Source organism: Castanea sativa, chromosome 5 (genome assembly GCF_040712315.1).
Source record: "Castanea sativa cultivar Marrone di Chiusa Pesio chromosome 5, ASM4071231v1".
NCBI lineage: Eukaryota > Viridiplantae > Streptophyta > Magnoliopsida > Fagales > Fagaceae > Castanea > Castanea sativa.
In genome coordinates, this window is record NC_134017.1 from 70,738,229 (window position 1) to 70,793,115 (window position 54,887).

At 37.4% G+C, this 54,887-nt stretch overlaps 2 protein-coding genes and 2 long non-coding RNA genes across 8 annotated transcripts in view; 3 read left to right on the forward strand and 1 right to left on the reverse strand.

The window, feature by feature from the left end:
* LOC142636052 (cysteine-rich receptor-like protein kinase 25) overlaps window positions 1-3,773 on the forward strand; it is an 11,704-nt gene extending 7,931 nt beyond the window's left edge. For 4 of the 5 annotated variants that reach the window (XM_075810118.1, XM_075810120.1, XM_075810121.1 and 1 more), the window contains 5 exons: window positions 1-647; window positions 780-953; window positions 2,704-2,941; window positions 3,028-3,178; window positions 3,274-3,773. The exon at window positions 1-647 is cut by the window's left edge. In XM_075810118.1, the coding sequence (XP_075666233.1) occupies window positions 1-647; window positions 780-953; window positions 2,704-2,941; window positions 3,028-3,178; window positions 3,274-3,558 (1,495 nt within the window). In that variant the 3' untranslated portion in view covers window positions 3,559-3,773. Of the gene's footprint in view, window positions 648-779; window positions 954-1,962; window positions 2,085-2,375; window positions 2,587-2,703; window positions 2,942-3,027; window positions 3,179-3,273 lie in introns of all 5 variants that reach the window. The other variant, XM_075810122.1, reaches the window with a different exon arrangement.
* Window positions 3,774-25,842: 22,069 nt separating this feature from the next.
* On the forward strand, window positions 25,843-27,873 carry LOC142637036 (uncharacterized). The gene is made up of 3 exons (XR_012844507.1): window positions 25,843-26,191; window positions 26,832-26,953; window positions 27,566-27,873. It is a non-coding gene; the product is annotated as an uncharacterized LOC142637036 (long non-coding RNA).
* A 2,735-nt stretch (window positions 27,874-30,608) lies between these two features.
* On the forward strand, window positions 30,609-38,519 carry LOC142636053 (cysteine-rich receptor-like protein kinase 25). Its single transcript, XM_075810123.1, has 7 exons — window positions 30,609-31,572; window positions 35,939-36,109; window positions 36,415-36,545; window positions 36,817-37,027; window positions 37,145-37,382; window positions 37,498-37,648; window positions 37,743-38,519. Exons 1-6 carry the CDS (start codon window positions 30,747-30,749, stop codon window positions 37,529-37,531), a joined length of 1,611 nt encoding a protein of 536 aa, XP_075666238.1. The 5' UTR covers window positions 30,609-30,746; the 3' UTR covers window positions 37,532-37,648; window positions 37,743-38,519.
* Window positions 38,520-38,948: 429 nt separating this feature from the next.
* On the reverse strand, window positions 38,949-42,828 carry LOC142637389 (uncharacterized). Its single transcript, XR_012844621.1, has 5 exons — window positions 42,689-42,828; window positions 41,778-41,909; window positions 40,391-40,504; window positions 39,717-39,834; window positions 38,949-39,120 (listed from the first exon to the last, which is right to left on the reverse strand). It is a non-coding gene; the product is annotated as an uncharacterized LOC142637389 (long non-coding RNA).
* Between the last annotated feature and the right edge of the window lie 12,059 nt (window positions 42,829-54,887).

Sequence of the window (54,887 nt, forward strand, 5' to 3'; positions counted from 1 at the left end):
CCTGAACAACCTCCTCTCTTCCCTTAACGCAAATTCCACTAGCAAAACCGGTTTCTACAACACCACCGTGGGACAAACTCAAACACCAGAGAACACAGTTTACGGCCTCTTCCTCTGCCGCGGTGACCTAGCCACCAGTGAGTGCCAAGACTGCGTCTCAACATCGACCAAAGAGATTGTTCAGCTGTACTGTCCAGAAGAAAAAGAGGCCGTGATATGGTATGATGAATGCATGTTACGCTACTCAAATCGATCATTCTTCTCCATTATGGAAGACGAGCCGAGTAAGATTCTGTGGAACTTGTTGGACATAACAGAGCCGAATCGATTCATTGAGCTAGCTGTAAAAACATTGAGTGACCTGGTGCCGTTGGCGGCAGCAAATGCTTCGTCCGGTGCTAAAAGATTTGGTACCAAAGAAACCAAATTTACTGACTCGCAAACGCTATACAACCTTGTACAGTGCCTCCCTGACCTATCCAGCTTTGATTGCAATAGGTGTCTTCGGGAAGCCATAGCAAACTTGTCCACAGCTTTTGGTGGAAAGAGAGGGGGTCGAGTACTGAATCCTAGTTGTAACGTTAGGTATGAAGTTTTCGCGTTTTACCATGTACAAGCTGTTCCCGCACCAGGGCCTGGACCAAAAGGTACATATCCAATATCAAGATGATCCATTTTACAATTCAAATTAAATATTATTGATTCAAGTTTCACCCTCGATCTTCTGTATTGATGAAGCTTAATTACTTTACTTCACTAACATGTTATTGTTCTTGCAGGTAAAGCCAAAATCTCAACGGTAATAGCTATCGTTATTGGTGTTACAATTGCTGCCTCTGTGGTGCTAGTCACTCTGCTTTATTGTTTCCGAAGGAGGAAAACAAGAAGAAAGAAATCTGATGCTATAAACGAATTGAATTCTGAGAAATCTGACAGCATCCTAAATTATCATGGTATGCAAGTGGTTTTATGTTCACATCCTATGTCACACACTACTCATTCATTTCATTAAGAATGTGTAAGTGGTATCTTAAAACACATTCATTTCATCAAGAATGCGTTTTAAACCGCACGTAAAAAACAATTTAAATTCCTGGATGATTGGTACACTGGCAGCTCCAAGTAAGAGTCAGGGTGGTCACAGGACCACCCTGGCCTGGAAAAAAAAAATTTATTATATATAAAATTTAATAATTTAATAATTTTTTTACCTTAAAAAAATATGTTATCACCCTAAATTTTTTTTAGGTTCAATATAATTAAACTTTGGATAAAGTTTAGCAATAAACTTGCTTGTAGATTAAGACTACAACTCTACTCAATATTTTTTTAATTAGATATGAATTTTAACAATTCTACAATTAGATTACATTTTTTTTATATACTTCATGCTTGCAAAATTTCAAGAAGATTAAAGATAAATAGCTTATGTCATCAATTAAATGTTTAATTTTCGAGTTTTGTAGCTAGTCTAAAATTATAGGGAAAAAATAAATTTATGGATCAAATAGTAAATAATAACCAATTGACATGAAACTCGACATGTGTTTTAAGAATACAAAAAACATACAATTCAATACAATTAGATTTTCAAAATATATAGTCATGTTAATTTGTTTAGTGAAAGTTGCAATCTTAGGTTATTTTATGTCAAACTTTGGTTATTTTGAGCCTTTACAAACCAAAAGAAAAATCCAAAAAAAAAATTATTAAACTAAAATTTTGAAAGAGATATAGCATGCATTGATAATGAAATATAACTATCTTTTTTATTAAATATTGTATAATTTAAGTTTTTTAATGACCATCTTAGAAAAAATTCCTGTAACCTCCACTGGGTTGGTAATTTGTCAAAAATGATAGAGATTATATTGATTATGTACAAAATCTAACCTCAACATATCTGAAATCGGTGCCCTTTGTAGTGTAATCTCTTACATCTATTTGTTTTTGGATATTTAGCTACAAGTGAAATAACGACTGTAGAATCCTTGCAATTTGATTTTGGGACAATTGAAGCCGCCACAAACAAATTCTCAGATGACAACAAGATTGGCGAAGGTGGATTTGGTAAAGTTTACAAGGTACATAGAATTAATATAATCTTTATCATTTCTGACATAAAGAATAAATATAAGGTGGAAAATTGACCTCTCGAATAGAAATACCACACATAGAGAACCGTTGAAAACACTAAAAAAGAAAGATTACAATAGAGGCTACGGCAAACAAGTTGTACCCAAAGTCACATGAATCTAGTGAGATAATGTAATTTTTGTCATGTACGCAAAAGTCTTCAAATGGTAATCTAATACAATCCACACTAGTTGACAATTTGGTCCTGAATTTGTTTGTTTGGACGTTATTTCATTCAGGGTGTGCTACATGAAGGGAAGGAAGTAGCAGTTAAAAGGTTCTCAATGAAGTCATTACAAGGTTTAGAGGAATTCAAAAATGAGGTCGTACTTATTGCAAAACTTCAGCACAAAAATCTTGTGAGGCTATTGGGATGTGGCATTGAGGGAGAGGAAAAGCTGCTTGTATACGAGTTCATGCCCAACAAAAGCCTTGATAATTTTATTTTTGGTTTGTTTTTTCCCACATTCTGTTTTATAAGTCTAATAGTAATCTGGATTTCTTGTAGACTTCTACAATTCACATTTATTCATGATGTCATAACTTAACATTAATATTGAAATTCAGATTCAAAAAGGCACTCACAACTTGATTGGAAGACTTACTATAACATTATTTGTGGGATTGCTAGAGGACTTCTATATCTACATGAGGACTCCAGGCTTAAAATCATTCACAGGGATTTGAAGCCTAGCAATGTGTTGTTGGACCATGACATGGTTGCAAAAATATCAGATTTTGGAATGGCGAGGATCTTTTCTGAAGACCAAAATATAGTTAACACCAAAAGAGTTGTAGGAACATAGTAAGTCACTCTTCTTTTGTTTCTCTTCTTCTTGATTTTTTTTAATAATAAAATAAATAATAATCATGATGTTGGTATCCGAAAAGTGGATACATGGCTCCAGAATATGCAATGGAAGGAGCATTCTCTGTGAAGTCTGATGTGTTTAGCTTTGGTGTAATCTTGCTTGAGATTATTAGTGGGAAACGGAGTAGTGGCTTCTACCTTACAGAACATTCTCAGACACTCCTTGCATATGTACGTTAACTTTTTTCTTCTTGAATTAGAATTAGAAAAATGGAAATGGGATAGCATATATGAAGTATAACTCCATTTGCAATCTAAATTGATAGGCATGGAGACTGTGGTGTGAAGATAAAGTATTAGAGTTTGTGGACAACTTCATGATGGAATCATGTTCGACATCAGAAATTGTAAAGTGCATACATATTGGACTTTTGTGTGTTGAGGAAAGCCCACAAGATAGACCCACAATGTCAACTGTAGTAGTTATGCTGGGAAGTGAATCAATAGCCCTTCCTGAACCAAAACACCCTGCATTTTCGGTGGCTAAATTCATGTCGATGGATGAAATCTCTGTAAATGATCTCAGTTTTTCTACTATTGTGCCACAATGAACGCGTACAACTGTACAAGATTGCCATTGGGTCCTGCATGATGGAGAAGTTAATATTGTAACCTAAATTTCTATAAAATAAGAATAGGATAAGAACTGGGAAGGCTAGGCCTTACAAAGTTACTAAATAATACTGCATGTTGTATAAAAATGATTTTCAATTTTCATTTAGAAAAAGGAAAATTCGATTGTATTTTAAAAAAATAAATCTTTTTTGGCGTGAATTTTCTTTTGTAGCTAAATGCAACATGACATTTATTATAATAATAATTATTTTCTCAAACCTTGTAATCCTAATCCCACCACCCCGACCATAAGAAACAATCTTCGGTGCCAATTATAGTTGAGAAACTCTATACTTATTACCAATGTGTGGGCTTGGACATTTTGGCCCAGTATATCTTCTTGTCATTACTCATGGAAGGGCCTGCAGGATGACTTGGACAGTCCAGAATTTGGATTCAATCAAAAATACTCAAGTGTAGTTACCCACAAGAAGAAATAGATCTAATAGGAAAAATTTGAAAAACTAAAATAAACAAAAATCATGATTCATGAATGCTATTTTCTTTCAGTTCTATATGGCAATGACATTTTGGATTATTGAATTATTTATGAGAGAGAGGATAATCAAGAAAATAAACCAATCGCTTAAGTGAAATTGACAAATATTTAATTATTTTTACTAATTTAAGCATATTCCAAAATCAATTGTTTCTTATATAAATCAATTAAAAATAAACATAAAAATTCATTTTACATGGCTAATAAGTGCATCACTACAAATATTAGTACAGAAAAACAAATGTATCTACACTATATATAAAAATCAATGCACCTAACTTATTAATTAATACATTAATATATATAATTTTTTATGAGATGGAAGTTTTTTTTCCCTTTTCAAAGAGAGAGAGAAAGTTTCAACTTATGATGTTCACTCCTAATAATAGCATTTTATCATCAGACCAAGACACCAAACAGTTTTTTGTGTAGGCAATGATTAAATCATAAATCTCTTATTTAACCATCAGAGATTTTACAAGTTGAGCTAACTGGAACCCACATTTGAAAGCTTAAATGAAAAAAAAAAATTCTTTACTCCTTAAATAATACCCTACTGGACTGAACCTTAGACTAGCTAAGAGATTCATATGAGCACATAGAATTCTTGGGCTTTGACCTTTGGATTCGCAAATACAAGTTGTTAACCAATACAAAAGCCTCCATATTGGTCTCCTTCCCAACAATTAAGATGGTGTTTGGTTTGTGTTTTCAAACAACAATTTTCAGTTTTTAAATAACATTACATGTATTTTTACACACTTTTTCACTCATACGTATTTCCACAAATGTTTTCAAATAACAATTTTCAATTTTTAAATATATATACCAAACGGGCCCTAAGAGACTCTTTTGGCCCAAAAATGAACTCTATGAATTTTAATATTTATTATGGAAAGGAATTTCAACACTAAAATTGCAACACTAAAATTTGGCTATAAATTTAGTTGTAGCTTTAAGGTTACAACTTTATTTAATATATTTTTATTAGATATAAATTTTGATAAATTTACTATTGAATTACATTTTCTTCATTATATCATTCATTTTTACAAAAAATTTAGAAGATAAAAAATCAATAACTATAGCATCGATCAAATGTTTAAATTTTAAGTTTATGTAGATCAAAATTATGCATATAAAAAATTGTGGTTTGAATAGTAGATAATATTTGATTGGCAAAAAATTTGACATGTGTGTTAAGAACATTGAAAACATACAATCTAACAATTAGATTTTTAAAATATTTAGTCATATTAATTATTGGACAAAGTTTAACTACAAAATTGGTTATAAGCTTAGGCTACAACCTTACTCAATATTTTATTTATTTATTTACTGAAGGTGAATTTTGACAAATTCACTATTAGATTACATCTACTTCTTATATCCTCCATACTTGCAAAATTTCTAGAATTAAAGATCAATAGTTATATCATCAATAAATTGTTTAAATTGCAAATTTTTGTAGTTTAATAATATGCATAAAATATAAGCTTATAAATCATACAGTAAATAATATCCGATTGATACAAAATTTGACATATATATTAAGAGCGTAATGAACATACAATATGTTGTAGATATAAAATTTCTCTTTCGATAAAAAAAATATTATTTTATTTATTGGCAAATATTTGGACTTACTTAATACCATTGTAATGAAAGAAATAACTCTATTGATTAAAATTAGGAGGCTTTTTTCTACTTAGGGGTCTTAAGCGACCACCTCATTTACTTATACTGTAAAGCATACTGTGATCATATATAGTTGACTACTTAAATAAATTGTTGCAATAAAGTTACGTCAACAGAAGAATTTTTTCTTCTTTTTTATCCTTTAATTTTTAGAAAAAAAAAAAGTGTGCAGAACTTTGATTGTCCGTAGGTAAAAAATATGTCATCTAAAAGACTAAAACCCAAATCTCATATGCAAATCAATTTGTTCACCAGGCCTTCACATTGGATTTTTTGGGGGGAGGAATTTTAACACTCGTCACAAGATTCATAGACAAAAAGACTATAAAAGACCGCATTTTCATTGTAGATGAAAGGAAGGGGAAAATGAGAATTTGCCCCTAATTTTAAAACTATGCAGTAAAATGACCCTGTTTTGAAAGTATTTAATAAAATGCCCCTATTTTTTAAATTCAATTTTAACAAAATCGAGTTTTGTGTAAAACTTGATGTTCTCATAATCGAGTTTCATGTTATATTTTTAAGTGTAACTTGAAATTAGCAATGTCGAGTTCCACTTAAATTTTTTTTTAAAATTTTAGTGACAAAATATGCATAGAATTCGGCATTGCTAATATCGAGTTTCAACTGTAACTCGATTTTGTTAAAATCGAATTTAAAAAATAAAAGCATTTTTCCAAATAGTTTCAAAACAAGGATATTTTGTTGCATAATTTGTAAATTAGGGAAAAATGCCCTTTTTCCCAATATAGAAAAAGCAAAATCAATTTGGCCAATCCTTACGTTACAATTCATTACAGTCTCCACCCATTTACCTCTCTTATAGCACAACTCTGACGAAAAATGCTAAATCTCATCTACACCACTGATGTCTCCTTGTATTTTTTTTATTTTTTATACAAGATATAATTTTTACTCAAACCTAATCTAAGTGTATATATTTGTGAAGCTCTCTCCTGGAGATTTGAACCCCAGCTCTCTTACCTCCTACATCCCACAAGTATTTATACTTGTAGAGTGACTACCGCACCAAGAGTGCGCAATGGTTCTCTCATACACTTATTAAAAGCATTACCATCAAGAGTGTTAAATGCCAAACATTTGGCATTTGGCACACCAAACACCAAAAAATTCTTCTCATGAGATGTTCTAAATGGTATAAATTTTGACACACATGAGCAGTACCGTTCCATCTTTAGAACGTATGGATAGATATGCTAAAAAAATATTTTTTTTTTCATTTTCTCTCTCTCCTTTTAAGACTTTTCTTTCTTCTCTCTCTTACTTTTTTATTCTTTCTTTCTCGGCCTATTCCTTATCTTTTGTCACTCCCTTTTCCCTTTTTCTTCTTCTTTCTTCTCCAACATCTTATCCTGTCCATTATCTTTTTCTTTTTTTCTCTTTCACTTTTGTGTGTTCATTTTACTACTATTTTGTTTCACACTTTCTCTTTGAACAAAAACCCATTTGGAGTTTTGTAGTTTCAAACCTCTCCCTTTTTCTTTTTCTTTTTCCTTTTTTTCTTTTTTCCGTCACTTTCTCTACATGGTTATGGTTGACAGTGGTGGTGGATTGTGGTGATTGTAGTCGTCATCGATCTCACTCACCCATGCTTGATCTCACTCACCGTCTCACCCTCTCCAATCATAGCCAATCTCACCCTGAGGCCGTCGTTGATCCCTCTTCCCTCTCCTCTCTGTACACCTTTCACTTTACCTCTCTCTGGTTGTAGATTTTTTTTATAAGGTGGTGTTGGTGGATGTGGGGTTGTACCGGTGGTGGCTGTCAGTGTTGTTGCGGTAGTGGTGGTTGTGCTATTGTTATTGTTGTTGTTGATGATGATTGGGAGAAATTAATATATTATTTTAATGTGTTGTAAATATTATTTTAATGTATAGAATTGAAGAATAAAACATGTGATGAATTAGATATTATAAAATGATATGATAAAATAATAAAGTAGGTTTTTAGTGTGTTAAAATGACATTTTTTATAGAAGAGCTGATGGTAATACTCTAATTGTGTTACATTTCTTAGTAATTTTCTTAAAGTAATTAATGCCCATTTAGTTGTCAGGTCAAAGGTGCGCGTCCCTTCCAGACTGTTTAATATATAGTTCCATTTCAATTTATTTGATTTGACCCTTATCACTTTAATAAGATTTATTTAAATTTTTTTTAAAAATTGTGATATGAACAGCAAGCAATGAGTTTTTTTTTTTTTTTTTTTAAGGGAATGGCGAGAAATGAATTTGCAGCTTGAAACTGCTACTATATTGAAAATTTACCCAAAACTTTTGGTGGGTATATAAAGTAATACAAACACCAATAGTTAAAATAGGCCAATTCCAGAATTATACCCTATAAGTTTGGATTAATTGTCATTTTTGTTTATAAAATTTAATTTTTGTCATTTAGATACTTAACGTGTAACATTTTTATCAAGATCGTTCTTTCATCCATTTTCATCTACATAATTGCAGTTTGGTCCAAGATAATAACGGAATTGAGTACTTTCGGAATATCATAAATACGTACTCCCTCATCTTACTGAAGTGTAGGTCTCACCATGAATTTAATTAGTGAGACCCACAATTATATGAGAGGGAGGAGTATACATTTATGGTACTCCGGGAGTACTCAATAATTTCCTGACAATAACATAGTATCACATATATGAATAGTTAAATCAAAAGATAATTTTGACATAGGTTCCAATTAGCTTAACTGGTGAAATCTCTAAAAGTTAAAATAAGATATCTGGGGTTTAATTTTCGCCTACCCTAAAAATTGATTGATGTCTTGGTCTAATGATAAAGTGCTATCATTAGGAGTGGACGTTATATATTTACACTAAAAACTTATTGATATATTGGTCTGATGATAAAGTGTTATCATTAGGAGTGGACGTTATATGTTAAAGGACAAAACTTTATGTACAAAACCTTAGATACTTTTCCTTAAGTTCCTTTTCTTAAGATTCTGTCATGTGACTACTTAACTTAAAAAATACACTTTCATCCATAAGAAAAAAGTCACATGGTAGAATCTTAAGAGAGGAACTTAAAAAACAACACCTAAGTACTGTATCTAAGTCTTACTCTATGTTAAAACTTTGTTTTATTTAAAGGATAGACTTGACATTAAAAACCAACTGAGATGGGATTTCTTTTAATAACTGGAACTTATTAATGAATTTCCTTAAAACATTTGTTAATACACTATTTTAAGAAAATTTTGAATCCACTTTTATAGAAAATATTATCGGTCAAGCAATAAACAACATTTCTCTCCAAATTAGTTTGGAGATAAACTTTTTTAAATCCTGATATATCTTTATATTGAGTGTGAATTTTAAAGATCTAACCGTTAAATTAAATTGCATATTCTTATTATATCCTTTATATTTGTAAATTTTCAAGAAAATCAAAAAATCAATTGTTATGTCATAAAAAAATTAAAATTTTAAGTTTTTTGTCATATAAAATGTTGTATAAAAAATAAGTTTATTATTTAAATAGTAAATAACATCATATTTAAACGAAATTTAATATGCATGTTAACAATATAAAAAAAATAAAATTTAATGGTTAGATTTTTAAAATTTATCAAAAAAAAAATTATAATTATACAAGAAATTTGCAAAGTCAAGGCATATTACATTGCCATTTAGACTTCTTGTTGTTGACTTGCGTGTCATCCTAAAAGACAGAACTGTACTAAATCCCAAAACATGCAATCAAGGACGGACCCACAGTGGGGCAGAGGGGGCCATGTCCCCCCCCCCCAAAAAAATTAGTATATATATGAAAATGTGTTTGTACTTGAGACCGATGATTGTTTAAGTGCACTAAATTTGGTAACATTATTAATGCTGAATTTTGAGTATGCATCATTTTTTTTGTAGAAGTAGATAAATGAAATATACATGGGAGGCATTATTTGATTGAAATAGATGTTAGGCAGAAAAGTCTTTGGTACTGAGTCATTAAATTTTGTCTCTGTCACTTTGTGTGGTGTGAGCCATGTGGCTAATATATTATATATATGAAATTGTGTTTGTCTCTTTAGATTTAATTTTATTCTTTGTGTAATTGTGATTTAAGTCTTTGATTTTGTACATTAAAAATGAGATTGCTACAAAATTTGGTTCGTCAAAATGACTTCCTTCTTCAATCCCTTCTCTCTTCCCAACGTCTTTCTTTCCATGCTTAGCTTACGTATTGGGAAGGAAGGTCTTACAAAGTTATTAAATTGTATGTTGTATAAAAATGATTTTCAATTTTCAATATAGATAAAGGAAAGTTCAATTGTAATTAAAAAAAAAAAAGATTTTTTGGGGTGAATTTTCTTTTGTAGCTAAGGCTGCGATTGTTTCAACGGTAAATCAGTTTCAAAAATTATTTTTCGCATTTGTGTGTGTTGGTAGCAACTGAAAATTTGGTCAACCGGAAAATCACTTACCTTTGACCGTAAAAAAGCCCTTCCCACCGTAAAATAACTTCCGTTTCTATTTTACCTTCAAATAGAAATTTTCCAGAAAACAGAGAGACAGAGCACGAAGAGAGAGAGAGAGAGAGAGAACACGAAGAGAGAGAGTAGAGAGAGCGAGATCACACCCCAACCCACGCCGGCGAAATCGCGCCCTAACCTGCGCCGGCAAGATCGCGCCTTCGCCATCGCCATCGCCGATCTGATTCGCACCGCTCAATGCTCAAACCCATCTCTGATGAACCCGGTCTGATCGTGCTCACCTTCGCCTCCGCTGCGCAATCTCGCCTCAACATCGAACTCAGTCGCCTCTCTCTCTCTCTCTCTCTCTCTCTCTCTCTCTCTCTCTCTCTGTCTTCGTTCTTCTCTGACTGGATTTGATGAATTTTTTTTTTTGGGTTTTGTTGTTCTGTATTGAGAAAATTTGATGATTTTTTTTTTTTTGGGTTTTGTTGTTCTGTATTGAGAAATGATATTTGTTTGGAAACTGAGAAAATGTGAGCAACAAGTAGAAAATGTATTTTCTATAATATTTTCAAGATCACAACCAAACACCTGAATACATTTTCCAAAGTATTTTTTAAAATGCTACCAAACACCTAAAAATATTTTCTTTTCCCGAAAATATTTTCAGCTGAAATTATTTTACACCCGAAAAATATTTTACATCCAACCAAACGTAACCTAAAAGTAAATTGACATTTATCATTTTTTCTCAAACCTTGTAATCCTAATTCCACCACTCCGACCATAAGAACAATCTTCGGTGCCAAAAATGAGTTAAGACTGTCCATACTTCAATTTTTAATGCCCATGTCCGTCTCTTTGTGGGCTCGGCTTCTCATAGCGCGTTTGATACGGAGGCCCGATGAGCTAAGGGACCTTTGGAAAAAATAACCAAGAGACTTGGACATTTAGGCCTAACAAAATTTTCATTCATATCTCGTGGTCGTGGCCTCGTGGGTGGGCCTGCAGGATGGCTCGGCTTCATGTGATCTTTGTCCGTTCTGGAAAGGAGCAAGGACATGTAATCCTAATCCCACCAGCCCGACCATAAGAAACAATCTTCGGTGCCGAAAACAGTTAAGAAACTCTACACTTATTATTAATGCCCATGTTCGTCTCTTTGTGGGCATGGACATTTTGGCCCAGTATATCTTTTTGTCATTACTAATGGATGGGCCTGCAGGATGACTTGGACAGTCCAGAATTTGGATTCAATCAATAATACTCAAGTGTAGTTAGTAGTTACCCACAAGAAGAAATAGATCTAATATGAACAATTTAAAAAACAAAACAAAACAGAAATCATGATTCATGAATGCTATTTTCTTTCAGTTCTATATGGCAATCACATTTTGGATTATTGAATTATTTATGAGAGAGAGGATAATCAAGAAAATAAACCAATTGCTTAAGTTAAATTGACAAACATTTAATTATTTTCACTAATTTAAGCATATTTCAAAATTAATTGTTTCTTATATAAATCAATTAAAAAAAATCAAAAAAAATTCATTTTACATGACTAATAAGTGCATCACCTACATATTAATACATAAAACAAATGTATTTACACTAATAATATTGAGTCTAATTACATAAGACAAATTTAGACCACTACAATGTTCGTTCCACACACATATATTATGTCAATAAAAAATATTTACTAAATATAAATTGTTCATATTAATATAATAAGAAAATAAACATATCACTCTAGTGAATTCAAAAAAAAAATTAATTATTTCAACTACTTTAAGCTTTCAATTATTTTTAATATTTTTTATGAGATGTTTTACCTTTTTTTTTTATGCCTTTCCGATGATTTTGTTTTAATGAGGAAGAATTTCATATTGTTATTTTTATATGATTTTTATGAAAATAACCATATAAATTCTTTTTTTTTATTATAAAAATAATTTGTGCAAAATCTATCTACAATCAATATGTGGGGACTAAAAGGACCTATGTAAGTATTTGGTCCTTAGGCTTTGTTGATGGGCGCTAGTTTGTTTTAGACTAAAAGTCTCCTAGAACTGTAGCTCGGCCCATGAGTCGAGAGTCCGAGGACGAATATCTCCTCGGACAGACCCACGATAACCCTGGGATTCACCAAAAAGATCAAGGCAGAGTTCTGAAAAAACCGTTGGTTAAGAGGGGGATTTAAGCACCCTCCAGACGCAACGGTGTGAGAGAAATATGTCAGAAAAATGCTGATACCTCCACATTAAAGACCCTGCACCTACCTCCCTGACCGCATTAATGGGGGAATGACCCCTGAATAGTAGAAGTCAACCTTCTTGCTATCATTTAAAGACTTCCAGAGGGTGGTGGATGGGACAAGTGTCTAATAGGGTGATTTGCGTTATACGTGGATAAAGAGGGAAGAAGAAGGAGTATTTAAGGAGGGAAGAGAGTAAAGAAAAAGAGGGAGAAAAATATTAAAGACTGTAACCTTTGAAAGAAGAAAGGGAAATAATATATTAAGAAAGGGAAGTTGTCCTCGGCTTACATCCGAGTAGGTTCATTTTGTCCCGTTTGTCTATTATTTACAAATACTGTAATATTTTAGCCTATTCATCAAGTTTCGAATATCACTAAACTAGATTGCGAGCCCACACTCTACAAATTTCATTGTTTAAGGCTCATTGGGCCTAAGCCCACGTGTGTTTTTGGGTCCAGGCGCAATTGTGCACTTACAATTGGCGCCGTCTGTGGGGAATCTAGTGCTGAAGGAACTGGAACACCATGGCAGGCTTAGGCTCACACCATGCAGAATCTCAAGAATCGCAACCTGAGGATCTTTTCGAGCGTCTTGAGCGCCGGAGGGATCGAGAGGGTAGCGTTCATACCGAGTATCCTAGGGCGAGTCGTATTCACAGTGGAGGAGACAGTACCACCCATGAAGATGGTGCCAAAGCCATGCAGAAGGAGATCAATCATCTTAAGAGGAAGTTACGCTGCGTCAGACGCAGGCATTCGCCATCCTCATCTAGTCTTTCTTCAGGGAGATCCCGAGGAAGTAGTTACAGTTCAAGGTCATGGTCGCCCCCTAGCAAAACATTGTCTTGTGAAGAGAATGGCTCACTAGGTCATAGGCACAGGAAGCTCCCCTCCAGGGGCTTGGGGAACGATGCTATGAACCGGGCGTTGCACCAACTCTCCAAATCACCATTCTCACGTAGGATTGAGAATGGAAGACTCCCTAGAAGGTTCACCCAGCCCACCTTTACCATTTATAACGGCCGGACGAAACCGGTGGAACATATGAGCCACTTTAACCAGAGAATGGCAATGCATTCTCACAATGAGACCCTGATGTGCAAAGTCTTCCCTTCTAGCTTGGGACCTGTTACTATGAGGTGGTTCAACGGTCAAAAATTTGGGTCTGTAGGTTCGTTCGGGGAACTGACTAGAGCATTCGCGTCACGGTTTATTACATGCAGCAAAGTTCCTCGACCATTGGACTGGCTGTTATCTATGGCTATGAAGGAGGGCGAGACATTGAAAGCATACTTCGACAGGTATTGGGAGATGTTAAACGAGATAGACGGTGATTTTGACGAGGTGGCGATCAATACTTTTAAAGTAGGTCTTCCAACCGATCATGACTTGAGGAAGTCCTTGACTAAGAAACCCGTACGGAGTGTACGTTGCCTCATGGACCGTATTGACGAATACAAAAGGGTTGAGGAAGACTAACAGCAGGGGAAGGGTAAGGCGAAGGTTATCCCGCAGGAGAGAAGGGATTTCAGGTCGGACAGATATCACAACAACAAGCCGAGAAGAGATTACTCCGGACAGTCTGGCTCGGCGCACCTCGCATCACCGTTAATACCGTATTCCGAGAACCGGCATGCACCGCCTACTAGAGAAGGTCCGTAAGGAACCCTACTTCGATGGCCTAGTAAGATGGCGGGGGGATCCCGGCCAGAGGAATCGAATCACTTTTGTCGCACCATCAAGACGTGGGTCATACTATCCGTAACCGTTGAACCCTCCGGAATCACTTGGGAACAGCCTTTTGTCGTTGAAGGAAAATTAAAGCGCACTGTACCAACCTAGGGGCGGACGTGCGCCGTCCGGCTCGAATAATCAGAGGAATAATTCATCTCGGCCTCCTTTGGGAACGATCAACGTAATCTTCGCTGCGCTTGGCAAGACTGGCTCATGTCCCACCAGGGTGATGGCAGTTTCACACTCCCAAGCCGAGGAGTGGGGCTCTAAGCCGAAGAGATTGAAGTTGAATGTGCCCATCTTGGGATTTTCTGAGGAGGATAAGGCTGGGACCATCCAACCCCATGACGACGCCCTAGTGGTCACTCTGAGGATAGGGAATTATGATGTAAAAAGGGTGATGATTGATCAAGGCAGCGGCGCGGATATCATTTATCCTGATTTGTTCAAGGGATTGAAGTTGAAATTGGAGGACCTCACCCCTTACGACTCACCGTTAATAAGTTTTGAAGGGAAGGCCATTATACCAAAGGGACAGATTCGGTTGCCCGTGCAATCTGGCTCCGAGATGGTTGAGGTGGATTTTATCGTGGTCGATGCATATTCCCCATACACAACCATCCTTGCCTAGCCCTGGTTGCACGCTCTGGGGGCTGTTTCCTCCACCTTGCATGTTTAGGTTAAGTTCCCTTCAGGAGAGTGTATTGAAGAGATTCTCGACAGCCAATTGATGGCCATGCAATGCATATCAGCCGCAGTGCTGCATCAGACCGAAGCGCAGTCCTCGACCTCGACTGTGAAAGACTTATAGCAATTAACTACTCTGGATGCGCCCAACGTGGTGACAACAGAGGAGGCCATATGCGAAGACCTTGAGAAGTTTTTGATATCGGATGATCCCGAAAGGTTCTTCCAGGTTGGGGTATGTTTACCACACCAGGAGAAGATGAAATTGGTGGAGTTTCTAAAGAACAACATCAATGTTTTTACATGGGACCCCTACAAGGCTCTGGGTGTTGACCCAAGCTTCATTTGTCATCATTTGAACGTCAATCCTGCTATTCCTCCTAAAAGGCAGCCCCCTCGGCGTTCCTCCAAGGAGCATTCTGAAGCCGTTAAAGAAGAGGTGCTCAAGCTCAAAAAGACTGGGGCTATTAAGGAAGTTTTTTATCTGGAGTGGTTGGCACATACGGTTGTGGTAAAAAAGAAGAATGGAAAATGGCGAGTATGTGTAGACTTCACAGATTTAAACAAAGCCTGCCCAAAGGACTCGTTCCCAATGCCACGCATCGACCAGCTAGTGGACGCCACCGTCGAACATCCTCGGATGAGTTTTTTGGATGCCTTCTAGGGTTATCACCAAATTCCACTAGCGGCAGAAGATCAGGAGAAAACTGCCTTTATTACTCCAACAGGGAATTACCACTATAAAGTTATGCCGTTCGGGTTGAAGAATGCTGGGGCTACTTACCAAAGGATGATGACCAGAATGTTTGAATTGCAACTTGGAAAGACCATTGAAATATACGTGGATGACATGGTATTGAAGAGCAAGGCAATATCTGCGCACGTGAAAAATTTGGATGACACTTTTCAAGTACTTAGAAAGTACAGTTGCGTCTTAATGCCTTGAAGTGTTCTTTTGGTGTGAGTTCTGGGAAGTTCTTAGGTTATATGGTTACTCATAGAGGGATAGAGGTGAATCCGGCACAGGTCGGAGCCATTCAAACCTTATAGCCACCTCGGAATCCAAAGGAAGTTCAGAAATTAACCGGAATGATCGCTGCTCTCAGTAGGTTCATCTCACGGTCAGTTGATCGATGCAGGCCTTTCTTCCAACTGTTGAATAAGTGGAGGGGGTTCCAATGGTCCGAGGAGTGCGTTGTGGCATTCCAACAACTTAAGGAAAATCTTTCTCGGCCACCCATTATGTCTCGGCCTGAGGTGGATGAGGTCCTATTTGCGTATTTGGCAGTGGCCGTCCATGCAGTCAGCCTGGTCCTCATAAGGGACAACGGTGGGGTGCAAAAACCGGTCTACTACGTCAGCAAGACGCTGAATGACGCCGAGGTGCGTTACCTACTTTTGGAGAAAGCACTTCTAGCCGTAGTTCATGCCACGCGGAGGCTTCCTCATTATTTTCAGTCCCACACCGTTGTAGTTTTGACCCAACTACCTCTCAAGTCAGTGTTGCGTAGTGCCGACTACTTTGGAAGGGTGGCTAAATGGGGGACTATTTTGGGAGCCTTTGACATCAAATTCATGCCACGTACCTCAGTCAAGGGCCAGGTTCTTGTAGATTTGGTGGCAGAGTTTGCCGAACCATTGTTGGAAGAAACTTTGAAGGAATCACACATGGATGAGAAATCAGTCGGCATGATTACGAACGCAAGACCTTTAACTTGGAATGTATCCGTTGATGGGGCAGCTAACCAGAGAGGGTCTGGCATTGGACTCGTCCTGGTATCCCCCGAGGGAATTGTCTTTGAAAAATCCCTAAGGTTGGCGTTCTCGGCTACTAATAATGAGGCCGAGTACGAAGCAGTCTTGGTCGGCATGAACATGGTACATAAGATGGGCGGAAAGGAAATTCACATGCTCTCGGATTCTCAGTTGGTGGTCGGCCAAGTGACGGGGACCATGGAAGCTAGGGACCCAAGAATGCAAGAATACTTGACCCAGGTCAAACGTTTACAATCTAGCTTCGATTCCTTTATCCTATCTCACGTTTCTAGAAGTGAAAATACGCATGCAGACTCCTTGGCTACCTTAGCGACATCCTCGGCTCAGAGTTTGCCTAGAATTATCCTTGTCGAAGATTTGCTAGAGCCAGCTCTTACCACTGCTCGTACAGCCCGCATCCACTTAATAAGGCCTGGACCTAGTTGGATCGACCCTGTGATATCTTTTTTGAAAAATGACATTCTCCCAGAGGACAAGTCTGAAGCTAACAAGATCCGTCGAAAGGCACCACGTTTCTGGTTGTCCGAGGATCAGAAATTGTACAAACGATCCTTCTCTGGACCATATTTATTATGCGTGCATCCCAAATCAACGGAGGCGCTTTTGGAAGAACTGCATGAGGGAATTTGTGGGAGCCATACTGGGGGAAGGTCCCTAGCTCATAGGGCGCTGACTCAAGGATATTGATGGCCGAATATGCAGAGGGAAGCTCAGGACTATGCAAGAAAGTGTGACCAATGCCAGAGGTTCGCTCCTAACATCCATCAGCCTGGAGGAGTCCTTAACCCTCTCTCCAGTCCTAAGCCTTTCGCTCAATGAGGATTGGACATAGTAGGACCATTCCCGAGAGCTGTAGGAAACAAAAGGTGGCTGCTTGTAGGGATCGACTACTTCACCAAATGGGTAGAGGCTGAGCCCTTGGCAAATATTAGGGATGTCGATTCCAAGAAGTTCATCTGAAAAAACATCATTACTAGATTTGGAGTACCACATACACTCATTTCGGACAATGGCGTTCAATTTGATAGCAGAGCTTTTAGGAAATATTGTGGTGACATGGGCATCATAAATAGATACTCCACTCCAGCTTATCCTTAGGAAAACGAGCAAGCCGAGGCCGTTAACAAGGTTATAGTTAGTGGACTCAAGAAAAGGTTGGACGATGCGAAGGGCAGATGGGTAGAAGAACTACCACACGTTCTATGGACGTATCGAACTACGCCGCGTAGGTCCACAGGAGAAACGCCATTCTCTATGACTTATGGGGCCGAGGCAGTGATACCTTTAGAGTCTGGCTTCCCCACATTGAGGACGAGTACTTTTAGCCCAGAAAATAACAACAGCCTTTTGGAGAAGAGCCTAGATTTAGTTGAGGAACGGCGAGAGACAGTTATGGTCCAAATGACTTATTATTAGCAGAAGCTTAAACAAGGGTATGATGTCCATGTGAAGCTCAGGCCACTCGCGCCTGGGGATCTGGTTCTGAGAAAGGTTGTAGGTACTACTAGAAACCCAGCCTGGGGTAAATTAGGACCAAACTGGGAAGGACCATATCAGATTATTTCTGAAGCAGGCATAGGGTCATATCGACTAGCTGATCTAGATGAAAAAGTTGTACAACGTCCGTGGAATGTAAACAACCTTCGAAGGTATTATTATTAATAAAATGCACTTTTGTCATTTGTGGTTAAAATTATAGATGTATATGGACTTATCAATTACAACTCTCGAAATATCAAATAAAAACTTGGTAATGCATGGTCCACGAACCACATACCTTGTGGAAATTAATATGTTCTAAAATATCAAACAGAAACTTGGTAAAGCATGGTCCTCGGACCACATACCTTGTGAAAATTGATATGTTCTTAAAATATCAAACAGAAACTTGGTAATGCATGGTCCTCGGACCACATACCTTGTGGAAATTGATATGTTCTTAAAATATCAAAATAGAAACTTGGTAATGCATGGTCCTCGGACCACATACCTTGTGGAAATTGATATGTTCTTAAAATATCAAACAAAAACTTGGTAATGCATGGTCCTCGGACCACATACCTTGTGGAAATTGATATGTTTTAAAATATCAAACAGAAACTTGGTAATGCATGGTCCTCAGACCACATACCTTGTGAAAATTGATATGTTCTTAAAATATCGAACAGAAACTTGGTAATATATGTTCCTCGGACCACATACTTTGTAGAAATTAATATGTTTTAAAATATCAAACAGAAATTTGGTTAAGTATGGTCCTCGGACCACATATCATGTTTAAATAGAATTTTAAGTCATACATCTTTAAGTATTAAGCATAAATTTGGTAAGGTAGGATTCTCGGACCCCACACTTTACTATTATTAGCATTTAAGTTACGAATTCTAAGTATCACATGGGTTAGCAAAGTGTGGCACTACTTATCATCTAAACCAAGTTTGTTTTTGGTAGGTTCTTGAACGCTTTACTTTTCAAATGTTTGCAAATAGTTAAGTTAGTCTGTTAGGCGTTCGTTATTACTTCGTGCTTGATATACTCATGAAATATAGTTTGAGAGGAATTCTTATGGCAAACACAAAGATTAAATAAATACAAGTCAAATGAAAATCAAACGAAACTGTCTTTCATTAATTATTCTGACATACATTACATGCCAAATTTTAATTACAAAGAAAGAGAAGTCCTAGGCTCGGCCCTAAACTTTTGGAGGGGGGTCTTGCTGAGAAGTGCTGGTTGCCTCAGTGTTTCTTAGCTTCAACTCAAAGGAAGATAGAACTTGCTTCCCTTTGTCTGTTGTAGTTGTTGGAGGGACAGTGGGCTCCACACTTTGGCGTGGGTCTTTCTCGGCACCTCCGCACCTTTCCTTCTCTTTATTGGAACTTGAAGGTTCTGTAGAATTCGGAATGGGTTCTGGGATCACAGGAGGGAGAGCAGAAGGAGCTGTCTCAGGGGCATGTGGGACACCAGGAGCCTCTTCTATCTCCTGTATGTCAAGAGGAAGCTAAACGTTCTCGGGCTTCCTCAGCTCGGAAGTTGAAGGAACCCCTGCTACGTTTAGGGCTTCGCCCCAGACCTGCTGACAGTATTCTCGGCACAAGGCCACGAATGCCTCTGTCTGCTGGTCTTGTGCCACCGTCACCCCTTCTTGGTAGCTAGCCTTCTTCTCAGTCTCCAGTAAACCTTTGAAGGTGCAAGCTTCCTTCTTCATCTGCACAAGCTCCTTCTCCAAGCCAGAGCGTTCCTTCTGCGCTTTGGAAAGTTCATCGTCCTTTTGATGAAGAAGCTTGCGCTGCCCCTCCACTTGAGTCCTCATCATTCTCAGGCTGGCCTCGGCGCCGTCTCTCTCCCTTTTTAGGTTGGCCAGCTGAGAGGTGAGTTTCTCGTTTTCTGCGAGGGCCTGGCCCAGGGACTTCTCAATCTCCAATCGTATCTCCTGCTCCATTCCGGCCTTCTTCCGAGAATCCTCCACAAATTTCTCGGCAGTAAAGACCTCTTGAATGGCCTGTGGCAAAGTATCAGAGAGTTAGATGCAGGAAAACAGTTAATAATAATCCGATATCATTAAAAATGAAATATTCGTAAGAAGTGAAACTTACCAGGGCTAAGTCCCTTTTCAAAGAAAGAAACAGCTGAGGCTGGCTCATTTTTTCTAAGGCGTCCATATCCTTGGGCAGTAGAAAGGGAAGTTCCAACGCCTCGGCCAGGTGGTGGGTGTGGCCTTGTTAGAATGCCCTGATGTTGGACTAACAAGAGATTGGTGCTCCGTCCAATCTCAAGTCAGGAGTCTAGGTAGCCGATGCTCGGCGCACTTCGGCCATGTCCCTAATTTCCCCACTTTCAACTGAACGAGCACGTCCCTTGCCTTTGTCCAGCTTCTACTACTGAGCTTGCTGAGGCTGCTGTCTTGGCTTCTTCTGCTTTTCACCACCAGCCTCCTCGACCTCCCCCTTTCTTTTCTTCTTGGGCTCCTCAACCGGAGGTTTAGGATCGGCTGGAGGTGGAGGTGGTGGCAAGGACGGAGGAGCTTAGGTCCCTCCTGCTCTTTTTTGGGCGACTTTCTCGCCTCTCTTGGTCAAAAGGCCTTGGAGCACGTCCATATCCTCCTTCTCGGAATTGTCGTTGGGATAGGCAACTATCAAGCCTGCAACTCTGGAGGCCTCGGCGGGCTCTTCTTCTTCGTCAGAGAGCACGACAAACTGATTTCCTCGGGGTCTTTCGACGTCCTCGAGCTGAAATTGGTCTATCTCGTCGTCCAACGTGTGCGAAAAGGATACTTGCTCATCCGGAACAGCAGTTGCTTGAGAGTGCGTTGAGAAAGGGATCGCCACGATGGGTCATGTGTATAGGATAGTGTTGAGGTCGTCGGGGATGTCGTGGTCGACAAGAAAGTGTGGCCTTGCTACGTTTATTCTCTTACGCCTCCTATCCCCCGCGATAATCGCGTTCTCTATCTCCTAGAAATCCGAGAATATTGGGTCGTACCCTAGTATCAGGTGAGCCGCTCTAAGTTGCAGGTCTTCACTCACAAACACTTCTGAGCGCAGTATGCGGTTCAGATCAGCAACATTGCAGTGGCTCAGACGGGGGAGCACGAGTTGTTTATCTGCAAGAAAGAATACCAAAGAAGCCAAGTATGGTCAGATCTGCAATGCATATGAGAAATCGAAATGGACAATGTGTAAAAGGAAATAAATATCAAAAGATTTTTAGATTAAAGGTCAGGGTAGAGAAATTAACTCCTAAAGAGCCATACCTGGGTCTCCCCATACGACTGGGCAGTGAGGGCTGTCGTGCCAGTTGCCTGAGGCGATGAGGTAGTCGTCCTTCATGCCTTTATTAGACTTGGGCAGACAAGAAATTAACCTAACTACACTAGACCGGGATTTAATGTAATAGCCTACGTTCCTAAGTTTGTGGCATTCGTACATGAAGACAACATCATGCCAAGTGAAGTTCAGGCCCATCTGCTCATTTAGAGCGTCGACACTTCCTAAGATCCTAAAAACATTGGGTGCGCATTGGTTTGGGCACAACCTATGGTTGCGAAGGTATTCCCTAGTTATGCTTCTCATAGGGAGGGTCATCCCACCTTCTATGAAGGCAATCATGGTCATAATGACCTCTCCTGTCTTCTTAGAACCACTTACGGCTTCTGCCGGGCAGTATTTCAAACCTACGTCACTGGGAATATGGTATTTGGCCCTAAAGCCTTCCATCCCAGCGGCGGTATCAACTAAACACTTAAATCTACCCATCTAAGAGAAAGGAAAGGGCAAGCTTCAAAAAGGAATGAGGTTAAGAAGGAAGCCGAGAACAGAATCCGAGGAGAAAAAAGTAGAGAAAGTAAGGACTTACGAGTTTGTAGTTATGCAAGTTTCCACGGGTTTCTGGAGAGAAAAGATGATGTTTGACGCTCTGATGTGATTGAATTCTGAAGAAATGAATAAGGGCGCAGATTTCCAAACGTCATGACATGCGGAAGGCGGCCTCGAAATTGGATTCTTCCCGCCCAAATTTTCAGGAGGTGATGAGGACCGTTGGATGTTCATCTCACCGTTGAACATGGGGAACAGGGTATAACTTGCGACCATAAATGCACGCGTTCTGAAAACCGAAGCGCCAAACGGCATTTTCTAGGAATGAAACGATCCCCACACGCATGGTGATGTACGAAACGTGTGAAGGGAGCTCTGGTCGGATCAAAACCCTATTTTTCTCCTCGGATGAGGAAAAATAAAGTTTTGAGGGGCTATTGTGGGGATTAAAAGGACCTAAGTAAGTATTTGGTCATTGGGCTTTGTTGATAGACGCTAGTTTGTTTTAGACTAAAAGTCCCCTAGAACTGTAGGTTGGCCCATGAGTCGAGAGTCTGAGGATTCATCCGAGGACGAATATCTCCTCGGACAGACCCACAATAACCCTGGGATTCGCCAAAAAGATCAAGGCAGAGTTCTGGAAAAATTGTTGGTTAAGAGGTGGATTTAAGCACCCTCTAGACGCAACGGTGTGAGAGAAATATCTTAGAAAAAGGCTGCTACCTCCACATTAAAGACCCTGCACTTACCTCCCTGGCCGCATTAATGGGGGAATGACCCCTGAATAGTAGAAGTCATCCTTCTTGCTATTATTTAAAGACTTCTAGAGGGTGGTGGATGGGACAGGTGTCTAATAGGGTGATTTGCGTTATACGTGGATAAAGAGGGAAGAAGAAGAAGTATTTAAGGAGGGAAGAGAGTAAAGAAAAAGAGGGAGAAAAATATTAAAGACGGTAACCTTTGAAAAAAGAAAGGGAAATAATATATTAAGAAAGGGAAGTTGTCATCGGCTTACGTCCGAGGAGGTTCATTTTACCCCGTTTGTCTATTATTTGCAAATACTGTAATATTTTAGCCTGTTCGTCAAGTTTGGAATATCACTAAACTAGATTGCGAGCCCACACTCTACAAATTTCATTGTTTAAGGCTCATTGGACCTGAGCCCACATGTGTTTTTGGGTCCAGGCGCAATTGTGCACTTACACAATATATAAAAATCAATGCACTTAACTTATTAATTAATACATTAATATAATTTTTTTTTTATGAGATGGAAGGTTTAACAAAAAGAATTCTTTACTCAAATAATACCCTATTGGACTGAACCTTAGGCTCCGTTTGGGAGTACATAAGGAAATGGAATGGAATGGAATGTATTTAACTAAGATAAATGAATAGAAAAGAATGGAATGGAATGCAATTAAATAAACCTTGATTGAATGTTTTAAAATAAAAGAATGGAAATGAATGAAAATGAATAGAATGTAAGTAAACTTGTTTGAGAGTAACATTGAGGGAATGGAATGGAATAATTTTATGACAATATTACTATTAGACCCCTATTTTAAAATAAAGGGTTGAATATATAGGGGTATTTTGGGAGTTTTAGTAAAAAATTTATTAAATCTAATTTCATTCCCTCCCATTCCTACTAATTTCGGGGGAATGAAAATTTGAGATTTTAAATGAATAGAGAGGAATGAGTGTTTCCTCCTATTCATTCTATTCCCTCCCACTTAAACTTCCAAACAAGGGAATGAACTTTTCATTCCTTTCATTAAAACTCCCAAATAAGGGAATGAAAGAATATTCTAAAATTATTCTTTTCATTTCTTTCCCTCCTCCCAAACGATGCCTTAGACTAGCTAAGAGATTGATATGAGCACATAGCATTCTTGGGCTTGGGATTCACTCATGCAAGTTGTTAACCAAGACAAAGGCCTTCATATTGTTCTCCTTCCCAACAATTAAGAGACTCTTCTGGCCCAAAAAATGAATTCTACGAATTTTAATATTTATTATGGAAAGGAGTTTCAATACTAAAATTTTGGCTACAAATTTAGTTGTAGTCTTAAGGCTAAAACTTTATTTGATATATTTTCATTAGAGGTAAATTTTGATAAATTCACTATTGAATTACATTTTTTTCATTATATCCTCCATGTTTGCAAAATTTTAGAATATCAAAAATCAATAGCTATGTCATCAATTAAATGTTTAAATTTAAAGTTTATATAGGTTAAAATTATACATTAAAAAAAATTGTAGATTGAATAATAGATAATATCTGATTGACAAAAAATTTGATTTGTGTGTTAAGAGCATTAAAAACATATTATCTAACAGTTAGATTTTTAAAATATGTAGTCATATTAATTATTGAATAAAATTTAGTTACAGAATTAGTTATAGGCTTAGGCTACAACCTTAATATTTTTTTTATTAGAGTTGAATTTTGACAAATCTACTATTAGATTACATTTACTTCTTATATCCTCCATGTTTGTAAAATTTTTAGAATTAAATATCACTAGCTATGTCATCAATGTATTGTTTAAATTGTAAATGTTTGTAGTTTAATAATATGCATAAAATATAAACTTATAAATTATATAGTAAATAATATCCAATTGACGTAAAATTTGACATGTATATTAAGAGCATAAAAAACATGCAAAATGTTGTGGATGTAAAATTTTTCTTTCGATAAAAAAAATTATTTTATTTATTGGCTAATATTTGAGCTTACTTAATACTATTGCAATGAAAGAAATAACTCTATTGGTTAAAATTAAGGGGCCTTTTTATACTTAGGGGTCTTAGGCAGCAACCCCTTTTACTTTTACTGTAAAGCCTACCTATGAATACATATAGTTGGCTACTTAAATAAATTGTAGCAAAAGTCATGTCAAGTTTTTCTTCTTTTTTAACTTTTAATTTGTAGAAAAAAAAAGGAAAAGAAAAAAAATGAGTGCAGAACTTTGATTGTCCATATGCAAAAAACTGTCATCTAAAAGACTAAAACCCAAATCTCATATGCATATCAATTTGTTCACCAGGCCTTCACATTGGATTTTTTGGGAGGGAGGAATTTCAACACTCGACATAGGATTCATAGGTAAAAACGCTATAAAAGACCACGTTTTCACTATAGACGAAAGAAAGAGTAAATCATTACATCACAGGTCCATACAGTCTCCGCCCATTTACTCTCTCGCAGAACAACTCTGACGAAAAATGCTAAATCCTCGTCTACCCCACTGATGTCTCTCTCGTACACCTATTAATAGTGTTACCATTTGGATTAAGATCCCATGCAATCCCTAGGGTATTGCACGAGTGCAATAACTCAAATCCTAGCCTTCCATTCAATCAAATGGTTCTAAAATAATTTCATGTCATGTGTCACTTGGAAAAAAAGGAATAACCGTTGAATTGCGTATTTGAGTGTGAAATAACCCTTCAAGCTTATCAAATATTTTTATATTGAGTGTGAAATTTGAAAATCTAACCGTTGAATTGCGTATTCTTATTATATTATTCATGCGGGCAAAATTTCAAAAAAATCAAAAATCAATTGCTATGTCATCATAAATGTTAAAATTTTAAGTTTTTGTAATCTAAAATTGTGTATAAAAAATAAGTTCATTGATCAAATAGTAAATAAAATTTGATTTAAACGAAATTTGATATACATATTAAGAACATAAGAAACATGAAATTTAACTTTTAAATTTTTAAAATTCACACTTAAAAAAAGATATATAATAAGTTTGAACGATTTCTTTCCAAACTAGTTTGGGAACTTTGTTAGAAAAAAAATTTAATTCACTCTCGTTCCTTCTTTCTCCCACTTTTTTTTTTTCCTGTTCATATGAACTCTCCAACTCTCCAACTCTTCACTCTGTTCTCTCTAATTTAAAAAAAATCCCGATGTTGATGTTGCTGTTGCTGTTGTTGTTGCCGCTTCCGCTCTCGTGCCCAAACCATTGTCATCGTACGGACCAAGTCTCGAACCAGCCACCATTGCGCCACCCACCGGCCACCGTTTCTCTCCTCCAACGATCTATCAACCCCTGCTACGCCTTTGCCGGCTCCACTACTTAGCATCTCCAAACTGCACCGCCAGCCCAATCACTTCCTAGTAAGTTCTCTCCCTGACTTTTCATATATATTGGGAACATGAAAGAAAATAAATTGACATTGCAATTTTTTTGATTTTTTTTTTAGTTAGTTTTGAGATTAAGGATTGAAATTAGATGGTGGGTTTTTTTGGTTGTGGGATTTATGGGTTCTTTTAATCTGGGCCTTTTTTTTTTTGTTGTAAAGTTGTGATTTTTTTTTTTTTTTTACAATTTTTTTCATTCTCACAGAGGTGATTTGTATTTAGAGCCAAGAAATTTATGATGGGTATATTGTTTTGCTTGGTATTATGGGTTGGGTTATTTATTTATTTATGTTTCAGTTTCACTTGTTGGTTTTTCTATATGATGGTGTGGGTTAGGATGGAAAAAAAAATGTAGAATTTAGTCTGTAGTTGATGTCACCGGTAATACCAATTAGAAAATTTTGTTTTGATTTTCTACGGGTTGCTCTCATAGTTTCTTCAAGAGAAGATCACTGTAATTTGAGTGTTTGGGTTCTTGGTTTTCCTTTGAACAACTTGTCTTCTGAGTTTTTTTTTATTAATTTCACTCATTAATTTGTTAATAGTTCTATCATTTTTACTAACTCCTAATAACACTCAAATTCAATTTGATGAGGAAGGCTTCATATATGTGCAGGCATCACACTTGGTCTTGATTTTGCCAAGGATGTGCTCATAGACAAGGCTGTTTCTTCTCTTATTTCCGTTCAATTACCTGATATTGTGAAGTTTGTGAAAATCCCATTTGTTGGCAAAGAGGTTATTTTTCTTCCAAATATTAGAATTTATCATGTTAATATTGCCTCCTTAGTTCTTCAGATGTTAATAATGGAGAGGTATGCATTGTCTTAGTTGCTTCGGGTGCCACTACAAATTTGAGCATGAATTGACGGTTTTCTTACATCACTTGGTTGGTTCAAATTGCAATTCCAAATGGTGGGGGTGCATCTGTTCAAGTATACAGCAGTTAGGCCAACTTTTGCTCTAATTGTAGTAAATTATAGATAAATTTTTGAATTATGGTAGATGTAGTTTTTCTTCTGTTGGGTTGTCTTTGTCATGGAAATTTATGTCTGTTCTTAGCCAAGCTTGAAATGAGGGTTATTCTGATTTTAAAAGGTGTGGGCGTAGTGGGCTGTGTGGGGCATTAGAAAAGTACTTATACATAATAATTACGTTTCAAGTTCCAGTCAATTTGTTGGTTTATTTCACTTGAAATCAATGAATCATATAAGATTTTTGCAAGATCTAGTCAAATTGTTGGTTTATTTCACTTGAAACCAATGAATCATGTAAGATTTTTGCATGTAAATAGAGGATTGGTCTTCTAAGATGTTACTGTATTGATTGAATTTTTTTTTAACGTTGCAGGATGATAGAGCATAGAGCTCCAGCTGAGCTATATTACCAGAAAAAGGTTTTGAAGCATTCAATATGGATTGATATCTTGACGTTTGCAAGACTAATTTTTAGTTTTATTAAAGTTTTAGACTTGATATGAGTGAACTTTTTACTTTGAAACATGTAATGAGACAAAAAGACTTGCTTAAGTTTTATGTTGTATCGTCCAATTTTGACACTTGAGTGTCCTCGTTTATGTATACAAAAACCATTACAATGATGTGTAGTACAAACCAAGAGAATGTAATAAAGTGCAATTATTCTTTTCTTGATATTTCAATATCTGTAATGATTTTTATGATTTATCTTTTGAAATGTTACCAAGCCATTAACCAATTATAGTAGTTTTGATTTCACAAAAAGGATGGTAAGAGACTTTTCTTAAAACTTTTTTTTCATCAAAATCAATATACAACAGATAACTGACCAATTTTAGTGAAAAATGCAATATTAAAACAAACACATAAAAAGAACAAAAAATATTTGTTCCAAAAGAGTACAAATTCCATTGAAATGTATACTTTGATTACAAGACCAAATAACAAGATAACAAAAGTTCTATTGAAATATAGACCTTGTTTATAAGGCCAATTTTTCCCGCATGCAGAATATATATATAATTTTTCAAGATCATATGCTTTTTCGATCTCAAGTGGCTTGAGTATGGTAGCCCGTTAGTGCCATCCCTTAGGCATAACCATGCTGAGATTATTAAGCCACCAATTCAGAAAAAAGCAGGTTTAGTGCTCAATTGCATCCAAGAAATCACCTGCATAGTAGATAGCAAAAAGTAGCAACCTTTAATATTGTGACTCACTACAATTATATTTTCAAATTCAAACTACATAGAAGATAATATTGAAAGGTTGAAAGAATGCTAGAAAAAAAGCAAGAATATTACTATTAAGATGATGGATGGACTTGGGCCCCGGGGGGGGTGGATTTATATCAAAAGCATAGCTATGAATACAGTGAACTTAGCATAAGAAACGCCCCAAGAAGGGTGGCCCAGTTGGTGTGGGATCCCGTGTGCAAGCATGAGGTCCCTCGTTCAAGTCGTGGCGGGTACCATGTGGGGGTGGGTTCCTAGCTTGCATTGCGTCCATCCGTTGGCTCTCTTGGGGTGCTAGGGTGAGGTCTGTGGCACCCCGGTCACAATATCTATGGCTCAATCTAACATTCCCTAGCGAGGGGTGCCCCTACTAGGTCACAGCCTGAGGGGTAAGCCACATATGGTCGCCCAATTTTGCCGGTACATGGACTATCAAACCTATATTACAAGGTTTAATTGCTATCAATTTCAACTATTACTACAAATTGAGAGCACATTGCCACAAAAATGCAGTCAAACAAAACATAGGATGAATATTTGACACACTGAAAGACATCTGTCTTTAGTACCAATTGTTTACTACCAATGTCAAACTGCATCTGTCTTTAGTACCTATTGTTTACTACCAATGTCAAACTGTCTACTATCACCGCAACAAGAAATCACACCCATGGTCTTTATCTCTTACTGTAGCTTTCAAACAAGCTACATCAAAACCAACCTAGATTACTACTAGCAAGATCACAACCAACAAAAAAAAAAAAAAATTTAAACATTCCACTAATGCTACATTACCTGTGCATAGCAAAATCTACCTTTTCAACTTTGAGAGGTCTCCAATGGAGACTCTCCATCATCAAAACTAATGCCATCTAACTGCAAATGAACACACTAAAGTGCTATATAAATTTAGAACTTCACATTGATGCAACAACAACAACAATTAAAAAAAACACGCAAATACGTAAAGTTTTACAACATAAACCTTGTAGAGTTCAGTTGTGGTTGTTGAACAGGGATGGACGACGATAGCTAGGAAGAGTAAGTGAGTTTCTTATTTCTTTTTAGCCTTTAGGTTTGAGTTAGCTTTAGTTTAAATTGTTTAATGACTTGTGAATCCGTGAGGCATTGAGGCAGTGAGGATTTTTTTTTTTTTATAAATATTTGTTGAATTAAAAATGTAATTGTGTTGGTGTTAGAGTAGTGATAGTCTTAGACTGGGATAAGATTGATCTTGTACTGGGCTTTCCTATTGGCATTTGGTTTGGGCCTTATTAGTGGTTTTATTATTATTATTTTTCCATATTTTCGTTCTAAGTTTTTTTTTTTTTTTGGTGGGTTTTTTTTTTTCCATGGTTTTATAAACTAATACGGTGAAAGAAGCAGAAAAGGGACTGATTACTAGTTTTTGGTTTGGACCGAGATCCGATCAATGGTCGAACTGGTGACGTCATAAATAATATAATTAATAAAATTTTAAATTATATAAATAAAAATATAATAGGTTTATTTCTAATTAATAATATGATAGCAAAATGTAAAAATATAATATTTAGGGACACTTTTCGTGTAAATTTAATCAAATTTCCTTAGAATGGACAATCACATGTTTAATTATAATCATAAAAATAAAAAATTTATTATATATATATATATATAATGAATTAATTGATGTTATATAAAAATTAAGTAACTTTTTAAGTTTATTAACTTAATTAACTAAAACAACTATTTTTTTCTAATCAAAATTATTGGAAGAAGAAAAAAGAAAAGTAGTTGTGCAGTGAAAAAACTAAATTTACGTGATTTTGACCAATTAATTGTATAATATATATATTATAATGTTTTTAAGGAAAATTAGTTGTACAATGATAGTGTGTCATGTAAAGCAAAAACCAAAATTATAGACTTAAAAGAATATAAAAGTATATGGTTCTTTTTATTTGAAATACCCTAAAATATTGTTGAGTTGCTCAAATTATGGATCAAAATTTAATTTTATTGACATAAAAAAAAATTTAAAATGTTCCCAATTTTTTTTAAAGATAAATAAGTATAAAATTTTAAATTATTATGTATAATGTTTTTTTTTTTTTAGTTAGGTCGTCTTGGTACGCCATGACGCGGCGCCGCCCCTGCCATTTAGACTTGTTGACTTGTGTGGAGCAGACCTCTCATCCTAGAAGGCAGAACTGTACATCCTCACTGCCCATGATACCTATCCCCTGAACATATTAATCCCAAAACTTGCAATAAAAACACCACATAAACTCTTTACATAATAACAACTGCGTAAAGGCAGAGTTTGATTTCATCAAAATGACTTCCTTCAATCCCTTCTCTCTTCCCAACGTCTTTCTTTCCATGCTTAGCTTAATCAGCCTAACCGCTCATGCTGCTGACCCAATTCCTCTCTACACCGTATGTGAAAACACCACTTTCAGCCCCAATAGCATCTACCAATCCAATCTCAAATCTCTCCTTTCTTCTTTCTCCTCCAACGCCAACCTCGAATTCTACGCCACCGCCAAGGGCCAAAACACCTCTGACCCTGTCTATGGCCTCTCCAACTGTCGCGGTGATGTTACCTCTCAAGTCTGCCGAGAATGCGTGGAAGCAGCGGTGAAAGAGCTAACCAACAAGTGTTCAAGACAAAAAGTCGCCGTGACTTGGTACGATGAGTGCATTTTGCGATACTCCAACTGGTCTTTCTTAACCACCGTCGACGAAAGACCAAGGATCGGCTTTTTAAACACCCAGAATGTGACAGATCAGGACAAGTTTAATCAGTTACTGAACATGTCGATGATTGCGTCGCTGACTGACTTGGCAAGGGAAATCTCGGACGTTTCAACCGGTGCTAAGAAGTTTGGGACCAGGCAAGTGAATATATCTGCGTTTCAAACACTGTACAACCTTTTACAGTGCACACCGGACCTGTCCGGCGCCGATTGCTATACTTGTCTTCTGGATGCTATAAATCTTGTACCTTGGTGTTGTAGTGGAAAGCAAGGGGGCAGAATTGTTTTTCCCAGTTGCAATATTAGGTACGAATTGTACCCATTCTACTGGATAGCAGCAACGGCGCCCCTGCCTTCCCCTGGACTTGAACCTCCACCTCCAGATTCCGTCAGTGGACCAAAAGGTAAACTGCACGAGCACCCCTTTTAGTTGATGCTTTTTTTGTTTTTTTTTTGCTGAGGACTGCTTTTTCATTCTTGATTAGACTTAAAGTCGAAATTCAATTACTTTCATGATTAATCCATTAGTTAATAGTTTTTTTTTAAGAGATAATTACAACGTATTGCTAACTAGAAACCCTTTTCTCCTTAAACTCTTAAACATTTTGTGCATTTTGTATATGGAGAAATGTCAAGTTAACTACAAGGTCTTTGACTCCATTAGTTAATAGTTAATTACTGTTATGCATATATTTGTTAATATCGTATGATATGCATATTTAGTACAAAAAAAAGTTTCGTAGGGGAAGGGCATATCGAAACTACTCATAAATCGTCTGATATATATCTGCATATCGTATGAATCGTATCGAATCAGGAAATCGTACGCATTGTATGATACATAAACATGTGGGTTTAAAATGGTTTTTTTTTTTTTTTTTTTTTTTTTTTTTGTGCGCGCGCGTGCGCGTGTGTTGGAATTTATGGTTTTATTTGATTTAAACAAGTTGTTACACTTTTTTAACATAAAATTATTAGGAAACTTAATTGAGTCTAATAAAACAGCAATTTCATGAGTCTTTTTTTTACACTCCCTTCTCTTTCTCCTACAAAATTTAGACTATACTCATAACACTCACTTTTATGCATGCAAATTTAATTTTTATGCTATTAATAATGTATTAAATGAAAATATAATTGTTTTTTATTTTGTTATTATTATTATTATGAGTCTAAAAAGTTAGAATGCCAAGAAAAAATATGAAGAAAAAATTATTAGAATAAAAAAAAAAAAATGTTGATAATAATGAAAAAAATGTCTATGAAAAAATGGTTTTGTAAGATGTTGAACATGATGATAACATTGAATTAGATGGAGTTAATTAGCCAAGAAGATGAAAATATATTATTATTTTGGTTCATATATCATGTATTATCACTTTTGAGTTTAATCAATTTGATCATGCATGTTATAAACATAAGTTATTTTGATTTATTTAGTTAGCTTTGTTAAATTTTATTACATAAGTAATAATTAAATTGGCCATTAGTTGTGAATTTCAATTAACTCAATTGGTAAAGTTTCTAATGGTTGAATAAGAGATCTGAGTTTCAATCCCTATTTGCACAAAAAACCGATTGGTGTCTTGATTTAATGATAAAAAGCTATTACTAGGAGTGGATGCCATAAGTTGAAATTTTCTCAAGAAAAAAAAAATTGTTCATTAGTTGAATATATTTCGAATTTATAATGAATATACCTTTTTATATATGTATATCTATAATTATTTTTATAATTTTATCAAATGTTTGTGTATCATATATGTATATCCATAATTATTTTTATAATTTTATCAGGTGTTTGTGTATCATACGATACACGATTTGATATGATACAGGATACAGAAAAATAAAAAATTGAATCACGATACGATTCACAATTTGACAACTATGGTTACACATTTGCATGTTCCTCACATTATAATTTGGTACACGACACTATTTTACAATTTTAAATATTTTGGCATTGTGTGTTTTGTATATACTGTGTAATTATCACATTTCTTAGTTAATATTAATTATTTTTATTTTATTAAATGTATTTTTTTATGGGATATTAAGTGATGTTATGTTTTCAGCTTAATTTCATTGATTTTCCCTCTTCTCTTTTATTATTTTCTATTGATATGGGTGTGTATCTTATAATTCAATCCATTAACTTGACACAAACCAATGCATTATTAAAAAATTTTCAATATTTTTTTGCCTTGTGAAAAAAGAAAAAAAAAAGTGATACTAGGTTGATCCGTCCCTAAAAAAATCAGGTGTCAATCATAGATTTTGTACATGAAAAGCTGATTAGTGTCTTAGTCTGATGATAAAGAGTTATCATTAGGAGCGAATGCCATAGATTGAAACTCTCTAAAAAAAAAAAAAATTAGTCATTAGTTAAATATATTTTGAATTTATAATGAATATACTTTTTATATATGTATATCTATAATTATTTTTATAATTTTATTAAGTGTTTGTGTATCTTACAAGATATAATACAGAAAAATAAAAAATTGATTCATAATACGATTCATGATTTGACAACTATGGTTACACATTTGCATGTTCCTCACATTATAATTTGGTACACGACACAATTTTACAATTTTAAATATTGTAGCATTGTGTGTTATGTATATACTGTGTGTAACTATCACCTTTCTTAGTTAATATTAATTATTTTATTTTATTAATTTTATTTTATGAGATATTAAGTGATGTTATGTTTTGAGCTTTCATTGATTTTCCCTTTTCTCTTTTTTTTTTTTATTTGCTATTGATATGGGTGTGCATTTAATAATTCAATCCATTAACTTGACAAAAACCAATGCATTATTAATTTTTTTTCAATATTTTTTTGCCTTGTAAAAAAAAAAAAAAGGGTGATACTAAGTTGATCCGTTCCTAAAGAAACCAGGTGTGAATCATAGATTTTGTATTCAGTTTATGATGACCTGTTTCTAACCAAAACTTAATTGCTTTGATCCTACTTATGGTACTTCAATTTTCATGATATACATAATAGGGCAAGATTTAGGTATAACACTTAGGTGATGTTCTTTAAGTTTATCTCTTAAGATTTTGCCTTGTGAATTTTTTCTTATGAGATAAAAGCGTATTTTTTAGTTAAGTAGCCATATGGTTAAATTTTAAGAGAGGAATCTAAGGAATATTACTTAAACTGTATCTAAGTTTTGTCTTACTTTATAAATCTTTCTTCAAATTTAAGTTTTTGATGAATAAGAGATATTGTCGAACTGTGAGCTGTGCTATTTTACCTCAAAACCAATTGGTGATAAGACAAATACACTCAAATCTTTTATGGCATTTGAAACCATGCCATGCAAGCCTATTTTTAGAATGGTTATAGGGAGTCGAATTATGATCCCCCCACAGATTGAATTTGATCAAAACTCATTGTACAAAATACAAACCACAAAAGAAATATGTACAACCCAAAACTCAAAATATAAAAAAGGAAAATACTAATTGCACACAAATTTTTTTAAGCAGTTTTAAATATAGGTTAAAAAGCAATTGAAACCATGGCTTGAAATCACGACTTCCAAATTGGAAATCATTTGAGTTTTTTTTTTTTTGGTTGTATGTATTAATTTCCAAATGAAATTGTGACTTTGGATTATTGTATTCACCTTTCTAAAGAGTTTAAATTTTCTCGCTATAGTGATAGCAATTGGGATAGAGATATGGAAGATAAAAACATTACTATTGATTTTGTATTCTACATGGGTGATACTGCTTTTACATGGACTATTAAGAAACAACCAATTGTGACACTTTGTACTTGTGAAGCTAAATACGCCTATGCTACTTCTAGTGTTTGACATGCGATTTGCATTAGAAGTTTATTAAAGGTGTTGCGTATACTGCAAGCAAAATCTACAAAGATATTTGTGGACAATAAGTTAACACTAGTTCATGCATAAAATCCATTCTTTAATGATTGAATCACTCACAATGATTCAAGACAACAAAATACATGACAGGAACTTCAACTTGAGATCATGAAGTAATACGATCAGGTTGCAGGTATAATCACCAAACCAATCAAGTTTGATGTATTTTACGAGTTACAAGCCTTACTAAACTTGACCAGAAAAACAAGTTTAACGGGCGACATTAGATGTTAAACTTGTTTAATTATTTTTTCATTTTTTATCATTATGATTTTTTTGTATATTAAATAATATTTGAATGAATGCATATGAAAGACTTTCTTGAAGTTAAGTGGAAAATTATGAATGCGGGGAGTTTATGAAGTAAATACATGTTGGAGATTTTTGATGTTATGCAATAAATATAATGAAGGTTAAGAGTGTGCATGGAGGCTATATAAAGCCATTCCTTCATCACTATGTATGCAACAATGAAAGAATTTAAATAAAAGACATGAGTGTTCTCTACCTCTTTCCTCGTCGTTCTCTTTCACTTTGTGTGCTTTGTGAGTGTGAGTCTCTTTCGTTGAGTAGTGTGTGAGGCCCACTAACTTCGAAAAATATTAGAATTAGAAGTGAGAGAGGTTGACACATATATACACATAGATTAAATTAAAATAGATTTTTTTATCTTGTATAAAAAAGAAAAGAAAAAGAAAGTGAGCAACTAATCTAAGACTCGAGTATACCAGCCAAGCCAATATGTTCTAATGGTATTTTCAATCTCATCTATACTGATCAGACGTAATTAATTTATTAGGCAGCACTTCTTGTAACTGACTATTACCTGTTGTCAATAAAACATGATATTGTATTGCAGGAAAAGGCAAAATCTCACCGGTAGTAATTATCGCCATTGTTGTTACAATTGCTGCCTCTGTGGTGCTAGTCATTCTGGCCTACTGTTTCCTCCGGAGGAGAGCGAGAAAGAAGTCTGATGCTATAAATGAAGAGAGTTCCAAGCAATCTGATGGTTTGCTTAATTATCATGGTATGCTCATGCAAGTGCTTTTGTGTTCATACGATCATAACACAATCTCCTCATTTTCAATATTATACGTGAAGGAATCCTTTCAATATGGATGTGTTAAGCGGCACTTGAAAAGCTATATTATAAATTAGAAATAGTAATTTATTGCTCTCTATTTGTAGGTTAAACTTCTAGGATGGTTGGTAATTTGTCTGAAAATGATAAAGAATATATTGATTATCTAAAAACTCTCACCTCATCATATCTGCAGACATTGATCTCTGTAATGTTATCTCTCTTACGTTTATTTATTTTTGGATGTTTAGCTGCAAGTGAAATACCAGCTGATTTTGCTGTAGAATCCTTGCAATTTGATTTTGTGACAATTGAAGCCGCCACAAACAAATTCTCAGATGACAACAAGATTGGTGAAGGTGGATTTGGAAAAGTTTACAAGGTATATGTAATCGAAATTCATTTCTTGCATTTTTTTTTTATAACTCAAAATAAGCATACATAGAAAATTTACTGCATGTCAATATAATTTTTTTTAGAAAAATTTAAGATCTTTTGAAGTGGTGATTTTATAAATTATACGAAGTAAACTATTCTAAAGCCAGTTTAAGCGTTGGACACATCCTCAATATTAATCTCACCATTTCCTTACTGAAAAATATACTTTAACAACTTCGTCCTAAATTTTTCTGTTTGGAGGTTATTTCATTCAGGGTGTGCTACTTGACGGGAAGGAAATAGCAGTTAAAAGGTTCTCATCAAAGTCATTGCAAGGCTTAGAGGAATTAAAAAATGAGATCATACTTATTGCAAAACTTCAGCATAAAAATCTTGTGAGGTTATTGGGATTTGGCATAGAGGGAGGGGAAAAGCTGCTTGTATACGAGTTCATGCCCAACAAAAGCCTTGATATTTTTATTTTTGGTTTGTTTCTTTCTACATTCTGTTTCATAAGCTTGATAATATTTTGGATTGCTTGTAAATTCATACAATGCACACTTATGCATGATGTCATTACTTAACATTAATATTGAATTTTAGATTCAAAGAGGCGCCTATTACTTGATTGGAAGATTTGCTATAACATTATTAGCGGGATTGCCAGAGGACTTCTATATCTTCGTGAGGACTCCCGCCTTAAAATCATTCATAGGGACTTGAAGCCTGGCAATGTGTTGTTGGACCATGACATGGTTGCCAAAATATCAGATTTTGGAATGGCGAGGATCTTTTATGAAAAACAGAATATAGCAAACACCAAAAGAATTGTTGGAACATAGTAAGCCACTTCTTCCTATATCTTTCTCTTCTTTTTGATTTTAATGCTAACAATAATAATAATAATAATAATAATAATAATAATAATAATAATAATAATTTTTGTATACAAATAGCGGGTATATGGCTCCAGAATATGCAATGGAATGAGTGTTCTCTGTGAAGTCAGATGTCTTCAGCTTTGGTGTAATCTTGCTTAAGATTATTAGTGGGAAAAAGAGTAGTGGCTTTTATCTTACAGAACATGCCCAAACACTCCTTGCATATGTATGTTAACTTTTATCTCCTTGAATTAGAATTAGACATTGCAATATGGACTGCATATGTGAAATATAACTCCATTCGAAATCTAAATTGATAGGCATGGAGACTATGGTGTGAAGATAAAGTGTTAGAGTTTGTGGACAACTTCTTGATGGAATCATGTTCGACATTAGAAATTGTAAGGTGCGTACATATCGGACTTTTGTGTGTGCAGGAAGATCCACAAGATAGACCCACCATGTCAACTGTAGTAGCATTGCTGGGAAGTGAATCAATATCCCTTCCTAAACCAAAACACCCTGCATTTTCTGTGGCTAAATTCATTCAGATGGATGAAGTCTCTGTCAATGAGCTTAGTTTTTCTAGTATTGTACCACAATGAACGCGTACAACTGTATAAGATTGGCATTAGGTCTTGCATAATGGTGAACTTAATATTGTAGACTAAAATTTCTATAAAATAGGAATAGGATACGTATTGGGAAGGAGGGTCCAGTTTATAGAGCAAATGATTGTGCTGTACAAAGTTATTAGATAAGATTGTATGTTGTGTAAAAATAATTTTCCAATTTTCATTTGTAAGAGTTATGTAATAAAGGTGATTTTTTGGGGTGATTTTCTGAGAAGGGGGTTCTGAGCTATGGGACCTTTGGACAAAATAAACATGAGACTTGGACATATCTCATTGATGGGCCTGCAGGATGATTTGGACAGTCCAGAATTTGGATTTAACAAAAAATACTCAGTACCGTTTCCGACAATAAAGAAATAGATCTCATAGGAATGTGCTTCTAGCCCTATTGGCACCCACCATTCTCTTCAGTTTTTGTGTTGTGCGATTCCTTCCTACCAAATTTTAAACCAAAAAAAAAAAAAAAAAAAATCATGATTTGTGAGTGCATTTTCTTCGGTCAAGTCCTATATGGGAATCACATATTGGATTCACTACAACAAATTTGGCTTTTTTCAAGGGTCAAACCCTTGAAAATAGTATTTAAAAACCTTGAGAAATATTATTTTAAGAGTTCTATTGACCCTTGATAACCTTTGAAATTTATACTGTCGAAAAGGAAATTTTTAAGGCCTTCATGGCCTTCAAAATATGTGCTATAATCTTATTTTGAGAGTCAAGAGACCACAATCATGCACAAAATAAGATTTTATTATATTTTAAAAAAAAAACCACAATCATGCACAAAATATATATACACACACACACACACACAAAAATTTGTAATTATTAAGATGATATGCTATGATATTGATGTATAGCAAAAGTGATATCAATGGTCTCAAAAGTAATATGTCAATTATTGTTTAAGAGAAAATATATCAATAACCACACTGTACAAAGACCAAATCTTTCCAAGAGTTAAAAGTTTTGATACATTTTATTCTTCATCATCATCTCCAAAGCAAGAAGTTATCAGCTAGTGCAATTGAACATTTCAGCCATTATGGGTGCCCTCAAGTTTCTGAAAAAGAGAGAATGATACAGATTATGAAATTGAAACATGTAAGGAACACCAAAAGAAACACATGAAGAATAACCTAAAAGCAGGAACAGACTTCAGTGGAACCAAAACTAGTGAGATACCAAATCATCCAATAAATAAGCTTACACCAATATAAACTAATAAAGGGCCACAACATAGATCTTAAAACAAGCATAGTAATCATGGCATCCTATACTAGAGACACCCTTTCCTACTCCAAACCACAGTTGTAGTAACATTACAGTTTTGAAAGGCATTCGGTAATTTCGGTTTGCAGAAAAAAATACTATTGAGATAAATCATGCAACAATAGTACTTGTGTAAAATTGACCAAATTTCAATATATTTAATAACTTGCCAAGTTCTATGATTTTAACAGTCTTTATAGGGACCATTAATGACATGTGGTCTTAAATTTATCTAGGCAACTACAAAGTGTTCCAACCTTTCAGATGATGATTTAGCTTTATGCTGCAAAATAAAAGAATTTCATGTTGAAAGAAAAATTATTGCAATAAGTATTAATCACATGTGGAATTATCATAAATTCCTTAAATTATGGGTTAAATGCCAACCTTTGAAGCATCTGCATGATGCCAACTAATGTTGCTATCTACAATTTTTGGTAGGCGGTCAGCTGTCTTCTCAAAAGATAACATTGATTCCTTATTAATCTCAATGCATTTGACAGACCTGAAAAACAATAATAACAATGAGTTATAAATTTTGAAAATAAAGAGTAAGACTCTAGGCCCCAGCGCATTTATAATTATCTTGGTTCTTGCTTGCATTTTCTAGTAGCTGCTAATGATAATCCAATTACACCAACTCCTGCATACAAATCAGCAACAAATGCACCAAAAGGAACATACTTCTGTAACTTCCGGAGCAAAATATTAAAAGCCTGAAAATAATTAGCATTGGACTGAATATTATTATTACTTGTGTCAACATAAGATAAAATTATGCATGTCTTGCTATCAAGTTCTAGTTATCTAAAAGAAAAACCTGAAAATAAACCTAAATGATGCAACAAAACATAAAAGTACAAAAACTTGGGCATCCCAAACAAAAAGGCAGGATCTAAATCCCAATTCTCATGTTGTTTATGCCTTCAGTCCATAAATCCTATCTTTTCAAGGAATTGATGATCCACATCCATTGCTGTCCAATATTTGATCTAAAAGAAAGAATATACATGCACAATTAAATAAGAAGAGGGGTTTGCTTGATTAGAAAGTCCATCTACCCGTGTGTTTGCTTGGCCAAAACTGGATGGAGCCAAGGCAATATCAATTCCTCCAACATGTTCCCAAAAGTCTCTCTCTCCTTAAAGATGTCTCCATCTAGTCCCAAAAATTATCTGCATCATCAGTTAAACATTCTTAGTTCCACAAATTTCAACCTTTTGAATAAATACAAAAATTTGTAAACTATCCTAACATATTGCATAGCAGATAAATACATGAGAGAATACAGTAAGTCTTGCAGTTAAAAAAGCAGATCTTAAATTGAGATGACCTGCATTAGACGTCATAATTGTGAAGGAAATATTAACCATTGTAAGAGTATGCCTAGGAAGTGAACTATTCATTTCCCTATCTATTTCAATCATCTCCTCAACATATTATCCTTTCCGTAGGCTTTCAAAACCCAACATTAACAGTCAGTGTCAAAAGAACATTAACAGTCAAGCCAATCATAGTGGATTTGGCTTGGGATTATTTTATTGTTGAGTGGTTTTGGGCTGGCTGTTGTGTTGTGTTCTGTTCATATTATAGTGTGTGTGCACAAGCTAGTTGGACTTTCAACTCTGTCCAAATCTAAATACTAGTGCTACCACATTTTTGGCACGTTTTCATCAGAGATAATGGTTGATAATAAATTCTATTAGCATTCCAACTCATAACTGAAGGAAAACTGCTTCTTTGATTAAAATTTGAATATTAGTCTATGTTTTGGACAGTTGGGTTGGTTTCTCATGAGGTATGCCAGCTTTGTGCCTTCTTTAGCCAATTCATGAAGATGGAACACCATCTATCAAATCAACCCCATAAAGTCCTTTCATTCATATGATTTTTTCTAGTTGACATAACTGGAACTTAGGGAGAAGGGCAGAATAGAAAAAGCCTTTTAGTAAATAAAAAAAGGGGGGACTACAAGTCAGAACAGAAAACAAATCTGTTGAAAGAAATAAAAGATAAAGCATAACAGAGTTGATACTTTTTTACATCAGCCTAGAATGAATCTAGGGGGATTAGAATGTGACAAGACTAAAGTAGAGAATGTAAAGGTACTTGCAAGTACTGAGAAAACAAGCATAAAGAGTTAATGCCAATGAAGAGTAGGAAGTCAAGTAATTTATAAAAAAAATCATATGGTACAAAAGGCAATACATAACTATAAAATGCAGGTTTTTCCCCTCCTTATCTCAAATTTAAAGAACAATGAGAAACAGCAATAATGTGTAAGCATAGATAGCTCCACAAACATACAAATATCGATCAGCTTTACAATAACACCTGGGGATAGAATGTGGATCTGGATGAAAGAGACTGCTGCAAGAAAACTTTGCACAAATCACACAATACATAGCTACAAAACTAGCTTGGCTTTGCTTTTTGCAAATGGCTTACCTTGGCATAGTAGTCCTTTCAAACTTTGTGTGCAATCTGATGACCTCCCAAATCAAATGCTTTGAACTTAATTTTCCCAATACTCAACTCCTCAGATGTAGGGTATTGTGTCAGATGTTGCTGTACTAATCTCTGAAAATCAATCAAAGAAGGCTCAACATCACCCATGACACCCAAAAGCAAATTGCCCAAATGGACATATGACAATGCAAGGATCATGATATTCCATAACAAATATCATCCCACTAATTTGAACCTTCATAATTCATAAAATTCACACACATTTTCAGCTTAACTAGGCCTTGCACAGAACATGATACTCCAAAACAATGCCAAGAGCCTTGAAGCCAAACCTTTGATAATTGAAAATTAAAAAGCTAGATCTGAAGCAAATTAATTATTAAACTAACACGCATTAGATCCAAATACTACAAACAAAGACAAAGAGAGTGTCCAAGCATTTTCCACACAATAAAACAACAAACAATATAAATTAACACATATATCAACAATCGCATAGTAACTTAGCAATTGATAAAGTAATAGTTCTTGAATCCAAAGGGAAAATCAATATTCATTCATCAACACAATCAGAATACGAAAAGGCAGCGAATTCAAATTGATTTTCACAAGCCTCACTAATCCAAGCAAGTCGTGCAGTTATACTAAAATCTGATTCGATGAGAATCTGAATGAAAAAAACAAGTTTTCGAATAATCTGATTTTGCATCAAAATTGATCAATTCGATCAAATAGAGATTGAATTTGCATGGATTAATTTCGATAAAGTGATTGATTCGGTGAAACGCAATAGATCAAAAAAAAAAAAAAAGCAACGAACATTAAAGCGCAACAGTGAAAGAATCGAATCAAATCAAATCAAATTGAATAGAAAGAAAGGGAAATTGAACCTTCTTGCGGAGACCAGAGGTACTAGGCTTTTGGCCATCGATTGGCTTGGTCTCAACGCGAGAAACCTTGAACACCATTGTTGAGAGAATGAGAGAAAGAGTGACTTCCATTTCTCAGTTTTCTGAAAAATGTGAAACGAAAATCAGGGGGAAATCAACGAAAAAGTGTGGGTAAACCAAAAAATCAAAGACGAAATTAGGGTATGTTACTTTCATGGTCAATTCGTACCTGATCGAAGCTGAGAACACAAGGCCGAGAGAGACGAAGAGTCACAAATTGCCGAGACCAATTCGTACCTAATCAGAGCTGCGTGATTTCCATGATCGTCGAGCTCTGAGATTTCCATCAAGCTCTTTGGGCTCAATGCTTTCTCAGTTTCTGTGAGAGAGTGACCAAATATTTTAACAAGGGCTGTGGCTTCTTTTTAAATTTTCCCATGGGCTTTTTTCAAGGGCTGAAAATTTTGTCATATTTAATCAAGGGTTGTGGGCTGAAAAATGTAAAGTTTTGTACCCGCTCTTTTTTTTTCACATTTATTTCAAGTGTGTTTTAACTTATTGTGAGGACCTAATAACCTCTTAGATAAAGTTTAGTAATATTTACAAGCGCACTTGTATGTATAGATTGTAACGATAGGTTTTAGTAAACCCTCGATAAAAGAGAGTCGAAATAACTAAAGTTTGTGGTATTATTTACGATAAAGAGGATAATCAAGAATATAGACCAATTGTTTAAGTTAATTGAAAAATATTTAATTATTTTCACTAATTTAAGCATTCAATTATCTTTTATAATTTGATTACATGCAAGTAAATTTGATTTTATCTTTTGCCTTGCTCTTATTCAATTGTTGCCAAAACAACTTATATTAAATAAAAATGTTATATTTCAAAATAAATTGTTTCTTATATAAATCAAATAAAAATAATAAAAAAAATTCATTTTGCATAACTAATAAGTGCACCAACGACAAATAATCAGTACATAAAAACAAATGTATTTACACCATTAATATTGAGTATAATTACATAGAACAAATTTAAACTAGCATGATGTTGGTTTCACGCACACATATATTATGTCACTAAAAGGATTTAAGAAATATAAATTGTTCAGATTAATATAATAAGAAAATGAACATATCGCTTTAGTGAATTCAATTTTTTTTAATTATTTCAACTAATTTAAGCTTGCAATTAATTTTAATAAATTTTATTGGATGTTTTACTCTTTTTTTTTTTTTACCTTTCAATGATTTTCTTTCGATGAGGAAGAATTTCATATTGTTATTTTTATTTTTATAAAAATTTTATGAAAATAATTATATAAATTCATTTTTTATATAATTTTCATTTATAGGAGTTACGTAATAAAAGTAATTTTTTGGGGGTGATTTTCTTAGACGGGAGTTCTGGACAAGATAAACAAGAGAGTTGCACATTTAATTTGGCTCACTAGATCTTCCATACATATCGCGCATGGGTGCAGGATGACTTGGACAGTCCAGAATTTGGATTCAATCAATTACACTCACTAACGCAGTGTCGTTACCCACAAGAAGAAATAGATCTCATAGGAACGTGTTTCAATCAATTATACTCTCTCGCATTTTGTTTTCTTGAATTATTTATGAGAGAGAGGGTAATCAAGAATATAAACCAACTGCTTAAAAGTACTGTCAAATATTTAATTATTTTCATTAATTTAAGAGTGCAATTATCTTTTATATTTTGATCACATGTAATTAAATTTGATTTTATCTTCTACTTTGCTTCCATTCAATGGTTGCCAAAACAATTCATTTTAAATAAGGATGCTGTGGGGAGTAAAAAGATCTTAATAGGGATAAGGGCCATTGGGCCTTGCTAAGGAAGGCCGACCTGCTCTTGGGTTCAGGGCTTGTTGGTACTTTAGGTCGGCCGTACAGGAGGATCCGAGGATCGGCCGAGGATGTTTTTCCCTCGACACAGGGAGAACCGGGACTACAAGGTACGAGGTTAGGGAATGACACGGTCGAGACCGGTGGTTAAAGGGGTGAACCCTTGAATGTCCTAGAAGCACGATGTTGGGAAAGTGTCAAAGGTAAAGGTGCTCACCTCGCATTAAAGCCCTGCACCTCTGCCTGGCCGCATTAATGGGGAGGTGACACTTGAACGTGGAAGTGAAACTTCTAGTTACGTTCAAAGGCACTAAGAAAAGAAATATCTAGGCTAAGGGAGGAGTTGGGGCAACACGTGTATAAAGTATTAAAAAGAAGAGTATTTAAGGAAGGACCTAGAGCAGAGAAAGGAGGAGGGACTTTTTGTAACCTAAAAAGAAAAAAGACAAAGAGAGAGAGAGATAATATAAGAACGAACTCTCGAGCTTACGTCAGAGGAGACCTATTTACATTACTCCTTCTTTGTTTCCAAATACTTGCGAATCTTGAGTTTGTCATTTAATCCTCGCTCACTTCTAACACGGGTTTCAAGCCCACACTCTAAAAATTCTTATTGTTTAAGGCTCGTTGGGCACCGAGCCCATAACTTGTTCTTGGGTCCAGTGCAATTGTGCGCTTACAATTGGCGCCGTACGTGGGAACCTAGTCTAGAAGTGGTAGGGATATTATGGCAGGCTTAGGCTCTCACCATGCGAGTCACGAGGATCTGTCGGAAGATCATTTCGAACGTCTTGAACATCGTAGGGATCGTGAGGGAAGCGTCCATACGGAATATCCGGGGGCTAGCCATACTCGTAGGAGGGGTAGCACTACCCACGATGAGGGCTCTAAATCCATGCGAAGGAAATTAATCGTTTGAAGAGGAAGTTACGCCGTGCTAAACGTAAGGTTTCCCCGTCCTCATCTAGTTCTTCCTCGGAGAAGGATAGGGGAGTTGGCTACGAGTTCAAGGTCATATTCCCCCACTAGCGCAACATCCTCGGTGAGGGAGGACCACCAATCAACTCGCGGACGTAAGAAGCTTCGTTCTAGGGGCTTAGGCAACGATACCATGAGTAGGGCGTTGCACCAACTCTCTAAATCTCCGTTTTCACGGAGGATTGAGAGGAGGCTTCCCGGGGAGGTTCACCCGACCCACCTTTACCATCGATAATGGCCGGAGCTGATCCGGTGGAGCACGTGAGTCACTTCAGCCGAGAGGATGGCGGTGCACTCTCACAACGAGACTTTGATGTGTAAAGTCTTCCCTGAAGCAGGGACCTGTGGCTATGAGATGGTTTAACGGTCTCAAATCGGGGTGCATGGGCTCGTTTGGGGAACTAACTAGGGCATTTGCTTCACGGTTCATTACTTGTAGCGAGTCCCTCGACCTTTGGACTCGTTGCTATCCATGGTCATGAAGGAAGGGGAGACAACCGAAAGCATACTCGACGGAATCTTGCGGGAGATGTTTAATGAAATAGACGGCGACTTTGATGAGGTGGCGCTTAATACCTTTAAGGTAGGCCTCCCCCCGATCACGACCTAAGAAAGTCCTTGACGAAAAAGCCCGTCCGCGGCGTACGCGCCGTCTTATGGATCGTATTGATGAATATAAAAGGGTAGAGGAAGACCGCGGCGGGGAAAAGGAAAGGAGAAGGTTATCCCGCAGGGAGAGAAGGGATTTCGGGTCGGACGGATATCACAACAACAAGCCGAGGAGGGATTACTTCGGGACCGATCCGGCTCGGCAACACCCCCAAGTTGTAAATGCGTGTTCGAGAACCGGTGCATCGATTGTTAGAAAAAGTTCGTAAAGAGCCCTTCTTCAGATGGCCCGGCAAGATGGCAGGGGACCCTGCGAGAAGAAATCAAAACCTTTTCTGTCAGTACCATCAGGATGTGGGCCACACTACTGAGAACTGTCGGACCCTGTGGAATCATCTAGAGCAGCTCGTCAGTGAGTGAAAGTTGAAGCAGCACTTGTGTCGGCCAGGCGGGTCGGTCAAGTTGGTTCAAACAACCGGAGGAGCAGTTCATCTCGGCGACGCATTGGGAACGATTAATGTCATCTTCGCGCACTGGTAGGACGGCTCGGGGTCCCACTAGGGTTATGGCGGTTTCCGGCCGCGGGCGAGAGGATGTGGGTAGCAGGCCGAAGAGATTAAAGAGCACTTTACCTGTCTTTGGTTTCTCCGATGAGGATAAAGTAGGGACTATTCAGCCCCATGACGATGCTCTTGTGGTTACCCTCAGGATAGGGAATTATGACATGAAGAGGGTGATGATAGATCAGGGCAGCGGTGCAGATATCATGTACCCTGATCTATTTAAGGGGCTAAGGTTGGAGTTGGAAGATTTAACTCCTTATGACTCACCTCTCATAAGCTTTGAAGGGCGAGCCGTTGTGCCGAAGGGACAGATCCGTTTACCCGTTCAGTCCGGCACAGAAACGGTTGAGGTAGATTTCATTGTGGTTGACGCGTACTCCCCATATACAGCCATTCTCGCCAGGCCGTGGCTGCACGCTGGAATGTTTGCATCTCTTCTACCTTACATGTTAAAGTGAAATTCCCCTCGGGGAGCATGTTGAGGAAATCCTCGGCGGTCGGTAGTGGCTAGGCAATGCATATCGAGCTGCGGTGCTTCGTCGATCGAAGGTGAGTCATCAACCTTGCCCATCAGAGTCACCAGCAGTGCGGCTCGGGAGGCGCACAGGAGCGATGACAGAAGATGAGGCTATTTGTGAGGAGTTAGAGAAGTTTGTAATAACGGATGATCCGAGAGAGATTCTTCCAAGTTGGCATACTTTTGCCACACCAAGAGAAGATGGAGTTAGTGAAATTTACGAAAGACAATTTAGATGTTTTCGCGTGGGACCCCTATGAGGCTCCGGCGTAGATCGAACTTTATCTGTCATCGTTTAAACGTCAATCCTGCCATTGTTCCGAGGAGGCGCCACCTCGGCGATCTTCAGAGAGCATTCGAAGCTGTGAAAGAGGAAGTTCTTAAACTCGAAAAGGGCGGGGGCTATCAAAGAAGTTTTCTACTGAGTGGTTGGCTCATCTCGTTGTTGTTTTTAACAACGGCGGGTGGAGAGTGTGTGTAGATTTTCTGATACGAACAAGGCCTGTCCTAAAGATTCGTTTCCAATGCCACGGATTGATCAGGCGGTAGATGCTCGTTGGACATCCTCGGATGAGTTTCTTGGACGCCTTCCGGGGTTACCATCAAATTCCCTTGGCGTTAGAGGATCGGGAGAAGGCGCTTTCATTACTCCAACGGGAATTATCATTATAAAGTCATGCCATTTGGGTTAAAAAATGCGGGGCTACTTACCAAAGAATGATGACCCGAATGTTCGAACGACGGCGGGGAAAACCATAGAAGTATACGTGGATGACATGGTGGTGAAGAGTAAGACGGTGCCTTCGCACATGACAGATTGGCCAACACCTTCCGGATATTAAGGAAATATAGGTTGCGCCTTAACGCCTCCAAATGTTCTTTTGGTGTGGGGTACGGAAAATTCTTAGGATATATGATTACTCATAGGGGGATAGAGGTAAACCCAGTGCAGGTTAAGGCTATTCAGAATTTGCAGCCGCCTCGGAACCCAAAAGAGATTCAAAAATTGACCGGAATGATTGCTGCGCTGAATAGATTTATTTCTCGGTCAGCTGACCGGTGCCGTCCTTTCTTTCAGTTGTTGAACAAATGGAAAGGGTTTCAATGGACCGAGGATTGTGAGTCAGCTTTCCAACAGCTTAAGCAATATATTTCTCGCCCGCCCATTTTATCTCGCCCTGAGGTGGACGAGGTTTTATTCGCTTATCTGGCCGTGGCTATTCATGCGGTGAGCCTAGTCCTTATAAGGAATGAAAATGGAGTGCAGAGGCCGATCTACTATGTTAGTAAGTCCTTGAATGAGGCCGAGGTGCGCTATCTGCCCTTGGAAAAAGCACTTCGGGGCGCGTAGTCCATGCCACGCGCAAACTTCCTCATTATTTCCAATCTCATACGAGTGGTTGTTTTGACCCGATTGCCGCTTAAAGGCTGTGTTGCGTAGTGCGATTATTACGGCGAGGTGGCAAATGGGGAACCATTTTGGGAGCCTTTGATGTTAAATACAAGCCTCGCACTTCGGTAAAGGGGCAGGTCCTCGCTGATTTGGTGGCAGAGTTTACTGAACCATTGTTAGAAGAAACTTCAAAGGAAGCACACATGGGTGAAAAATCAGTTGGTGTGATCACAGCCGTATCGCCCTCGGTTTGGAAAGTTTATGTGGATGGGGCTGCTAATCATAAAGGGTCTGGGGTTGGACTTGTTCTAATGTCCCCTGAAGGGATTGTCTTTGAAAAATCTTTGAGATTGGCCTTCTCGGCTACTAATAATGAGGCCGAGTATGAAGCAGTCTTGGTAGGCATGCGAATGGTACATAAGATGGGTGGCAAGGAAATCCATGTGTTCTCGGACTCTCTGTTAGTGGTCGGCCAAGTCATGGGGACCATGGAGGCTAGAGACCCCAGAATGCAGGACTATTTGGCCCAGGTTAAACGTCAGCGAGCTGAATTCAACTCCTTTGCCTTAGCTCATGTCTCTAGGAGTGGAAACACTCATGCAGATTCTTTGGCTACATTGGCCACATCCTCGGCTCAAGGTCTACCAAGGGTTGTTCTCGTTGAGGATCTGGTAGAACCTTCTCTTGTAAGCTAATGCACCTCGCATTCATCTAATAAGGCCTGGTCCTAGTTTGGATGGATTCGATCGTATCTTTTCTTAAAAATGACATCCTTCACGAAGACAAGGTCGAAGCGAGAAGGTACGTCGAAAGGCGCCGCGTTTACGGTTATCAGAGGACCGAAGTTATACAAACGATCATTTTCGGGACCGTATTTGTTGTGTGTACACCCCGAATCAACGGAATCATTCGGAGGAATTGCATGAAGGAATTTGTGGGAGTCACCTTGGGGAAGGTCCTTAGCCCATAGCACACGACTCGGGGGTTATTGGTGGCCCACGATATGCGAGAGGGAGGCTCGGGACTATGCCGAGAAAATGTGATCAATGTCGGAGGTTCGCCACAATATCCACCAACTTTGGAGGGGTTCTTAACCCTCTCTCGGCCCTTGGCCTTTCGCACAATGGGGCTTGGACATTGTAGGGCCATTCTGAAATTTCTTTGGAAACAAAGATGGCGCTCGTAGGGACCGACTACTTCACTAAATGGGTTGAAGGCGAGCCACTTAGCCAATATCCGAGATGTTGATTCCAAGAAGTTTATATGGAAGAATATTGTTACTAGATTTGGTATACTGCATACTCTTATCTCGGACAATGGCGTTCAATTTGACAGCAACGCCTTTAGGCAGTACTGTGGTGACATGGGCATCACAAATAGATACTCTACCCCGGCTTATCCTCGAGGAAATGGACGAGGCCGAGGCCGTTAACAAGGTCATAGTCAACGGGCTCGAAGAGGTTGGATGATGCGAAAGGCGGATGGGTAGAAGAGCTGCTCATGTCTGTGGACGTATCGGACCACTCCGCGCGGGTCCGCTTTGGAGAAACGCCATTCTCTATGACTTATGGAGCCGAGGCGGTGATACCATTGGAGTCTGGATTTCCTACTCTAAAGACAAGTTCTTTTAGTCCAGAGAATAACAAGGAACTTCTAGAGAGAGATCTTGATTTACTTGAAGAAAGGCGTGAGGCAGCTATGGTCCAAATGGCTTATTATCAGCAGAAGCTAAAACAAGGACATGATGCCCATGTGAAGCTAAGGCCACTTGCGCCTGGTGATCTTGTGTTAAGGAAAGTTGTTGGCACTTCTAAAAACCCAGCTTGGGGTAAGCTAGGACCTAACTGGGAAGGTCCCTATCGCATTGTTTCAATAGCAGGCATAGGGTCGTATCGGCTAGTTGACCTAGACGAAAGAATTGTACCACGTCCATGGAATGTAAATAATCTTAAAAGGTATTATTATTAATGAAAATGAGTTTTTGTCATTTAATATTTAAAAGTTATGAGTAGCTCTGATTTTTGAAGTAACAATTCTAAAGAATCAAACAGAAACTTGGTTAAGTGCTGTCCTCGGACCACAAACCTTGTGAAAATTGATGTCTTGTCATTTGTTAAACAGAACCTTAGTTATGCCGGGTCCTCGGACCTCCTACTTTGGGAAAATTAACATTTGAAGTAATAATTCTAAAGAATCAAACAGAAACTTGGTTAAGTGCTGTCCTCGGACCACAAACCTTGTGGAAATTGATGTCTTGTCATTTGTTAAACAGAACCTTAGTTATGCCGGGTCCTCGGATCTCCTACTTTGGGAAAATTAACATTTGAAGTTACTGTTCTAAAGAGTCAAACAGAAACTTGGTTAAGTGTTGTCCTCGGACCACAAACCTTGTGGAAATTGATGTCTTGTCATTTGTTAAAACGAGAACCTTAGTTATCGGGTCCTCGGACCTCCTACTTTGGGAAAATTAACATTTGAAATAACAATTCTAAAGAATCAAACGAAACTTGGTTAAGTGTCCTCGGACCACGAACCCTGTGGAAATTGATGTCTTGTCATTTGTTAAACGAGAACCTTAGTTATGCGGGTCCTCGGACCTCTACTTTGGGAAAATTAACATTTGAAGATTCTTTCTAAAGAGTCAAACGAAACTTGGTTAAGTGCTGTCCTCGGACCACAAACCTTGTGGAAATTGATGTCTTGTCATTTGTTAAACAGAACCTTAGTTATGCCGGGTCCTCGGACCTCCTACTTTGGGAAAATTAACATTTGAAGTTACTGTTCTAAAGAGTCAAACATAAACTTGGTTAAGTGCTGTCCTCGGACCACAAACCTTATGGAAATTGATGTCTTGTCATTTGTTAAACAGAACCTTAGTTATGCCGGGTCCTCGGACCTCCTACTTTGGGAAAATTAACACTTACAGTTACAATTTTTAAGAATTAAACGAAAGATTGCTTAAGATTTGTCTTCGGACTACAACTTTGATTAAAGTTAACTTCTGATTATGTCTGGATGTTAATACGTTACTGTTTATTAAACTCGGACCTTAAGTTTCATATCTTCAAGTGTTAAGCAATTTTGTGTAAGGAATGGTCCTCGGATCTTACATCCTACTAGAAACAGTGTTATGCATTATAAGGGCTTAATCGTTATATGAAATCCTCTTTCCTTTTTAATCAAGGCATTGTTCAAACGTATTAACTATGTCACCTTGTATTAAATCTTTAGTAATATACGCATGATTATGTGGAAGTTATGATTGTGCCATCCTTGGAGTTAGATTTTTATACTCTGAGAAACTTTTGATATGACTTAATGGGAAACTTTTGTAATAAGTACGAAAAAGAGTAAAGTAGAAACAGAGACAATTCAAGTGAAAAGTAAACGAAATCGTTCTTCATTAATCAATTGAGTATGCATTACATATAATCCAAAAAAAAAAAAAAATGGAAAAAGAGAAGCCCTAAGCTAAGTCCTAAGCTGTTGGAGGAGGATCTTGCTGAGAGGTACTAGTGCCCTCGGTCTTTCTCAACTCCAGCTCAAAAGGAGTCATCACCTGCTTTCCTTTATCCGCTGTCTTTGTTGAAAGGACGATGGGTTCCACTGTCTGGCTCAAGTCCTTCTCTGCATCTACTCCTCCTTCCTTCTCTTTATTGGAACCAGAAGGCTCTGTAGGATCAGGAATTTGCTGTGGGACCATCGGAGGTGGGGCAGGAAGAGTTGTCTCAGGGGTAGGAGTAGCAGCAGGAGCCTCTTCAATCTCCTGTATTTCTAGGGGAAGCCAAACGTTCTCGGACTTCCTCAAATCCGAAGATTGAGGAACTCCTGCTACGTTTAAAGCTTCCCCATGCTGACGATATTCGCGGCATAAAGTTTGCGAACTCCTCTGTCGATTTGCTCCTCGGTGGTTGCTACCCCTTCATCGAGAACTTGCACTGCTTGGCGAAGAAGAGAGTTGGAAGGAGCTGGCTTCTTCCTTCATCGGCGCCGAGTTGCTTCTTCGAATCAGAGCACTCCCTTTGAGCTAGGGAGAGCTCTTCATAACTATCACGAAGGAGCTTGCTTGTTTGTCCTTCTATACGGGTCTTCATGGTCTTCAAGTTTGACTCGACCCCATTTTTCTCTCTCCTCGGCTCTCTACCTCCGAGGTCGGCTTCTCGTTCTCGGCAAGGGCGGCCGGGACTTCTCGGTCTCCGGCCTTATTTCGAGCTCGGTTCGGCTACTTTCCGAGTGTCTTCAATAAACTTTTCAGCTACAAAGACCTCTTGAATAGCCTGTAACAAAGTATGATGGAGTTAGGAATAACAAAAAAAAACTTACCTATAAATATTATTAAAAGTGGAATCTTCCTAAAAAAAGGAGAAAAACTTACCAGGGCTAAGTCTCTTTTTAGAGAGAGGAATAGTTGTGGCTGGCCCATCTTTTCCAAGGTCTCCATGTCCTTGGGCAGCAGAAGAGGACGTTCCAAGACCTCGGCCAGGTGGTGGGCATGGCCTTGTTGAACCGCCCTTATGCGGGTGGCGGGAGATAGGAGCGCCGTCCGGCCTTAGATCGGGGGACCAAGTGGTCGGTGCTCGGCGCACTCGGCCTCGTCTGATTTCCCCGAGTTCGGCGAACGGGCTCTGCCCTTGCCCTTGTCCGGCTTCCGCTGGGCCGGTGGGAGTTGTTGGCGTGGTTTCTTGGGGTCTTTATTAGTCGTCCCATCATTATCCCCCTTCCTCTTCTTCTTGGGATCCTCGGCTAGCGGTTTGGGCTCGGTGGAGGAGGAGGAGGAGGTAAAGGCGGGGAACTTGGGACGTCCCGTTTTCTTCTTCTGCACAGCTTTGGCAGCCACTGTTGGTGAGGAGACCCTCCATTCGTCCCATGTCTTCTTCTACGTCGTCTTCGGGGAGGGCAACCACGAACCCGGCAATTCCGAGAGGTCTCGGTGGCTTCTTCTTCCTCGTCGGAAAGTACCTGGCCCGGGTTCCCGCGAGGGTCTCTCGGTGTCTTCGAGATGGAATTGGTCTATCTCGTCGTCAAGTGTGTGTGAAGAAGACACCTGCTCTGGAACGACGAGTTGTTTGTGAGTGCACGGCGAGAGGGACTGCTGCTATCGGCCGGTTGTACAAAATAGTGTTAGGAGCGTCCAGGAGGTCACGGTCGTCCAAAAAATGGGGCCGAGCTACGTTTATCCTCTTTCGTCTTCGGTCGCCTGCAATAATGGCGTCCTCTATCTCCTGGAAGTCTTTGGAAAGGGGAGTGTGCGAGAATGAGGTGAGCAGCCCGGAGTTGTAAGTCTTCGCTAACGAACACCTCGGAGCGAAGTACTCGGTTTAGATCGGCAATGTTACGGTGACTCGAACGAGGACGCACGTCCTTGCTGCTTATCTGCAAAAAAAGACGTCAAAACAAACAAATCTGGTCAGATTCACACAAATATTTAACAAATTTAAGTAAATACGAATACGCATGTCTGTGTGTGTTAGGAGAAGTTGTGTTGTGGGGAGATTAATCCTACGGCGTCGCACCTGGATCCCCCCGGCTCAGGCGGGCGGTGGAGGCCGTCGTGCCAGTTCCCAGACACGATCAAGTAGTCGTCCTTCATGCCTTTGTTTGATTTGGGCAGACAGGAGATTAGCCTAACGGTGCTAGACCGAGATTTAATATAATAACCTACCTTAGAAAGTTTGTGGGACTCATATAGGAACACGACATCGTGCCATGTGAGGTTTAAACCCATCTGCTCGTTTAGAGCATCTACACTACCTAGAACTCTAAAAACGTTTGGAAGGCATTGGTCGGGGCACAACCGGTGGTTGCGAAGATACTCCCTCATTACGGGTTTCATTGGAAGGGTCATCCCACCCTCTATGAAGGCTATCATAGGGATGATAACCTCTTCCTCTTTCCTAGAACCGGCCACGGCCCATTGCGGCGGTATTCTAGCCCTACGTCGGGAATATGGTATTTAGCTCTAAAGCCTTCCATCCCAGCGGCGGTATCAACTAGACACTTGAATTTTCCCATTACAGAAAGACGATAGACTAAACTCTAAAAGGGAGAGTGATTGTAGTGATAGCCGAGGACAAATATCGAGGAGAAAAGGTTAAGAATAAGAGCAAGAATTTACAAGGTTGAAGGTGTGCAAATCTCCACGGTTTTACGCAAAGTAAGGTATGATGGGCGATGTCTTGATGGGATTACCCCACGAGGAATTAAATGAAGGCGCGGGTTCCCGAAGCGTCACGACGTGCGAAAAGGCGGCCTCGAAAGG

Bases quoted from the DNA above. Each gene is read 5' to 3' on its own strand.
- LOC142636053 (XM_075810123.1), top strand. From the start codon at position 30,747: ATGACTTCCTTCAATCCCTTCTCTCTTCCCAACGTCTTTCTTTCCATG. The intron at 31,573-35,938 runs GTAAACTGCACG...ATTGTATTGCAG, and splicing joins TTCCGTCAGTGGACCAAAAG to GAAAAGGCAAAATCTCACCG. The intron at 36,110-36,414 runs GTATGCTCATGC...TTGGATGTTTAG, and splicing joins TGGTTTGCTTAATTATCATG to CTGCAAGTGAAATACCAGCT.